This window comes from Bidens hawaiensis, unplaced genomic scaffold (assembly GCF_021521415.1).
Source record: "Bidens hawaiensis isolate Kalapana, Puna unplaced genomic scaffold, B.hawaiensis_p1.1 tig00002772_1, whole genome shotgun sequence".
In the NCBI taxonomy this organism is placed as follows: Eukaryota; Viridiplantae; Streptophyta; class Magnoliopsida; order Asterales; family Asteraceae; genus Bidens; species Bidens hawaiensis.
The window spans coordinates 2,468,432-2,539,651 of record NW_027491150.1 but is presented as its reverse complement, the minus strand read 5'-3'; the positions used below and the strand labels follow the sequence as shown (position 1 = coordinate 2,539,651).

Genomic DNA, 71,220 nt, shown 5'->3' with positions numbered 1-71,220 from the left:
AACGGACGTTAAGGTTCTTCATAATAAAACTATATACTTGGTTAAGTCTTTCGATTTTATTGAGTTATCTCAAAACATTTTGAAAAGTTAACTTTGAGTTTAGTTAATTATCTAGACCCAAGTTAACAAATCCGAACACTCAATTAAAACCTTGTTTTGGTGTTCATATACCCAAAGGTTCTTGCATTAGTGCATTATAACCCACATAAGTTACTTAACATAGGTTGAGTAATAATTATGAATGAAATACCAAGACCCGGTTTCGAGTAAACTTATTTTTTAGAACATGTCTTTAATTTCCAAAGTATTTACATTTTTAAACCATAAACTTCATTTATTTACTTTACTTGTCATATTTTATTTTAAACCCTTCCAAGACTACCTACTAACTTAAAACCCGTTTAATCTAGGTCTTGCTCGTTAAACCCGATCTCCGATTATTCACGAATCAATCTTTCAAGTTACTTAGTTAACGTGAGTACATTCCATCCCCCGTTTTCACTTTTATCTTTTGGGGGTAACATGCATACTTATTCAAACAAAAATGATTTATATTATACTCATTTCTCAAACCACAAACTTTAGGGTATATGATGCTAGAATACTTGCTATATTGTGTGTTATATGTCTCATATGCTTTACGTGCGTGAGTGTTTATTTTATGTTGTTGTTGAGCCTCATTAAGTATGATCATACGCTCCCCTAACTACTTAGCCTTGTGCTAGTAGAATAGGGCCTCATTATCCAAGTATGTCGGTATTCTTACCGATTAGAAAGAATCCTCATTTACATATGTTTTATATACCATGATTGATGTTTTATTTATAGTCTCATATACGTTTGTGGATTTCACTCATATTATATATACTCAAAACTATGAAATTGCTCACCAACATACGTGTTGACAAATGTTATTTTATGCATGTTACAGGATTGATTATTACTTGAGTTGGAGTTTGAAGACGTCATTCTATTTTGATACCGCTAGGTTATTAGAAGAATGAACAATATCTATTTATAATGTTTTGATGTTATTTGTATGAAAAATATGTGTTACTTTGGTGATTGAATGAAATTAATGAGTTGATTAAATATTGTCACTTTAATAGTGTCTTGTGTATTTGTCCAATCACGTTGCACCCCGGTATGTTCCGCCGCCTTTTATCGGGGTGTGACAACTTTTGTGGTGATGGTCGGTTCATGACCCAAACCTCTTGATTATTATTATTATTATTATTATTATTTTCAATTAACAAGCACAATATTATAAGTAATTAGTTATGAAATTACTTTGTTATTAAGCTAATTGGCTTCAAGAGGGTGGAGCTAGAGCATTGTCACAATCGGTGTGTGTTCGTTTATGGTAACACGGGTTAGGTTGAGGTGGCTAAATCGTATTGGTACTTCTCTTTATGAGTGTAAGAGGGTTCATGTTCAAACACCCCGGTCCAACCTCCACAACTCTCGGGCCATGGATATCAAATTGGAAACCATCAAAGTTTGTCACTCACCAGCTTCACACATCGTCGTGTTAGTCCGTATTAGCATCTGTATGGACGATTCTCATTATATATGGTTTTATTTTTTAAAAATATAAACACGTATAAAGCAATTAAAATATGGTTTTCAACTATTTTAACGGTTTGGTTTAATGAGTGTGGTGAGCAACCTTGCCACCTAAGTATTAAGAATAAAATTTAATGTAGTTGAATGTCAAATGCATTATTAAACTTCTATTTCGATGACGTGTTTGTTGGCCTAAAAGGTTTATTTATTAATAATTAGATTTATAAATAAGATGGTGTGTGTAAGTGTGTAACCTCTGGTACGTTATAAGCTAAAAATTACCATTATTATATGTAGATATAAGTTTAATGATTGCTATTTTGGAATAATATGTAGTTATGAAGACACCTACTCTCTTTCTTTGAAGTTTGAACAAATATTTATATTTAGGCAACCTATTTTGACATGCCCATGGTCTATCCAATTACAAAGAAACATATATAAAGGATGTCAAACCATATACCAATAGAAGATGGACAAGAAGTAATTAAATGAGTTGAATTTTAACAAATGGAAAACAAATTAAATGCAATATTCCTTTTCACAACGAAATAGATAACTCCAAAAGTGTATTCGTAATATGTGTAAAACACTAAAACCGAAATAAAAATTTCAATAGTCAAATAATTGAGTTATGTAAAAATACACTTAGTTAAATTTCAAAAAATAAAACAAACCAAATATTTGGAATAAAAAACAAAAATTAAAGCTCTAAACCGGTCGTGTGAGGGTAGGATGTGGATTCGAACCCACGATGACAGGCTTTCAAGTCATTCGATTGGTATTGATTTTGCTTAGTTTGTTCTGGTCCCGACACTAAAAGAAATCAATTTAAAAAAAAGGAAAATAAGAAGGAAAAAAAATGAAAACTAAAAGAAAACAAATAATAAAAAAAACTATATTAGACATAATAACTAGAAGTGGCATTTTATACCATGAATATATGATTTCATAAACGAATTATTTTATATTTTATCAACAAACTATTTATTTATTATCAGGAATATTCTAGTAGTTATTTTTATATTATATTTTATTATCTTATGTGATGTTGACTTCAGTGGTCAACTAGTTGAGTGAAAAGGACATTACGTGTGAGTAAAAGTCCAAGATTGGCACCGTCCATAATCCAACAAGATTTGTACTTTACATGCGTTTTTTAACCTTTAGGTTGAGGGGTGTGGGGGCTTTAATGGGGGCTCCAACCAATAATATTATGACGTGTGGCAGAGAGAGAAACTGGATAAGGGGGGTGTTGGAGCCCCCGTTGGAGCCCCTAGCCCTGGTGTGGAGGGGCTCCAGCAGGGGCTCTAGCGATTTTTTTTTAATTTTTTTATAAATATATTCAAACAACGTATTATTAAAAAAACTCATAAATTATTAAAAAACACACATTAATAAAAAAAAACACATTGATATCTAAAAATAAAATAAAAATTAAAGTACTAAAAAAAATATTATTCTTATTCTTCGGCTTGGTCTTCTTCGATCAACCTATTTCGGATACGTTCCTTTTGCTTTTCCATTAGCATTTGATCGACCGGATTTAGGTTACTGAAGTCTCTAGTAAGAAAGTCCAAATCTCTCATTCGACTTTTTTCCTTTTTGTCATTAGAGACCACCTCCATGGTTTTGTTGAATTTATTGAGGGATTCAACAAGATTGGCGATGTTTACGGCTTCCCCCTCAGCCGGTTTTTTCCCCTTGGCGTCCCTTCCCAATGGCCGCCTCCTCGGCGGTGAAGACGTTTCCTCCTCCGCAATGTTTAGGTCGAATCCAACGCGGCAATCCGACCCGGTTGAAGTGCTATACGCTCCAGACGAACTAGTTTTAGTCCGTTTCGCCCTTACTTCCGCATCAAAGTCCGGCGCCATCAGCTCAACCTACTTGGAACACCTTTTCAACCTCTCCCACAACAATAAATCGTCCCACGTCTTCACCATCCCATACCTCCGCAAACACTCCTGCTTCCACTCTTCGACCGTGAAATTGTAAACCGCCAAATCATCACTGCCACTTGGTCTCATACGACCGTTGTTCCTGTTGAAAAGATTAGTAAACAAGCCGACAAATTTTCTGATTTCGGACCACCGACCCGAAATCATATCGGCGTTCCGCTCAGTACTCCCAACGAGCATGTAGAACGTCTTCCTAACCTTTGTCCAAAAAATCTTGCTCTTTTGGTAGTCGGCTGCAAAATGAATAAATAAATTAGATTTTCATTTAACTTTTATATTTAACTTTTTTATTAAAAATCATTTTTAAAAACGTTAAAACAATTACCGCAACGCCGATCCTCAGAAATGACTATCCAAGCCCGACACAAGGCTTCCTTCTCATCCGATGACCACGGAGTGGCTTTCCGTTTCGTCCTCGGAGTCGAAGCCGGTCCCGACCCGTCCGTTGCAAGTTGTTTTTTCCGGTGGACGCGTCTTTTTGGTCCCGTAGCTTCACCGTGTGATTCTTGTGTCTCCGGAACAACAAAGTTAGGAGACGGTTGTGTGTTGGATGGTTGAAAGCCGGATGATTCTTGCGGCTCCGAATAAAACATCGGTTGGTGCGGTGACGACCATAAATCGTCGTCAATATAATCTGAATCAAGGTTTGGGTACCAATTTCCAGCCATTTTTTTTAAAAAAAAGTTAAGAAGATGAATTGATTTTGGGTGAAGGTTTGAAGTTGTGGTATAAAAATGGGTGAAATGGTGTATTATATAGGATTTTTTTTTTTTTTTAATTTAATAAGAGCCCAACGGCTCTTTTTCTAAAATTCAACAAGCTCCTCTCTCTCTTCTCCCGCTAACAGGCTCACGCCTGCATGGATTTTCGCGTTAGCGCCCCGTTAGAGCCCCGGTGGTGTGGTGTTAGCGCCTGGGGGCGCGAGCGGAGGGACTCTAGCGCCCCCGTTGAAGCCCCACACCCCTCAGCCTTATATAAAGTGTCGATCATTAAATTCTGGTGTTCCACATAGGTGACATGCTGGCGTAACGATCCCCATGCATCTTATTCTTTATCAGTTGAAAATAATTTATAGAAACCACATAAATACAGATTTGTAAATCACTGTCGTTTATGAATATTTGAGAGGTTCTAAAAGCCTTGTTATTTATATGTATTATAAGCTTTGAATAATTATGTAATCTATTAAAAGTCGTGTTTGGAATGTATTGGCCATCACTTTTCCTATGTATATATGAGTTAATTGCATGGATGTTTCATGTAGTGAAGATAAAAGCATATTTCCTTAAGAAAAGCATATTTCCTTAAGATAAAAAGTATATGAATATTATTTCCTTAAGAAAACAAAATAGATAAAAATTTGAAAATATAAAAGATAGAATACAAAAATTCCTTAACGTACATTAGATATAAAAATACTTATATTCATGAAATCGATTCACGAAACCACATCACAAGATCTCGAAATCGTAAATACATATCCAATTAATCATTGTTTCACCGAAATAAACAGTTTTGGATCGTTAATCGATCAATTTTTTTTTTTACTTTTCTTCACATAAAACCGTTTTTGAGCGTTTTAGGTTTTTGGCTTAACGTTTTAGTATTTTTGCCTTTGAGTGTTTTTGTTTTTTGCCTTTGAGCGTCTCACGTACCTATCGTACGTTAAACAATTACTGTACAGTAACATTACCCTATAAACTCAACTACTCAAGAATGACTTTTTCCTCTTCCTTAATCATACATAATGTTTCAGGCATATGGTATGATGGTCAGAGGGTTTTCTCACATGAATTTAGGAGATCTCGAGTTTGAATGCTTGAAGTATCAAACCTGACAATAGACGATTAAAATTTTATTTAAAGACTCGAACTCAGGTATTGATAATTAGGAAGTATAGTGGCTTATGACACTGTCAAAACACCGTAAAAATAACTTATAACTAATGTTCGATTAGTTACTAAATTGTTAAATGTATTTTCTTACCCATTGAATTTTATTCAAATATCGATATCCACATCTTTTTAAATATTCATATCTTACCTTACTAAAATCTAATTTGATATAGGAACCACAATTATCTTTTTATAAGCATTAATTAGTTGAAGATGATGGAACATGCAACGTGTCGATGACATATTAGCACCCGTTCGACATATCAATCTCCATATGAATGCATGTTGTGGATGCCAAACCAACATCCATCGTAAATGGTCAATGGTCAACACATTCAAAGCTATAACTACTTTTTTTTAACATTACTTTGAAATACTAACTTACCGTTAGACATTCGATCATCTTCATTCCTCGAGTTTGAAACCTTGGGACTCTAGGCTAGCACATCTCTAAAAGAAAGCTCGTATATTAGTCCATATCCATAAGCCTCGCCTGGAGACCACCCTCCCTCCAGAGGAAACTGAGAAAACCGTCTGGCTCAATTTAAACCCCTATTTTGTCACATGTAGAACTTGAACTCAAGATCTAACCAATTTCAATGAAGTCTTTAGCTTAGCTTGCTATAACCCCAGATGAAGTTTGGTTTGTGTTAAATATTAATAAAAAAAAGCAATAATAATTAATAAGTAATAATAGATCCTTCTACATCAAACTAATGGTCATACTTATAAAACTAAACATGTTACAATTACCTTTTGATAATCCATGTGACTAATATATCATGAAATAAAAGAAATATTAATGATACTAGCTCTCATTATTTGTAGAAAACAATTTAGTACAGGTCGCATACGACGAACAATATTCAGTATAAAACTTACAAATTCATATGACTTGAATGATTTGAATAGAATTTTGACGTCGTCTTTGACATCGTGCTTGACCAAGTTGTTGACGGTTGTGTTCGAGGGTCTGCCTTCAATACAAGTCTCGCAAAACAGATTCAGAGTCTTCCCTTAAAGCCTTAGAGAATTTGTCAAAATCGAAATAAAACTAGCTATTTCTTTTCATAGCATCTTCAAATAAAGTAGCTGACTCGATCTTAACAACTTTATTTTGTCGAAAACTAGGTTTTAGTTTTTGGTAGAGGTGCACAAATCAGGTTCGGGTATGATCGGGTATTGCCTCTAAAAACCATATCCTATGTATCATATTCGGGTCGGGTATAGAACCGTGTATTGAAAAAATCATATTTTCGGGGTTTTTTCTGGGTATAGATTGAAATTTTTAGGGGTTGCACCTTTTAGGGATATTTTTCGGGTAATTTCGTGTATATATCGGGTATTTGAAAAACCCGGTTTCGGGTATTGGAAAAAGCCGGTTTGGGTTTTCGGGTATTATCGGATACAAATCAGGCACGGTTTGGGTACGGGTTTTAGTACTAAAATGCATACAGTGTCCGTACCCTACGGGTAGAGTCGGTACGGGCTCTGGTATTAAAAACCTGGGTATAAAAAAACAGATTCCGGGTTTTTTTTTGTACGGTTTCGGGTTCGGGTTTTTTGTGCACCCTCTAATTTTTGGTGTACCAAGTGGAATTTACGCATTTAAGTTGGGAGTTGAAATGGGTGTTGGGTTGGGTCATAATATGTAACTCTTCAAGTGGGATTATGCATTTAAGATTTTAAGTTGCCTCGAAATGGTTTTTGGGTTGGGTCAAAGGCCTTAGCCCAATGTTTGAGATTGTTGTTGGGAGTGGCCAGTTTAAAAGTGATTTGGGCTTGCTCAAAAAAATCGTCCTATGTGTAGGTAAAGCCGTAAAGGTGTAAAAAAAATACCGGTTCGGAACCGGTTAACCGGAAACCGAACCAGACCACCGATTCGTATAGCATTTGGGTATTTTCCAATCAAACCGGTTATTTTTCTTAAACCTGTTAAATTCGGTTTAAAACCGACCCAAACCGGTCTGGATCAATTTTGCTACTTCTATGCTTAAACTGGTTTCTAAACGGAACCGGTTTGACCCAAACCGGTTTGGACATGTAAAACCAAACCGGTTCAGTTTGTAAAAAAAAACCTGTCTTGTACACCTCTATGTGTAGGTTTAACTTATTTGCGAATCCGAAAATTCGAGTGACACCGATTCACCAAACAAAAACTAACAAAAAATATGGATCCGCCCATTGAATTCTTGGAAACATGTCCATTGTGATTTATATTTAATCCATTCCCTTGGTTAATTATCATGTCAATGTGGCACACACTCTAGACCCTAGAGTCTAGGGTCTTAATAAGTGCTTAAGGATATGATTATATGTCAAAGCATGACCATTGTGATTTATGTTTAATCCATTCATTTGGTTAATTATCATATCAATGTGGCACACACTCTAGGCTCTAGAGTCTAGGGTCTTAATAAGTGCTTAAGGATATGATTATATATCAAAATCATGTTAAGTTCATAGTTGTGTAGGTGGCCCTTGTTCTATAATGATGATAACATGCTAGATAAGGTGGCTTGTACATGTGTTTAGTTAAAGGGTGTATAGAGTTATAGATAAATAACTAACTATACCTTATGGAATATTTTTAATTATAACATGAGTATTACCAAAATTTCCCAAAATGAGACACACACTAAAATGTGGTTTTAAATGAATTAATTCGATAGAACTGTTGTTAATCAATAAACTATCGTCACCGAATCAAAACTCAATCTATTGAACTCTTTTGATAACATATTGTGTTGCTAGTCAGTGCTTAATAATATATAATCGTTCAGAAAAAAATACATCGATTCCACTAAGATATAATTATGACCATACTAATTACGATTAGAAAAAAGTCAGTTAATCTTTTTTTTTAATTGAAACGCGTATAGATTTACTTATATAAGAATTTAAATTTGAAAGGGAAGGCATATATCCTATTTACATACAAGTGTCACAATAAAATGCTTATCGTGAATATATTTTTGTGTAGAGTCTAAATCAAACATAAAAAAGTAAGAAGAAACAAAGTGGAAGTGCAATATCACTTTCATAATTAAAATGAAAGTAGTTAGCAAATGAGAACGAAATCAATGTCCAAATATATTGATGAAAAGCCCTAGCTCTCAACTTGATGCACTCTCTGATTTTTGCTTTTGATTTGAACCCATGATAGTTGTTGGACCTATTAATGATGTGGGTCAACTTTTGACTTATTAATACAATGTAGCAAATGGTAATGGTAACTGTACAACACGCGTATTTGCATGTTTACGAACATATCTGTTTATCCTGGACTTTTAACTTTTACTTATAAATATCATTACTTTTAAAATTACAAATTTACAATAAAAACAACGTAAGACTGCTCCCATTGACAATCTCATAATGAGATTGGTGGGCCAAAAGTTAAAAAACTATAAAGTATATGTGGTTTTAAAATAATACAAACATTAGGCTCGTTTCTTTTTAAACTTTTAAACTAGACACAAAATGTTTAAACCAGTTTAAACATTAACATAAACAGTTAAACACGCATATAACTTCTGAAAAAACAGATCAACGCGTCAAGTTGACTTGAGACTTACTTGTTTAGCTAAAAGTGTATGCGTTTTTTATTCTAAATTGACTAGAATGCGTACGATAAACACAAATTCATAAGTTTTGTGTTAGGTTTGCTTGTATTGAAAACTTATATGCTACAAGTTCAACTTAATTAGATGTGTCAAAGTGTCATATAGATTCATATAAATATAAGACTATACTTCATTTCTTTTCTTAAGTTAATTTGGTAAGTTTGTAAATTGGGTAGTACAATGTTTTAAAAACGAGGTATTTATCAAATATGCATAAGATTTTAGATTTAAAAGTTAAATCAATCAATATTTAGAAGACATTTTTGTAAGAACTCAGAGATCGGTAAAGAAAAAAAAATATCAGATGCACGTGCTTGTATTTATTTCATACTTGACTAAAATGAAAGTATGGTTGGGACTTGGGGCATTAAGTTTTTCTCTTCTTTATCATTTTTTTCTTTGTTTGATCATTTATTGATTTAATTTAATATATTATAACTAAGGTTCGTACGTGCTTCTAACAATATATTTATAAGTCATTCCCATCGAAGGTGGTAAGGTATGAAACAAGAGGTTATTGGTTTAAACTCTATAGAGTGTGAAAATTTGTTGTTAAAAAAAACTATATTTTGATAAACTATTTTTTTCTCGATTTTGTTAAATAAAGAGAATCATATGAAAGTTCGTTTTTGTTTGTAACTAACGGAAAAAGTAAACATGTCTTGAAAGACAGAAAATAAAAGAAAGAGGTAGAACATCTCCATTGGAGTTTCTTCGGTATTCATGGTGGTTGACGTGAAGTAGAGAGAGAAACAAGTCCATGGTCAAAAACGACCATGGATGGAAAGGGATGACGCGTGTAGTACTTTCTTCAAACACTGTCATGGATTAAACACACGAGCCAATATTGTAACACACTGAATGCTCTTACAACCTCTTTTCTTGCACACACATGTCGATGTTTAACTTTCACCCTCTTTGTATATTAGTAAACCTTTTACTGTTGTAGCGATATATACATTCTCTTCGATAGTATTATTTCATGTATTGTATTTCATTCGTTGTAACTTGCATACAAGTGCATCACCATCTACAACATGATTGAATATTGGAGATTGATTGGGCACTTTGAGTCACTGTTAGAGCCTGCCCTACATTGAAATATCACATGCCAATTCCAATCCAAATATCATGTCATACAACTAGTAGTAGTACTTTCTTCAAAGCCGTGTTGAAAAAACTTCAATAACACATCTAAAATGCTCGTATAGACATTTAATAGCAGTCGTTCACCAATTTGTATGCATCATTGTACTGGTTACATATGCCAGTTGACAATGTCAACTGATGTATGGCACATGTGCATATTTTGTATACGGGGAAAGACTTATCGACAATATATTTTCTTTATTAAAAGTATACACAATGGTTAGACATACCTTCAACGTACATTTCGGTTTAAAGCTTGTTTGCTCATTTGAAACCGAATTACGACAAAAGTAGTCACTCCAAAGACGACATTCTCCTATATACATGTGTTTCCTTGTTGAACAACTAGAACTAAATGTACATTTTATTAATTTAAAAAAATTTGATTATATAAGTTTAATAAATATAACCTTCATAAGTTATTCATTAAAACTTTAAAACTATCTGAAAAATAAATATCCATAAAAAGAAACAACGCGTTCCAATAGACACAACCGTCACGATATAAAGTAAAAAATAAAAAAGTGCCCATCGGCAATGCTCCAAATAACCATAACTCATTTAGTGGCTTGCTATACCGTTTTAACAGCGAATAAAATTTTCGTTGGTCGTTAAGAAATATCATAACATATTAAACGAGCTAAAAATATGGTACCCCATTTTGGACCCACCCCTCATCTTTTAGGACATGGGTATGCATGAAATAACTGGAATCCACTTCACTTCTAACATAACATAACATGCAACTACAGTATATATACTATACAATTGCATATCCAAAGAAATTGCCTCCTCAAACTTCAAACACAACCCCACAATTGTGACCTTATTAAATGCTTATTAATTATTATCTACCCACCCCACCATAAATATACCATCCACCTTCAAAAATTAAAAAAAAAAGTGACACCATTTCCTCAAATTAAACTTCATCATGAAAACTTTCATCATACCTCTCATCTTAATCTTTTTCCTCTTCAATGTCTCCATTTCGACCCGACCCGACCCGAAAACCGACAAGATAAAAAACAACAACAATAAAGGTGGTGGAAATGATGGAAACGGGTATTTTGGACCCGGTTTCAACATACCCGGGTTTGGTAGCAATTGGCCGGGAAGTGGTACGGGTGGCGGGTACGGATACGGGTATGGAGGTCCGAAAGGTGGACACTCTAAAAGTGGTGTGATCAAATCCACTATGGTGTGTAAAGATAAGGGGCCTTGTTACAAGAAGAAGCTGACGTGTCCGGCTAAATGTTTCACCTCCTATAGCCACTCGGGCAAGGGGTACGGTGGTGGTGGCGGCGGAGGCGGGTGCACTATAGATTGCAAGAAATGTGTGGCTTATTGTTAATAATAGAAGGTGTTTGCTAATCGTACCTCTCTACTGTATTGAGGGTGGGCCCCACCATTTTATTAAAGAGAGGTACGAATAAAAACGCCAGTAATATAATAATTAATATATTATATCTATATAGATATAAGATGTTATTAAGTATTATGTTGGAGTCTGATAGGTGGTTGTGGTGGTGGCGGCGATGGAGGTGGCGCTTAACGGTTGAGACATAGCCGGTGGCCGGGTGAACTGCTGATCTTAATCCGTAACACTTATGTATTATTAGTGAAAGAGTGTGTAATGTACTAATGTTTATGTATTGTGATATAAAATATAATATTATATATATTGTTGTTATTAATTTTTCTATAAACTTTTTATAAAGTAAAAGTAAAGATCACATATACTTCTTTGGATTTTATACCAAGCCTAATTTACCTTTGGTCCTTAATTAATGATCAAAAATGAAATATTAATTGTCTTTGTCATATATTCAAAGATATGCTTCAATTAGTCGGAGGTAAGAAGGTTTATTCACGTATATAGGTTTCTGTTTGAGTGGTCTTATGTTTGATTCTCAGCTTGTGTGTGCACATTGAAATATGGGTAGTATCACTGTAAAAGTGATTCGAAATCGGGTATGGGTTGATTTTATGTAGGTGACAAGTATTTCGAAGTCCCTCGACAACCAGTTACACTTAACCGTTCTAAAAGAAAATATATTGTAAGATTTAAAGATAGATTTTTTTGGTGTGGTCCAAAATATGAAAAATGGGCCTAATTTGAGTCGACTAGCCAACTACATTATGACCTATTTTCAGTCCACTTGTACGTAGTCGAAAAAAGAACGTACATAACATTTATTTTGATCCAAGTTCTAATCTACCTTTGCCATTTGAATAAAGTGTGTATTTATTATGTACTCTGCCCAAAAATAAAGGGGTACTAAGGGAGTCGGAGTGTTCAAATACAATATCCGAAGTTTCTAGTATTCGGAAATTTCGAATGGAGAATTTCAAATAAGAAAATATTATTTAATCATACATTAAAAGTTATTTTAGATATCCGAACTTTTTCCAAAATATCCAAAAATTATCTGAAATATCAAAAAGTTATTGGAAATTTCCGAAAATTATCCGAAGCATCCGAAATTTCTAATTAATATTTCTTGTTTTTTTTTAAAAAGATATCTAGGATACTTTGGATATTCGAAAAATTTTAAAATGTCCATCCGTATTCAAATCCATAAATTTTAAGGACCGGGATACTGCTTTCTATAAACTTAATTTTTCCTTTATCTATAGCAATCAAAATCAATATTTGACTAGACACAACCTTAGATCAAGTACAAACAATATTTCGTTCATAACTACAAATAGTCATATGGTTTTGCATTAACAATTTTGATCAGTCACAAGGAAACATACGAGTTGTAACGGTTCCACATGTTATATACTTATATGGTCTCTGGTTTGCATTAATCCTTAAGTTTGAAAAAGTCAAAATATTCTTGATTTTAAAAAAGCCAAATTATATGAGGGTCAGTCTAGGTTAGATGTAATGGTTCATTATCTGGGATATTACTGGAATTGGATTTAATGGAATAAAGTATGTGTTGAAATATATCTTAAGTTTAATTCATATAATCAAAATATTTTTTGTTTAATCAAAATGATCGTATGTTTTAATTCTAATTCTTTGCTATTGCTCTTTAATGAGGACTGCTGGATAATACTTGGAGTCGGTCTAGTAAGCTGATGGGCTTGCACAAAAGAAGATGATGGACTTGGACAACAACTAGTAGGCTGCGTTGGTCTAGAAGTCGGGCTTAAAGTTAAAAGGCTACGTGTTGTTGTTGCTACAATTTATGATGATTGACTCGTTTTAATGATTCAATCCTTCGTTCTCTCCTAACATTTATCTTCGTTCTTGTTGAGTCTAGGGTTTGTTGCGTTTATGATCTTAATTTGTTTATAGAGTTCGTTTGTACGTGTGTATAAGTATGTGATGTTTGATTAGTCCCTTGATATAATGCTAAATATATATGTTTCCCTTGTTCATTTTAATTAATATTTTAATAGTTTTTGTTTGTTTTAGTCGAGATTTGTATATTACTAACGTTTCTATGTTTCGTAGGTTCCGGGATTTGATCATGATTAAAACTGGCGAAAAACGAGCTAAAACGAGCCGAAACGGAGATCCGGAACGCATCAGGAAGAACCAGAACAGAGAACCGGTCAGACCGGGCCGGTCTGACCGGCCCCATGGAGAAGCACGCCGCGCCGCGCGAAAGGGGGAAGGCCAAATGCCCTTAGCGCGGCGCCTAGGCAAAACTGGGCTTAATCAATTTCGTTTTCACTTAATGTCGGGCCTTGTTTTCGCTATTTAAACGCCTTTAACTTAAACCTGACAAAACCTGAAAGCCACTAGCCGATTTTGGAGGGTTCTTGGAGCTATTTTACGCGTTTGTTGGTGATTTTGAAGGCGAGAGAACATCCGGTGAAAAGCTACACGTTCACGTTCGAGTTTACGGGTTTTATCATCTTCGATTCCCCGTTTCTTATACTTTCACCATGTTTTCGTTACTATTTGTTTTGTTTGATTTAGATTTTAATATGCTAGGCTAAATTCCATAGACTGCCTAGGTCGTGATGAACCTTAGTTCGGTTTGATTTTATTTGGATTTTCGCTTTGTTATGGATATTATGTTCTAAGTAAACGGTTGAGTTTGATTTAATTGACGCGTATGATTGCTTGGTTTTGTTTACTTGAATTTATTGTTTCACATTGCCCTTGTTGATTGTTACATATGATAGGGTTTTGTTAGGTCATTTACTGTGTGTTCTTGACTAGTTTATGATTGATATCGATTAAGATCATAGAAACAATAAAATCAATTAAACAAATAAAAGTGAGCTACTAGTCTAAAAAGTTGTAAAGTGATAGGCTATTAATAGATCTTTGCTTGTCGGGATTGCTGGATTTAGTTCTTCGTAAAGAGTTCGTCGAGGTTTGATTGTCAGCTTAGTATATTAAATTAATTGGGTTTGCTTTGCTATCTTTTGAATTCTGCGCTGTAAGGTAGGTTTTCGTCATAAAAGATACTTAGACATAAGCAATTAAATTACCGTAAGGAAGTTTAATATAAAACTGGTGAGTTTTAAAACTTGTTAGAAATCCATAGGCGTCTTCTTAAAGTTCAAGGGTCCTGTTCGGGTTTTCTGTCCAGGGTCTATCTTATGATCCCGGTTCCATAACTTGCGTTTTTCCATTTAAATTAATAACCGTAACTTTGGGGATTCCGGCCTGGGTAGTTATTTTAATCATCTGATTTAATCCAAATTTTCTTAATTGTTTTCTTTAGTTTAAAGTAATTGAGTTTAAGTTTAATTAATTAATTAATTAGTTTAAAGTAATGATTATGTTTTATTATTATTTTATTAATTAGGGTTTGTTTTAATTAATTTTAATAATTAGTTTAAATCCCCCTCAAATATTATTAATAAATAGTCGTGTCTTGTAGTTGAGTCTAATTTGCTTGTTTCGTAATTTAAAGAGTCTCGTGGGTTCGATATCCGGACTTACTTAGCTGTACTAGAGTTGACCGGTTCACTTGCCGGTTAGTAGTTTAAGGGTCTAGAGTATTACTTAGTGTCTAGATTAGTATAATTTTAGTTATTTATTTTATAACTACTTTTAGCACATCATCCCTAGATTGATGGTTGTGTTGAATGATGGCCGGTTAATTTGTATTTGTTTTAGTTCGTTTATTGTTTAGTTTTAACTGTTTATTCTAGAACTTTCGATACTTCATACGTGTATTACTGGATTTCAGGCAGGGGCGGACCCACATAGGTCCGATCGGGGTCCCGGGACACCGATGTTTTTTAAAAATTACTTAGAGACGGTATATTAAATTTTGTAAGGACCCCATAAAAATTAATACTTGGAACCCATACTATTAGGATTGAACTGGTACAGTGGAAAGTCCCTTGTTTTACTTGTGAGAGGTTGTAGGTTCAAGCCCCACCATACTCCTTTTTTGTTGTTTTTTTAATATCCTAGTCTTAGTTATTCAGTTAGGGTATTTGTGCTTTTTGTTAGTTTCTCTCATATAGTCATTATCACCATGCAACATATATAATGTTAACATGGATTTTGCATATTCTTTTATTATTTACCTTGTGTATGTATATTATAATTAATCATTTATTTGTGTTAGAGTTATTTTTTCATTTTTTGGTCAATTATGTAAGACCATATATATAGATTACGTTCATGTTTTTCGGGTATGAATTAAAAGTGTATGTTTCATCTAGTTTCTAATTTAGATTCTTTCTACTTACTCGTTTCCAATGACACCATAGTTCCGTGTTTTATTATGTTCCTCGCCTCGACCCGACCCGAATAACGACCGACCCGAAAAATTTTGTAAACCGAAAAAATTGGGACCCCAATGACAAAAAATCCTGGGTCCGCCACTGATTTCAGGTCACAGATGTTAAAGTGCTCAATATGGACCTGCTGTAGCATGGAATGAATACCCGGAATGTGCAGCACGCGAAACGAGAAGTTTAATGATAATTGCTGGTGAGGAGACCCATCGCGATACGCGATGGGCTCCCTTGAAGACCCATAGCGTATCGCTATGGGGGTTAAAAATAACTTTGACTTTCTGGTCCATCGTGATACGCGATGGACCATTGAAGACCCCATCGTGTATCGCGATGGGTGGTGTAGACGAGTTTTTTGTTTATAACTTCTTTTTCATCAACAAGAAACCCTAACTCTGTTTTTACGAACGAAAAGCGATTCCAGCAGTCCGGAGAGGCGATTTTGACCATCATAGCTTGTGCCAAGACCTTCCGCATGATCCATATCCTCCGTATCGAAGATTTGATGATGTCTAGGCTCGACTAATCTCATAGAATCGCACCCGGGATGTATAATTTGTAACCATTTACAGTTTTGCTCATGTGATTAAGAATACTTATGTTTTGCTATTGATGATTGATATATGATTATTGATATTTAGTATTTTTGTGTGTTCGGTCAATTTAGGTTTACGTTGGTCTGAACGATCTGTTACTAGTTGCTAGGTAATTAATCATATAACTGTTTGGTTAGATTGAATACGATAAAACGTACAATTACCCTTAACTGAATCACACTGGCAATGACTGTTTGATAACCAGTGCCGTGTGTAAAGTAATTGTTGACGTCTAAGGTTTTGTCTGGTTGATCAGTTTTCAGTTAATCGTTAATAGGTAATCGTTTAGGTTGCATGAGATACTGTTGGTTGCTTACTTGAATTCCCGGGTGTGATTTGCTTTGTTAACTGTTTACAACTCGTTTATTTGTTTGTTGCTTAGTTCTCTATATTTACTAAAATTGCTTGTGTGATCAGCACTAAAATTCAGTTACTTCATAATTAGAAATCTGTTACACGAATACATTGACCACATACTCCTTGTGATACGATACCCTACTTGCTCTAACTATTTAGAATAATTAGGTTTTTGATTGACTCAAACGACGGTCATCATTGAACTAAAGATCCATAATCATGTTTTTGATGATTTGTTCGATTCAATAAGAAGATTATAGTTTTCTGACAGTATGCCCTACTATATATCTTATGTATTAATTGCTTTTGTTTTGATTCAAATATTGGCAATTATGGAATTTAAACTTATGTTAAATAGACATGCTAATAACGTAATAAGCAGTAAAATATGTATGAAAAGTGAATTGGGAGATACAAAATATCAACTTTGTCATTTGTTTTAGTTTGTTGGATTGTTAAAAAAGCTATTATATCATTACGTATTAAAAGTAGTTAAAAAGGAAAAGTGAACAGTGGACCCTTAAGTTATACTGAAGCATATACAACGTTTTAAAACAAAACCATGACTTTAATCTCTATAACCCGAACAATTTAAAAAGAAAAGCTAGATCACAATCAAAACCCAAATTCGTCGGGAAAGGTGCACAAAAGATCAAAACGAAATAGATCTCAACAATTCATTTTAAGACGAAGATAGATTTAACACGAGTTAAGTAACAATAACACCACATGTTTCTTTTGTAATTTCTTTGCCAAAGTTTAAAAGTGTTCACACTTTCTCGCTTAATTTATTTGCCAAAGTTTTTTAAAAGTGTTCACGCTTTTAGAGTGTGAAGAAACGTGGATCTACTCACTGGTAGCAGATCTACTTTCCTCGGGTTTTGATTGTACTATTTCACCGATGGTTCTTCTGGATCTGTGTTCTTCCACCTACAAAATGAACAACGCCGTTAACTTACCCCTCAGAAAGGGACAGAGGGGTCCTCTTTGGGGTAACCCTCCGGCGTGAGAATAAGTATATGTAGGAGAAGATAATAATGTGAGAGTAAGGGAATCTGGAGAATATTGCTTAATAGCTGAATACTGTATGATTGTGTGACTGTGTTTTTGTATATCTTTCCTTGTGGAGTTGATGCTGTATTTATAGTGCTAGGGTTTCCACTGATTGAGCTGGGACCAAATTAGGGTTTTGTTGGCCTCCTCCAATCGATTTGCGCCACGTGTCCTTGGAGACACCTGGTGCTTTTTCATTGGTTATAATCACGTGGTAACCCATGAGTCATGCTGAGCTGTCCACCTTTCATTTAGCAGCTGTCAACAACAGCATATCCTTATTCCTTAAAAAGATGCCTTCTGGAAGGTTGTCTGACGTGCACAATCAAGGTTGCCCTAATCCTGATTTGGATAAGGACGAGGTTGATTATGTGCATGTGTGATATGCGCCCATCCTGAGGATGCGCGAGGTCTTCTCTTTATTCTCACGCGCAGATATTTCATGCGCAGATGTGATACGCACAAGCATGTAATACACGTCACGCGCGGATGCCCCACGCGCAGCTGCGCCATGCGCAACTGTGATATGGGTGGGCATGTATGATGCGCGAGTATGTGATATGCGCCGCGCGCGGATGCGCCACGCACGATGTGATATGCATAAGCATATATGATGCGTGAGCATGTGATACGCGCGAGCATATGTGATGCATGAGCATATGTGATGCGTGAGCATATGTGATGCTTGAGCATATGTGATATGTGCAAGCATGTGATGCTTGAGCATATGCAATATGCGCTGTGCGCATAAGTTTTGGCTTTGTGCCTTGATAATATCTTTGATTTCTAATGTCTTGTATATATCTTGTGGGTTGACCCGCCCCGCTCGATGTTGAGGCGGGTACATACCTCTTCAAGCCCCCCCAGTCTAATGTGTGTCTTATCTCGCGCTATCGCGGTAAGATAGATATTAGACTTACTGATTTGGTCTTTTAAATGGGGTTTTGTCGTTTTCTTGGTTGTTTCCATCGTTGCGCGAAGTTCTATCCATTTGGTTGAAACGAAGGGTCCAAACACGTGGTTGGTTGGTGGTGACGTGCGCCGGAAACGTGTCAGACGTTTCGTGTGCTCGAGGTGCTACAGTTGCCTTTCATGTCCCCTCGCACAGCTGTCTGGAACACGTGTCGCGCTCGCATTGGTTTGCACCTGCGAGTGGGGGCGCGTCTCTGCTCCGTGGCAGTTCCGTTACGTTTTTATGTCCCCTCAACAGTGTTAGGGACACGTGCCGCGCCCGCGTTGGCTTACACCTGCGAGTGGGGGCGCGTGAAATCCGATCAGTTGCCAATTTTCTCTCTCCTGGGCCTATAAAAGCAGTCCCTTAGGAAAAATTTTTATCTTCATCTTCATTGTTGTGTACTCCAAAGCTTCTATCTTTCCGATTTTCTGGTTATTGCTTCCAGATACCCTGTTATCTGTTGCTGTTGTTATTGTATGTCTGATAGCTCAGACTCCTCTAACCCCTCAATCACCTCTATTGCCTCTCGAAGACGCCGTGTGAAATCTGTGGTGATGTCGACATTGAAGCAAAAGGGCAAGGGGAAGAGGGTTGTTGAGACCACATCGGAGGAAGTAGGGAGGACCAAGGCCACGAAAAGGTGGAATGAAATCCCCTGCAAACTGAGGCAGGCCGATCTCGACAGCCTCATTTCGTCACAGGGTTTTCTCCCTGTGTTTGGCTGCATGTTGCCTGTGGCCGGGCAAACGGCGGCGGACCCGCCTCCCGGCTATATTTCACTGTACACCCATTTTTTCACCCACTGCAACCTTCGTCTTCCGATGACAAGGTTTGTAGGCGCGGTGTTACGGTTTTTCGGGATTCATATATCCCAAGTCCATCCGTTTGGACTTGTGCGCATGACTCATTTCGAGTTCATGTGCAAATCACAGCGCGAGGAGCCCACCCCTCGGCGCTTTCAATTTTTTTACAAGCCCAAGATCCAAGATTCTTGGATCTCCTTTATTCCTCGCAGTCAGAAGGTTAAGTGCAGCACCGTGTCATTCAAGAGCCTTCATGACTGGTCTGAGAGGTTCTTCTACATCAGGGCTGGTGTAATCCACATTCGCATGACGATGCGCGCGATCGATTCTGCGCCCGCGGATGCGGATGTTATTAAGAACCCAACCGGCGCCTGGGTTAAGAAACTGACCGCCGAACCATCCCCCGCCAAGAAAATTCGCGAGGAGGCGCTGGTGGGGGTCGGCATGAGTAAGCTGTGGGCCGACAGCGCGGCGGAGCCTGTCATCCAAGTGGACGGCTTGCGTAAGTTATCGCATTGCTTTATTTTCGCGCTAATAAAATTTGCCTTTGCTGATATTATTTGTCTTGTTTTTGTGCAGTAACCAAGGAGTTTTTCCACGCCGCATACGACGATCAAGTGGAGGGTGGCTCCGTCCCGCTGGGCGCTGGGGAGGTGGGCTTCCCAGATCGCTTCGATGACATGTTCATCCCTGTGGATCTGGAATTTGACTTTGATAGCGACGCACCTGGTAAGCCTTCGCACTTATGCTTATTCCTTTAGAATACCAAAGTTTATTAACAGTTCTGTTGCTTGTATTTGCAGATGCGCTCGAAAACTACGAGCTGGAGCTCGCGGAAGAGGAGGAGGAGGAAGAGGAGGCGCCCCTACTAAAGCGCAAAGCTAAGGGGAAATATGGCGCAGGGGGCAGTAAGAAACAGAAGAAAGATGACACCCCTGTCGCTCATCCCCATGCTCAAACGAAGGGACCTGAGGAAACCCAGGTGTTTACCACCAAGGTTTCTTTAGCTTCCCTGCCTGTGAAAGTGGGCAGACCTCCTGTCCACTTGAGGTATGGTGGCGTGACCTCCTCCCTTCGCGCGGCTGAAGAGAGAAGCAGTGTCGCGCCTGCGAAAGGTATACTTTGCTTACCCATAATGGTTCAATGAGGGCGATTCTGATTGAATTATTATTAAATCTTTTCGCATTTGAATGTTTGCAGGACCGGCGACGGTAGCAGATCAGCCGCAGGCGCAACAAGGTGCTGAGGCTGCGCCGGGGGCTGCTTCGAAGTCCCCTGTTCTACCCTCAGAAAAGGGTAGAATGAACTTTATGGCGATGTTCGCTGCGCGAACAGAATTGCGCCAAGGTATGTTTTGCGCCATTGTCTTCTGAATTTTTTGTTTTGATCAAATCATAAACCATTTTTTGTTGTTGATTTGTTCATAGGAGTTGTAGCTGGCGTACAAGCTGCTGGTGACACTCCTGGCGCCGTTGCCGGCGCCGCTGGTTCTGCTCCTGCTCCTGCTAGTGCTGAGTCTCCCCTTATTGGGATTACAAAGGAGCAGGAAGCCGTATTGCGCGCCGAACTGGCGGCGTCGAGACCTCCCTCGCCTCCTCCTACGCGCAGCCCTCTTCGCGAGACTGGTTTGGAGCCCTCCAGGTCGCAGGAGAAGAGGCCGATTGAAGAAGATGAGGAGGATGAGGGAGCTCAAGCTAAAGACTCCTTTGGAGTCCGAGCCAGCCCTGCGATGCCACAAGACTTCGCAGCGCAGACTTCTGGTGAGGCTGGCGCTGACTTTTCTGCTTCATCCCCGCAGGTATGTTTTAATTTGTTGCTCCGCTGCGCGTACTTCCATATAAGTATGTTTTTATGACTTAGAACATTTCTTGTGTTTTGCAGGAAGGTGACCACGTTTACCGCCCGAGATGGAATATTAACGAAGACAGTTCCTTCCAATCCATGGGTGTATGCGAGGACTTCTGGGCTCATGCCGTGCCTCCTACTGAAAGGAGGTATCAGGAGGGGCGCACCCGCGCTGACTTGCTCAACGATCACATTTTCGCTGGGTCGGCTTTCTTTGCTGCCTCCCAAGAGCTTCATCGTGATTATATTAAAGTACGCGATGCTCTTGTGGAAGCCCAGCAAGAGGCTAAGGTGGCTGCCTGGAACCTTTCTGATGCTCGCGCACGAGCTGAGAAACTCCAGGCGGAGCTCAGCGAAAACCGAGCAAGTGCCAACACCGCCTTTATTAAGCGCGGGCATGAGCTCCAAGCTGCGCGGGAGAAGCAGCAGGTGGCGGAGGCCGAAGTTGCCAAGTATGCGCGGAGAGTGCGTGACTTGGAACTGGAGGCGGAGGCGCGTGACCAAGCTATCGTCCAGAGTATCACTGAGAAATCATCACTGGAGAGTGAGGTTGCGCGCCTGAAGAAGGAGTTGGCGGCCGCGCAGGCCGATAGAGATGAGGCCTTGGCGACGGCATCGTCTAGCCAGGAAGCACTTGTTGCTGCGCAGGCGGAGAAAGAAAAATTTTTGGCGGCAGCAACGTCTGATAAAGAGGAGCTAAAAAAGACCAAGGAAACTGTTGAGTTATTAAACTCCCAGGTTCCTGCCCTCGAGACGTCTGTTGCTGGCCTCGCGCAGGATCGCCAATGGCTGGTGTCACAGGGCATGACTCGTTGCGCTTTGGCAATGAAATATTCTGGCGAGTTTCAGGCCCTTGTGATGGACTGCAATGCTGCCGCGCGCTTGGTGGGTCGAGCTGAAGGGTTTACGGATGGCTATGAATATGGCATGTTGAAGAAGAACCCATCCGAGTACCCTTACAAGAGCGACGCGGCCTGCGCGGACATGGCCGCGGTGGGGGAGAAGTATATGAATACTCCCATCCCCATCCTTGTGCAGGTACCTTGACTTTAATGAGTTTTTCTTGATTAATTTTCCAAGTGTTTTGTACTCAATACTTTTCTAATGATTTGCAGATAGCTGCGCTTGCTGACCAGCCCGACCTCGGCGCGCTAAAGAAGTTGCTCGATGAATGCGAGGGGGCTGGTGGCGATGATGGTGGCGCGGGGGATGTTGCCCCTGCCAGCGTCTCTGGCGCGGCGAAAGAATCTGCTCCTGACACCGTCGTGATAGAAGACTCCATTGAGGAGGAAGAACTTGACTATGGTCAGTTTGGAGATGAGGAGCGGGCCGCGCCAGATGCTGCGGGAGATGATGAGGGTGATGAAGTGGCTGACGTCGACGTGGAGACTTGAGAAGCCCTTCATCTTTCTAATTTTTTTTTTGTTTTTTTTTATACTTGTAGTTTGTAACTCATCACACTTGTAAATTTCAATGCTATGGAATGAAATTTGTTTTCCCTTTTTCACATCTTGCGCATTTCCATTCATCTCTTCATGTTTGCTTGTATAGATATAAGATATGCTTGCACGTTAAAATAAGAACAAGGTTGTAAGGAAATTATTTACTTAACCATAGTCCTATTTTGTAAGTGGTTTCGCAGTATCTTGTTTATGCTGACACGCGCGATGACTTTTCACTATTCCTTTTTTGCGCGTCGTTGTCGCGCGTTTTTTATATGGAATTATGAGTTTTAGCCATTACATGTCAGCATGTGTTACTCAGATATCCACTATGATTCCGCGCGCGACCTCGACCTGAGACCTTAACAACTATGATTTGGCATGTACTTTGCCTTAGTTGTGTTTAGGGATTTTTATGATCAGGCTGCGCGGGATGTAAGATGGATGTTTGTGAGTATTTTGAGCTAAGGCTCGTAGGTTTGGGCTAAGGCCCTGACGTTTTAGAGTTAAGACTCGTTAACGCGTTTGAGCTAAGGCTCGCGCATGTATGTTTTACTTCGTTTTATTTTGTTTTGAAGTCAATATAGTGTTGTCATATTGCTCCAAATTAATAAAGGAAGTGTGAAACATGTATGCAAAGGTAATAGAACAAATATTGAAAGATAGCGCGAATCATCATTCATGATGGCTTAAAAGCCTTGATTACATATTTGAATTTTTACATGAAGCATTTTCTAAGCTGTGCTGCGTTCCACGCGCGCGGTATCTTTTTTCCATTCAAATCTTTTAAAGTGTACGCGCCTTTCCCCAATTCTTCTGAGATTTGATAAGGTCCTTCCCAATTGGGGGACATTTTTCCTGGGGGTATTGCGCGGCTAGCTTCATTGTTTCGAAGGACAAAATCATTTTTCTTGAAGTGGCATTCTTTAACGCGCTGATTATAATATTTTTCCAGCTTTTTCTTGTATTTGGCTTCATTGATGATAGCCGCTTCTCTGCGCCCTTCAAGCAAGTTGAGGTCCAATCTTCTTTCGCGCTCGTTATCAGTCTTGCTCATCATGAGTACCCTATGGGATGGGCATCCAATTTCTGCTGGGATCATAGCCTCTGTCCCATAGGTTAGGCTGAACGGGGATTCGCCATTGCTAGTCTTGCTTAATGTCCTGTGCGCCCACAGGACATTAGGTAACTCTTCGACCCAAGAATGGGATTCTCCCTCCAACATTTTCTTCAGCCCATTTAACAAACTTTGATTCGCGCGCTCCACTTGGCCATTCCCCTGAGGGTGGTAGACCGAAGTGAAGATTTGGTTGATGTGCAATTCTTTGAGCCAGCTGGATATCTTCCTGTCAGTGAATTGTTTGCCATTGTCGCTCACAATTTCCATAGGAAGGCCAAAACGGCAAATGATGTGGCTCCAGATAAATTGCTTCATCGCCTCAGCTGTGATTTTTGCTAGTGGCTTGGCCTCAACCCATTTTGTGAAATAGTCTACCGCCACTACCAAAAATTTCACTCGCCCTTGCGCTTGCGGCAGGGGCCCCACAATATCAATGGCCCATTTGTGGAAAGGCCATGCGGAGGTCACTGGAATCAAGTTGTTCTTTGGCCGCATGGTGTTTGGCGCGTAGCTCTGACATGCCTTGCATTTTTGGATTTCTTTTAGCGCATCCAAGTACATGCCTGGCCAATAGTAGCCTGAGCTCATTGCCTTGGCAACCACCATGCGCGGGCCAGCGTGTATTCCGCAGATTCCTTCGTGAATCTCCCTAATCACATAGCTTGCTTCTTCAGCATCCAGGCATTTCATGAGCGGTCCAAGATAAGAGCGTCGATATAATGTACCATCAAGTAGTTCATAGTTCTGCGCCTTGTGTCTTATCTTTCTCGCCTGTGCGCGATCGTCCGGTAACTTCCCCTCCTTCAGAAATTCCATTATTGGAGTTATCCAGGATGAAGGGGTTGTATGAATTACAAGGACAGATTGCGTTTGCACTGACGGGTTGCTCATCACTTCCACCCTGACATCTTTGCCAAAGTGATCAAAATTAGTTGATGCCATCTTACTCAACGCGTCAGCGGACTTGTTTTCGCTGCGCGAGATGTGTATGATTTTGAAGAAGTCAAACTGCTCAACGAGCTTTTTTGCCTGCTCTAGATATAGAGGCATGGTGTTCTCCTTGGCATCATAAAGGCCATTGACCTGTGCAGCTACCAAGTAAGAATCAACATGGGCCTCTAGCCTTTTAACTCCAAACTTGCGCGCAATGCGCAGACCAGCCAGCAGGGCTTCATACTCAGCCTCATTGTTGGTACTCTTGAAGTCCAACCTAATAGCATAAGTATATTCATGATTATCAGGGTCCACCAGTTTGAGGCCTGCGCCGGACCCTTCGCTGTTGGAGGCTCCATCAGTGAATAGCCTCCAAACATCTTCTTCATCATTTGCTCGCGGAGGGTCTACCTCGCGCTGAGCTTCTTCAATCTTTCCCTCTGGGATTTCCGTGATGAAATCCGCTAAAACTTGACCCTTTATTGCTGGACGGGGCTTATAGGTGATCGTGTGTTCACCTAATTCCAGCGCCCACTTTGTCAGCCTTCCGGAGAGCGCGGGGCGTCGCAAGACTTGCTGGATGTTGTAACCTGTCAGAACTTCAATAGGATGACCATTGAAGTATCTATGAAGCTTTCGCGACGCGTGTGTTAGTGACAAAACTAACTTTTCCATGATGGAATAGCGCGTCTCAGGGTCTGTCAGCACCCGACTCACATAGTATATTGGCGTTTGGATCCCCTTGCGATCCACCAATAATACTGCGCCGATGGCGCGGTCTCCAGCTGACAAGTACAATGTAAGGGTTTCGCCAGGAAGTGGAGCTGTGAGCGCGGGCAGCTTTATGAGACATTCTTTTATCTCACTGAAAGCTTGCTCAGCCTCAGGCGTCCACTTGAATTGGCTCTTCTTCAAGCAGTTCCTCAAAGTGTTAACGAATGGAGTAGATTTGCTGGCGTGGTTCGCTAGGAACCTGTTGATTGACACCAATCTACCATTCAGCTTCTGAACCTCTTTCATGGTGGATGGTGAAGGCATGTCAAGGATGGCTTCCACCTTTTCAGGGTTCACCTTGAAACCATCCTTAGTGACCATTACACCAAGAAATTTCCCCTCTTCCGCGCCGAAAGTACATTTGCTCGGGTTGAGCTTCATGTTGACTTCCGTTAAGCGCTGAAGAGTTTCCTCGATGTCTTTGAGCATTTGTCTCTCCTCCCTGCTCTTGATCACCAAATCATCAACGTAGACTTCTAGATTTCTTCCGATTTGTTCACTGAAAACCGAATCCATAAGTCTCTGATAAGTGGCGCCCGCATTCTTTAAACCAAAGGGCATTTTTGTGTAACAAAAAACACCCTTGTCGGTTCTGAAGGCAGTCTTGTCTTCGTCTTGTGGTGCCATTTGAATCTGGTGATAGCCTTTGTAGGCATCCAGGAAACATTTGAGCTTGAATGGCGCAACGGAGTCCACCTTTGCGTCGATGTTTGGGAGGGGGTAACAGTCTTTCGGACATGCTTTGTTGAGGTCCTTGAAGTCAATACACATCCTCCATGACCCGTTGCTTTTCTTTACCATCACAGGATTGGCTACCCACGTCTGGTATCGGATCGGGCGGATGATGTTTGCGCGCAACAGGTCCTCAACTTGCTCATTCATGGCCTTCGCCTTTTCATCCCCCATGATTCTCTTTTTCTGAGCAATTGGCTCCACCGACTTGAACGTGTTAAGAGAATGTTGCGCCAAGTCTCGCGGGACCCCAGTCATATCGGAGTGTTGCCACGCGAAGACCGACGTGTATTTTGTGAGCAACCTTTTCATTCTCAATCTCGTTTCGTCTGAAATGGTAGCGCCAATTGTGACCGTTTGCTCTGGGAATTTTGGGTTTAAAATCCACTTCTCTGGCGCATTGTCCGCCATTGGAAGTTTCATTCTCCCTTCCCGCGGCGTACTTGTCACTGCGCACAAATGATCGCGGTAAACAAATGTTACGCCTGTTGGTGTAGGGAACCCCAATGCGCCGTGCGCTGGCGACGGTATAGCATTAAATTGGGCAATCGTTCCCCTACCCAGGATCATATTGTGGCATGACGTGGTGGGCAAGACCAAGAAGTTGACAACTTCGGCTCGCTTGTGCTCATCATCCCCCATAGTTAGTTCAAACTGAATTTGACCTAGGGGATGGATGATTTCATTTGAAACACCACAGATTGGTGCGTTCACCATCTCGAGCCGCGCTTGGTCTGCCGGGTCTAACTTTCTGAAACATTGCTCATACATAATGTCAGATTCGCTTCCAGTGTCCACCAGGACCTTTGACACTTCGTAATGAGCAATGTGTGTGGTGATGATGAGAGGGCTGCTGATTGAAGGGCCTCCCCTGATTCTTAGGAAGATAACTTGCTGCTCGCGCCAATCTCCGTGGATTTGCGCGCTTCTCTTTTTTGACGTCTGCCCTTGTCGTCCCCCCTCAGCCACACAGATTCTTTTGTATTTCTTGCTGGCAGAGGCTCCTTCCGGTTGCTCATCTTCTATTCTTGGGTTTTTCACCAAGTGAGCCAGCCTGCCTGATTTTACATCCTTCTCGATCGCATCCTTTAAATGATGGCATGCGTCGGTGTTGTGGCCCGGGGACCTGTGAAATTCACAATATTTGCCACTGTTTTGCAGTCCCTTGTAGTGTAGTTGCTTGGGGGGCTTGAATTGGACATTCTCAGTACTTAACACCTGTGAAGGTGTTTTAGTGAGGGGAGTCCATATTCTTGGCAGAGGTCTGCTAGGATCTCTGCCGCCCTCCCTCTTGTCACCCTCCCCGCGATTACGAACATCTTTTTGGGGCTGGGGTGAGCTTGGTTGCGTTTGCTTTTCTGCGGAAGAAAAACTTGTTGGTTGCAACCTGGACCATACAGAGTTCTGTTTGGCCCTCTTCTCTTTGCTGCGCGGTGATTCAGCCTGATGCGCTCTTTCTCTTGCCCTATCTTGGGCAATCTGTTTTTCATTTCTCGCGAAGACTCGCGATGCTTCCATTAGTTTTGCCCAAGTGGTGGGCATACCATCTCTGCTTACGAGAGCTCGGCGGAGTTGATCACTGCGCGCGCCTTGTATAAAAGCCACGCGCAGGAGTTGCTCAGTTATACCCCCGATTGCCAGAGACTCCTGATTGAAACGAGTGATGTAGTCCTCAATCGTTTCATCATTCCTGCGCACGCAGTGCATGATGTCATCAGGATCGCGCGTGTGTCTGCGCTGCTGTACGAAGTGGGCTTGGAACTTTTCCAATAGTTCCTCGAACCCATCAATTTGCCCAGTGGCAAGCTCTCGAACCAGACACGCGCCGCGCCCGTAAGGCAGCGGGCAAACATGTGACACCATGTTGGCATCGTCCAGCTCTCTAGGTTTCCAGTGTTATAGAAACCTTGCAAAAAGTCATCTGGATCTGTTGTGCCATCATATTTGCCCAGACCACTTGACATCTTGGTCTTGTGCTGGATGGGGGCCTTAGCGATGCGCTCAGTAAATTTTGAGTTCTTCACTAAGATGGCCGGCCTGTACGGCGTGGTTACGTCCACTTGCCCCCTCACTGGCGGGCCGTACGGCATGTGCAGATCCAGATCTGCTCTGGCTCCAGGCGCCATGTTCACAGGCGCGCGGAGTTGTGAGCCTCCTGCATGAGTATCTCGCGTCTTCCTCATGCTATGCACTTCTTCATCACTGAACTCAGTGTGTGCAGTGTGAACAGAATGTCCGTCTTCCGGCGCGCGCGGCCTTTTTGTAGTCTGCTTATCAAACGCTTGCCTTTGTGTTTGGTCGGCTGGCTTTTTCTGTCTGACCATTTCATTGTACTTTTCCATTAGACGCCGCTGCTCGTTTATGAGCCATTCATTCGGATCATTTCTTTCTTCTTCTGGACCCATTGGTCATTTCAGTTTCACGCCGGCAAGATTTTGTAACGTGAGATCGTCTGGAGGAGTTTCAGTCTGGCCGTGAGGGGTTGTGATGAAGGGACGGTTACTGGTGGTGCGCGTAGAATCACGCGGCACCCTCAGAAACTGCTGTCCCTCATTGACACCCTCACGTTCAATATCCTCCAGAGCTTGATCAGCGTTACGAACGCCAGAAACCATGGTGATTGATTTTTTTTATGTAGATCTGATGAGATCTGATTGCCGTTGTAACAGTGGATGGCGCCAATGAAGAAACGTGGATCTACTCACTGGTAGCAGATCTACTTTCCTCGGGTTTTGATTGTACTATTTCACCGATGGTTCTTCTGGATCTGTGTTCTTCCACCTACAAAATGAACAACGCCGTTAACTTACCCCTCAGAAAGGGACAGAGGGGTCCTCTTTGGGGTAACCCTCCGGCGTGAGAATAAGTATATGTAGGAGAAGATAATAATGTGAGAGTAAGGGAATCTGGAGAATATTGCTTAATAGCTGAATACTGTATGATTGTGTGACTGTGTTTTTGTATATCTTTCCTTGTGGAGTTGATGCTGTATTTATAGTGCTAGGGTTTCCACTGATTGAGCTGGGACCAAATTAGGGTTTTGTTGGCCTCCTCCAATCGATTTGCGCCACGTGTCCTTGGAGACACCTGGTGCTTTTTCATTGGTTATAATCACGTGGTAACCCATGAGTCATGCTGAGTTGTCCACCTTTCATTTAGCAGCTGTCAACAACAGCATATCCTTATTCCTTAAAAAGATGCCTTCTGGAAGGTTGTCTGACGTGCACAATCAAGGTTGCCCTAATCCTGATTTGGATAAGGACGAGGTTGATTATGTGCATGTGTGATATGCGCCCATCCTGAGGATGCGCGAGGTCTTCGCTTTATTCTCACGCGCAGATATTTCATGCGCAGATGTGATACGCACAAGCATGTAATACACGTCACGCGCGGATGCCCCACGCGCAGCTGCGCCATGCGCAACTGTGATATGGGTGGGCATGTATGATGCGCGAGTATGTGATATGCGCCGCGCGCGGATGCGCCACGCACGATGTGATATGCATAAGCATATATGATGCGTGAGCATGTGATACGCGCGAGCATATGTGATGCGTGAGCATATGTGATGCTTGAGCATATGTGATATGTGCAAGCATGTGATGCTTGAGCATATGCGATATGCGCTGTGCGCATAAGTTTTGGCTTTGTGCCTTGATAATATCTTTGATTTCTAATGTCTTGTATATATCTTGTGGGTTAACCCGCCCCGCTCGATGTTGAGGCGGGTACATACCTCTTCAGAGTGAATTCTTATTCATGAGTTTGTTTGTGTGTAAACAAACACACAACAAAACCACAATCCACGTACTGGTAAGATCTTAACCCTTGATTGTGAGATGAATCCAGACCGTCCAATAGAAGTACTTAAACTTCACAAGTTCTTGCACCATCAAACTCTTCTTTTTTTACCTTCTCTCTAAAACCGAATGCATAGTTGCATATACTCGGTTTCTACCCTCCATGTATACAAAATAACTACTTGGTTTGTATATAACATTATAACATGATAGCTTAACTCCATGTTTGGTATTTAATTATTATGTATTCTTTGTACATGATTTAAAAAAAAAATTTATATGTAATTGCATTTCGGAACTAAAAAATGGTTCACCATTTTGTTTTTCCCTAAATACCCTTTTATTAACTGAAATCAAAGACCGTAATAACTTGGCAATAAATCCAGAAGATTGTGATTTAGTTGGCTATATTATACATTAATATTATATATAAAAAAAATGTGTATTAGTATAAGCTATTCTTTTTTCTGTAGTTATATATATATATATATATATATATATATATATAAATTTGAGGTTATAAATTATGACTAGTTACCAAATTGATCAAAAATTAACCACCAATATTACAAACTAGAAGGGCGAGGGTTGTTTGGCCATTGTTATTGCCGACATGGTCAGCATTGTCTTGAAGACCAATGAAGAAGAAGGTCATGATCTGGTACTCTCACCGCAACCGCTCATTAAAGCTTGCGTTAATACATATGAAGACTTTAAGGAATATTGTTGCACGGAGGTCGGACGTGAATGTGTTCGTGCATACCCTTTCACGCTTCTTAAAAGGGGAAACTGGGATGAGGGGCTCTATATGGGAACATGTCAAGATCGACACATTATTAAAGGGTCGGAACGTTTATAAGGCGTGCTAAAATAAAAAGGAGCATCCCTAAAAATTCAGCTTCTGAAGGACCCCAAACTCTCAATACTAGTATCTATGTACGTGGGACCATTTGTTGATTGCAAAATATCACGTGACGCGGAGAGAACTGGAAAGCCTTATCACCCAAAGAGAAATCCTTCACTTAAAAAATAGAAGACAAAGATAGAAGAGTTTCAACATGCGCTGCTAATTGTTGGTTGTGATACGACGAATAAAAATCCTAAAAACCATCATTGTAGAGTAAGGAGTAGTTATGGAGAAAAATTGGGGAACTCAAGGTTCTCAATTGTTGGATATGACGCATTAGAATTCATATGGGTCACGTCTAATGATGTCGTTGTTCGTGTAGCACACATGTCAACAAATTATTAATTATTAAATTTATGATTCAAAATTAATTAATTAATGACTATTAAAGTTGTTTCCTAGTTACTTGTTTTTGCTGTTCTTAAAACCCACCGGTGGAGATGCATACTTCTTCCTTTAGGGGAAAGAATTCTATACTTAACTAAGGGTGTAAGCAAGCCGAGTCAAGCGCAAGCTCGACTAGGCTCGAGCTGACTCATTTGAACTCCGAGAGCTCGAGCTTAACTCGTATCTAGTACTATTTAAAAAGCTCAAGCTCCACTCATGAGTAGTTTTCTCAAGTTTTGAGATCGGCTAAGACTCGGTTCTCTTATTATTTATTAATCAAATCATATACATTCTTAATTAATTATTTTTAGTTTTAAGTTATTATCATAACATATAATAATAACTATAAAATAATAATTTTTTAATATTTACAAGTTTATCTTAAGGCTCATGATAGGGCTTGAGTTCGTTTTAACTAGGTTTAATTTTAGCTTTTAATGAGCCGGCCTCGAGTAGCTTGCAAGCAGGCTTGGCTCGTTAACACCCCTATCCGTAACAAAAATTATCAACATAATAAACAATAAATAATCCAAATACATAATTTGGGACTCCCAATTATATTTCATTCACAATAGGCAATTTTTCTATACAGAAACGATGGAAAACACCCATTGACAAAGAAGTAGACAAGGAAGTCTTGGAGAAATGTATGCCTGTATGGAATTTGTTCCTATCTATTAAATATGAGAACATATAAAACTACTTCTAACAGTTTGATACTGGAAGGAGAAGGAGTTGGTCAAGTGGAAGAAGTTGTTTCGTAAGTCGAGATGCCTTAACATTCACAAGAAGCGCAATTATAAGAATGAATTCAAGCGAAGAGGTCAATAAAATTTTAAAATGTGGAATGGAACATGTTATAGTTTCAAAGGTCAATATTTTTCGCTACAAAGGGATGGAATCTCACAAGCATGTATACAATATTGGGAAATATCGAATGACAATGACTTACCGAGATTATAAGACGGATAGTGAAAAAGAAATCTATGAAAAGCTGGAGTTCGTATGTCATCCCTATTGTAGCATAAACCTGTTGAAGGAAAATTATGAACTTACTGGTAAAGTGGAAATACTTTTTCGAACTGTTGACGACAGGGTGAGAGCAAGAGAAAAGTTAGGCAAAATTGCGGAAAATATCACTATGGTTTAAAAATTGAATTCTTTTGTTGGTTGTTCCAAAAAAAAAAAGAGGACGCCTTGGAACCGTGGATGTCAAGGTTCTAACTTGAAAACCCTAATTTTATTTTTGGCAACAGTTCATTATCATCACATTCCATTGTATATAAGCACCCAAGTATATATTGCAACTTATTATTATTCTTATTCTTCATTCGATCAAGTGCAACCATAATCTTGCATTGGTTGATCGAGTTGATCAATAAGTACATAAGTACTTAAGTATACGTTGTAGCTTATTCTTCATCGGATCAGTAAGTATAATATTGTAATATATGCGATCATTCTTTATCTTCATTATTCATATTGTGATTTTGCATGAACTTTATATCAATGATCATGTATGCAAATCATATTGTTGTACTTACAAATTACGATAAAAAATTTTAATTTACTGGCAAAACTGTTCGTACGTTTTCATGTTTTTCTTTTCTATCCATTGTTTATTAAACACGTTTGACGAAACCTTCAAATGGTTTTCGTGTTTCTCACGGTTCGGTTTAAAACCACGAAATTAACCAGTTATCGGTTTGGTTTCGTGTGCGGTTTTTTTTTTTTTTTGTTACTTTCGGTTGGTCCATATCCGGTTTAGTGAAATTTAACTTTTCTATATTAGCTAGTACTTGTGATAATTCAAGTGATCGAATTTTCGGTTTAGGTTTATATTGGCTGCTCCGATTCAAACCCTATAAGTTTTCCTCTAATTTTAGATTAGTTAATATCTAGGAAAGTTAGAATTAGCTAATTGTGTATGATTGGTTGAAAAAATACATATTTATGGAATCCTTTTTGTTTTTTAGAAAAACCCAATTTATGCACATCTAATAACGTCTTTAATAATTATTTTTTGACGCGAGACTGTTTTAGTCATCTCACATGTAATTAAATTAAAAAAAAACTAACGGTCATCCACGCTAAGAAGCATCGGCTATTACAGAATTAGACCCACAAAAGTAGAATTTTATTGCAAATCTATATAGTTGCTGCAAAAAGATTGTAAAAACAAACATAAAATTTTCTTATGAGCAAATCAGAGCAACCATATAACACAAGATTTACAAAAGTAATCTACTACCATATGTTCATATCTTTCTATACTTAAAAACATCAAACAAATCTTTTGAAGTAATCAAAAACACCGAGAAAAAACAAGGTTTTAGAATTAACATCGAACTTTCCGTAACTCTTTCTCGTAGCGCCACTGACGCATACCGCTGCCCGTACCGCACCTCTAGCGACTTCACGTCTCAATTCTGCTGCTTTGCCACTGCCCCGGAAATACATGTATACTTGCTGCATAACCGCAAAAAATAATATTAGATTCAGAGTAATATATGCCGGAAATTCATATTGCCCTTTTGCCATTATCGTGGTTACAATATTTTCATGTTATTAACGGGCAAATGTCATGATATAGATAACGCACATTTGTTTTGTTCCAATACGGTACCTGCTGTAACGAAGGCTAAATGATGACTAGGCGCTTTGCGTGATTTTATTTGCTGGTTTGCCTTTTTAATATAATTAACGTTGATAATGTGGAATTATGTAACTCTATCTGATTATGTATTTTAATCTGGATAATGCAAAATCAGCAAATAAAACTGCATGCAGGTGCCAAGTCAGCATTCATATAAGCGCTTCAGGGTAGCAGGTTTTTATAAACTTCGACGACGATGGTAAAATAAGTGAGCATAGCGACAGTCCCACTCGATTTTGGTTATTTTTAGGTGTTTTAAAAATACATTAATATTGATAAGTAAATCTCTGGTAATATATTGCATTTCATACGATTTAAAAAGTCAAAATAATAAACGGACCTGAATAACCCAGATGCTAAGCAGAGACTCGAGAGTAAATAACCCAAATCCCACAAAGTAGAAAATCTAGAAAACAAAAATAACTTAGCAAAAGAAAAACAAATGCAAAAACTAATTAAAAAAAAACGGAAGAAAACTTTACCCCAACCAATGCGTGATCGCCTATAAGATCAATTGCGGGTAAGATCCCTCTGTTTATGAAAAGAAATCACAAAAACGTTAAACAGAGAGCTAATTGAAAAATAAGAAAAGAAAATATATAAGAGGGATAAGGGACTCACGCAAGAGATTTTCCTTTGAACACTACAGGAGGAGCAACTGCAGCAAAGATGACGAAGCATATATGGATCTATAAACAATAACATACCCGCCATATGGACATCAATCATCATTATAAAACAAAATAAGATAGTATGACAATGACACGGGATACTTACCAAGTAAAACATGAAGAACCATCCGAACCGCAATGCACTTTCATTCCTGTGATACAACTTGCAATGTAAATTCCATTTGACATATAATTATTAGCTTTTGTAGTGTAGATCTTCATGTTAAGTTTACCAATATTTCTTATTGTCGTTATTACAAAATATTTTGATACTAGTTCTGTCCAAACCATTAACCCTTATTTGATATAAGTGAAAACAGTTTTATACATTTGATTAATAGCTAAGCAATTTTGTTAAACTGCATGTAAAATCAATCTCTAAATTTCCAAAAAGAAACAATAATACGAAAAATAGATATAAGTTTTTACCTAAATGCACGGTAAAGAGGACGGTACCACAGCACATAGGCAAGTGGAACTCCCGACATGAAGTAGATGAGTGAAAGAAACCAGATCTGTGGGTCTAGCAAAAACAAAAACTTACATAAGTGTAAGAAACATAACAGACGTTAAGATCATTAAAACTAAAAAAATAAAAAAACAATCGAAACAAACCTGCGCCCTTAATCCAAGCTGTCGTTGTGGCTATGATATTCCACAGAAGACAGAATACTAGTCCTGATATCAAATGTAAATTATAAATATTAGAGGCGGTTTGTTTCAAATCCCAAAATTTTAAATACACAAAGCTTGAATCCGACATGTATCTAACAATAAGGGTATGCAATAAAACTCATAAAAAGATAAGAAATAAAGATACTGTTGTATGATAAGAAAATATAAACATACCCAAGTAGGTTGTAAATGCAACATATTGCAACTTCTGAAGATGTATTGGGATCTCATTTGCAATATCATGGTGAATGATTGGGAAGAATGGTGGCCAATTTTTCTCCTCTAGCACAATACCAGCTACAAACAAGAAATGAATTGGTTAGTACTCATGTTACTTGCCAAAATTCACATCAATTGTGCATCCGTGCCCACTTTTTAGATTAGTTTCACTTATAAATCAATAACTACAAGCAATCTTGAAGATAAGAAATAATAATGATAGAAATACAAGATACCTCGTGCAGCAGCCTCTTCTTTCCGTTCACTATCTGCGTAGCACCAATCAAATAAAAAAAGCTTTTTGAGAAAGATTAAACCCATTAAACAGAAAATTTAGGTGTTGCTTACTAATATAACAAATATTAGAAGTAATGAATAAATTCTTGTTTCTTTCACTTAACGAATTAAAGTTTGAAAGCCAAAACACTTTTTAGAATTTTTTGCTACCCTTGTTGATGATCATAATCCTAGTGATCACAAAAATATCCAATTTGCTAGGACTTAAAGCAAGCAATAACTTAGAAGGCAATAATAGCTTTCCAAAGTTTTGTTTAACATTTTAGAACGAATGATAGTTGCCTAATGTTAACCCGATGAACGACCATTGTCTTGGATTTTTTTTGTGCAATTACAATAATGTGTGATTATTAATCCTAATACCACATTCACATCATGTATATGCGAGTGTATTTCTTGTAAAATACCTCCTCTCTCTTCCTCAAGTCAGCTTCCCTAGCTTGCAACTCTTTTTCTTTCTTCTTCAGATCCTTCGAAAAACATCCATAAAGAGAGTGTAATTAGTATTAACAAATAGCAGTTATTCACAAAATGAAGCAGTGTTCCACAAATTCCAAGTCAAATTTGTTTAAATGGCCACTTAGGCATTAACCGTCTACCCACCACTTTTTTTAATAGCCCGCTTAATTAGTGTCCATGTACTAAGTGTCCCCCCTCCCTTTATTGCTTTCAAATTAAACAATTTTAGAAATAAAAAGGTGTCCTCTAACTTGTGTCCGTTAACCGAATATTATGTGATTATTCAAACCTCAGGTAATTTATAATAATGGAATAACCAAATTAGTTATTTAGAAATTTAGTCATATCAATATATTGTATAAATATATCAAATTCCAGGTGTAAAAAGTATATAAAACATAATTATATTCCATGTGTTTCGATAAATTGCTTACAAGGCCAATCAACCGTTAAAGTTTGTTTGAAATTTATTTAACACAAAAACAAATACACAATAATTTAGCAGTTACACTTACAGTAGCAGAATCAAGTGGAATGTCAACAGAGGTGTTCTTGTCATAGAAGTCTGCAGGTTCATGAGGAAGAGGCGATAGTCGAGAGTTTGTAGCTGGCGGAACACTCTGTAGAACATATTCAAAATTACAAAAAAAAAAAAAAAATCACACACTCGTGTAGACGTGTAGTATAAAAACAAAAAACCTTAATATATAACATAACAGAATTAGTTGTACAAGAATACAAACACCAGATCAAACGAAACAACAATATCATATAACAAAATAGAAATTATAGCAAATCATAACTCCTAAGTACTGTAAAGAAAGCAAAGAGAAGGTACTAAGACTTACTGTTGTGTAGAATGAACCTCCAGAATAACTTGTCTTACCTGTTCCTTTACCCCCAGATCCTTGATCCTGTTTATGTCAATATATCATTTTCTTATTCAAGGTAAAGTAACAAGCAAAAAACTGACCATATACAAGTTCTTTAGCATACCATATGAGGTAATTTATGCACAAAATTAAAGAGAGTAAGCTTTCTTTCGAAAATAAACAACCAATGAAAACTGACTTTGACTTAAACTCTTCTACAACTATGAAGTTCCAATTATGTAAATATCACTAGCGCAAACAACTGACATTCAAGCATACTTTTACTAGTGAATAGTGATTATATACTTCCCCCTACCAAAACTTATGAAAGAGAAAGGGTCAACACCACAAACAAGAGTTCACTATCTACAACCCTTAAAATTGTATTGTATGACAGATTGACAGCCAAATTAATATCATGCAGCTAACAACTTAGTCAATCTCACAAACCAACTCCATGAAAACTAGCATATGTAGCGCAAATTGTTGAAATCAAGCTTATCATTATCAGCGTAAACAAAATCCAGATCCACAACTTCAATCAACGAAACAACGCTAAATCTCATAATGATAAACCTAATATATCCACACATAATATCAACCAACGATTAAACAACTACAGCAAGTTACAGCAATTACTGTCAATTTGATTTGAGTATATGCATTGATTGTTGAATCTGCACATACATATTTTACTTCATTTTAGGGTTTAGTTTGTTAGTGTGTTTGCTTAATCTCTAAGTTACACTAACTACCATCAATTTGATTGAGTTTAATGTTCGAATGTTGAATTCGCACTTGTTTTACTTCAACTTAGGGTTTAATTTATAAGCATACTTTCTTAATCCGTAATTTACAACAATTACTATCAATCTAATTGAGTATACACTCAATCAAATCGATACTAATCGTGTTAGTTACAGATTAAGAAAGAGCATGCTAACAAATCAAGCCCTAGGTTGAAGCAAAACCAGTGTAAATTCAACAATCAAACAACAAACTCAATCAAATCGTTATTAATCGGTGTAACTAACAGATTAAAGCAAGTAAGTTAACAAATCAAACCCTAGGTTCAACTAAAACGAGTGTAAACTCAACAATCTAAGCATATATACTCAATCAAATGGATAATAATTGGTGTAACTTATAAATTAAACCCTAGGTTCAACTAAAAACAGTGTGAATTGAACAACTGAAGCATATAGTCAATGATATTGATAGTAATTGATGCTGTAGTAACTTACAGAGAACGGATTAACTTCGTCAGCATCGCCTTCGTCAAATGGATTTGGATCGTACCGACTAGCCATGGATGGTTCAGATGTCTAGAAATTAGAGAGAGAGAGCTTAATAATAATAATAAGTGAGATGTGTGATGAAAGCTAACAATATAAAGTTGAATCTGAAGCAATTGAACCTGCCTGTGTGAATTAAATAATAATAATAATAATAATAATAATAATAATAAGTAGAGAGAGAGAGAGAGACGGGGTTTCGTCTTCTGCATATTTGTTGGCGGTCAAATAGAAGAAGATTTGCAATGGACGACTTCTCGCTTGTTTTTCTTTGTTGCCCCCTATTATTATTATTATTACCAATTGGGTGTCCCGCAATGCGGTGGTGTGCAGCCGCAACTTGACATTGAATGCATGATCAGTGTAGATACATACGTCACCTGATGACAATGCGCACGTAACCCGAAATTGGATGTGTAACTCGTGTAAAGCTAGTATGCGTGTAACCGAAGATTGACCACGCGTAACCGGCACCAGAATGCACGTTACCGACACTAAACATGCTTAGCTGACTCGGCAGCGTTCTGACTTGACCCTTTCGACTCGAACCTGAACCGACTTGAACCAAATTAACCATTTTTTTGATCGATTCATTCTGCTTCTAATCCAGTATTACAGATGACCCAAGCTTGCCTGACTCGACCTGTCACTGGTTTGAACTGGTATTCTTGTTAAATGTTAACTGTTTAAAACTAAAAAAATATAGCAATATCATACTCAAATTAAAGAGAATAAAATGTTTGTTTTTATAGTGCAATTTAAAAAATATATACATATTAACGTGTGAAAAAATAATAACCGTTAAAAAGTCGTGGGGGTAGTAGGTTTTGAATTAGGGGTATGTATGTAAATATTCTTTAAATTAACAATAAGGGAGTGGAGTTGAGGGACCAAAGTTGTAACTATGTTTTGAAATATTGAAAAGACTTAATTACCCTTAAAATTTATATTTTGGATGCATTATATGTTGTAACTAAAGCATTAAGTTTGGTACCTCTTAAAATTTAAGAGGTCCCTAACTCATGCTTTATATATAGTATAGATTATTATTTTGTTTAGAGATCTAGCGGCATCTTGGTGACTTTCTTTACAGTGGTGAAATTTGAACGAAAACGGTGGGTAACTGGACATGATATGTATAAAAGTTTTTGTAAACGCGGGTGGCCGGACTCAAAATTTTTAGATGAAAGCGGGCAAATTTAAACTACGTATAAAAATTTTCAAACAATAACACGTAAATTTACACTACTGAACAAACGGGGGTGGTCGGGGACACCTCGGGTCCCTGCATATGCCTCGCCAATGTTTCTTTAGAGAATGGCATAGGTTCGAGCAAGAAGTTCCCCGTGAAATCGGTGTCGGCTTAGGTTACTAGCGTTGTCTGTGATCGGGGGCGTGGTTAATCTTTTACCACCCTCTCCCTCCTAAGTGTGTTTGATATGTATAATTGTAAAAGGGGGTGTACAAAGGATGGTATGCATGCATGTAGAGGGTCGTATCATATGTATAAAGAGTTGTAACATATGTTTACAAGCGTATTACGTATAGAAGGTGAATGGGGTACGTTTAGTACAATCCTTTTTAAAACTTTTTAAAATGAAATAATGCTAAAGATCCATAAATAGTTTAGGGAGCACTATTGCAATTATATGAAAAAGATTAACGAAAGAAAAGGTAATGTATAATACAAATAAAAGTAGAATCATATTCAAAACTCATTTTGTGTAAAAAAAGAAAAAGAAAAGAAAAATCCTCCAAGAATCAGTAGATGAATTACACTTGGAGCTCTAGTTAAATCTTAGTGAAGATTATTTGTGTAAAAGTACTATTAATTAGTTTTTTTGTCTTTTAGAAACCCCTATAACCATATGTTATTTAGTGAGTGGGTATCCTAAACAGGATTAACCAAACTATTTGTTATTTTCCACTTTCAATACATCGCATGTAAAGAAAAAAGGTTATATGAAGAAATAATAATGTTTCATATCTTCACATATCATTCTTCAAAATCTTCTTTTCCCAATGCCTCCTTTTAACTTGGTTACTAGATCATGATAAAACTGAGTAAGTATTTAGAAAATCGAATGCTAGTAGCAGATAGTTACCTATTGGTAGAAGATTTAACCAACTTTATGAAGAATCACATACTGATTTCGAAAGTAATCATCTCACACTTTCGGAAACCGTTTAATAGATGAGGGGGTACAGTTTTTTTCTTCTAGAATTCAAATGAGGTTTCTTTCAATAAACACAACAAATGGACCAATAAAAAAAATCGATTGTGCTAATTAATTTAAAAGCCGGTTCACTTTTTTATTGTAAGGGCAGTTTGGTCCATGGCGATATAAGAGTGTATTTTTGAGAGGCATCACATGCGATGTCATCCTTTAACTTCAACTCGATAAACACCATTACTATTTAGTCACAGAGGGGTTGCCTCTCACCTCGTCGTCAAAATTTTAACTGAAAAGGATCATGAGGGCGTGATACCAACTCAAAACCAACCTATCACACACTTTTTAAAATAATTATTCTAATTTATTTTTAGTTAAAAACCACTACATTGTGAATTGAAAGTTTAGTTAAAGCCCACGTGCCTACATAACAATAAGGACATCACGTATCACTTTAATAATGATGTTCAGTTAAAACTATACACACATCCTAAATTGTGTATTTAGGGGTGAGCATAAATCATGTAAGACCAGTAAAACCCAAACCGTTCACATTTAATTAAATTACACACGAGGCGACATGTGGTCCTGATGATACTATTAATCGGGTCCCGTGTTAGATATAACGGGCAGTGTTGTAAATATCCCGACTAGGCGTCAATTAATCCCCGATTAATCGTTAGTCCCAACCCACCAATCAATCTTGGGCTAAATCGACCAATTAACATGTCAATGGTCAAATCCGGCCAAAATAATGATTAATCGAACTTATTCAGCCTTTTGTAACAAATCAACGGTTTCTGGCGAGATTTCGGCCAAAATCAACGGCTTTCAGCGAGATTTCAACCGAAAACAACGGCTTCCAACGGCTTCCAGCGAGATTTCAACCAATTTCCAGCCAAAAAGTATTTGTGTATATATAAAATTAAAATTACATTTAAAAATATGTACGTGTATATATATAATGAAATTATACATTAAAGTCTGATCCGATTAATCTCTCACTTTCCACCCTACCGCCCGATTTCCACAGTCTAATTAACGGTTAAGACTCATTTGCACCTATATGGGTGAACATAAACCGACCAAGTAAAAAATTATAAAACCCAAATCAATCAGACCTGGTTATTTAGAACATATCATATCAGTCAAAACAATAATTGTGATGACTTTTGCAACCATATAAATAAAAAGTACTTCTTCAAATTATACTTGCAATTGCAAGCTTAGCTTCCTAGGGTTTCATTTCATTAGTATGACGTCGGCCTACAACCAAATTTGTACCTTCAATAATAGGTATTGTTTGTTTGTTTGTTTTGAAGGATGTTAGGTTCCACAAATAGATAACTATACTTTGAGCTGTTATAATTCGCCTATTAGACAGATGTTTATTGGGAAATTAGGTAACTAGTGGGTGTAAATGAGCTTGAGTAGGCTCGTTTTGACTTATGAGAGCTTCGTGAGTTGTTTTTTCAAGCTTGGGCTCGGTTTGTTTATTATATACTACTATATTAATAATTCATTAATTTTATATATGTTTTTAGTTATTTTGAGAAAAAAAACCTTAATTAAACAAGCCTAAGCTCGGATTGAGCTTTTGTGTAGAGCCGTCTCCAAGAATCATTAAATTTTTTAAAACTTTTTGGGCGGAAGGTGAAAAAAATTATGGGCTTTTAAGTAAAAGGGTTTTTTTTGTTGGGTTTAAATAATTAAATTTTTAAATGGGTTTATTTGGTTATAATTTTGGGTTATGCAAAAAAGTTTTGTTTATAAAAATAGGCTTAAATGATTAAATGAGTTGAGTAATTGGAGTTAAACATTAAAAAGACATATTTTTTCTTAAAAATATATTAAAAAAATAAATTTTTAGGCCTAGCGGGGTGTAGGGCGACCACCCTGCCCTCCTTGAGAGTCGGCCTTACTTTTGTGTAGTACATTAAACGAGCCAAAGCTCGGCCATGCATTGTGAAATTAATACATAGAAGTTCAAAGAATGTGAAACTTTAAAATACACAACACTCGAGCTTTGATAAATAAAAGGGCTTTATTTTAGGTTCGGGCTCGGGTTGAGCTCAAAAAAGCTTGGTTCATTTTTAGCTATTTATTGATTCGAGCTCAAGTAGCTTTTGAGCAGCTCGGCTCGGCTTGTTTATGATACAACAATTAATTATTTTTTTATTAGTTTTTAGTTATTTCTTTATATTTTGAGAAAAACCTTAAACGAGCCAAAGCTTGGCTCTAGCTCGTGTAGTGCCTTAAACATTTGAAGCTCGGCTTGAGCTCGGTTGTGTAGTGTGAAATTGTTACATAGAAGTCCAAAAGAGTTGAAACTTAAAAATACACATGGCTTGTGAAGGCTCGACAAGCCTAAACGAGCTTCCCATACAAGGTTCACGCTCGGGTCGTTTTTAGCTTTAGAAACTTTTATTATTGTGATTGTTGATCGGCTGCAAACCATCATCAGTTCATGACATATGGTAACACTTATTGTTGTTACAACTTGCAGATTGGGCAGTTCATTAGTTTAGTGTCTGGTCACATTACTATTGTATCAAACCGCTCATTTGAAATGTGTTATTTGTTTTCGCATGTTTTGTTTAGTCATACTATAAGTTGCATATGTTATTATGTAATATGGTTTGCTCTTGACTTTAGTCAACTCAACTTTGGTTCTATTTTTATTAAAACTTTGCTTTAAATAATTTATATGTTGTTTAATGTTGTTCAGAACTGCAAGATGGACGCCACCATCCGCAGCTATAGTTCCAAATTTTCACCTTCCGATGCGCAGTTTTGAAGTCAAGAACAGGTATATAATGTTCATTGCGTATTATTATTATTATTATTATCATTATTATTATTATTATCGTAGTTTTAAAACAATTTTATTTTGTCATTCATTTTGTTATGTTATCAGGACCTCAACGGACGACATCAAGTCACTTCGGTTAATAACAGCTATTAAAACTCCTTACTTACCTGACGGGAGGTTTGATTTGGAGGCCTATGACGATTTGGTCAACATGCAAATTCAAGGAGGAGCCGAAGGTGTGATTGTTGGTGGGACCACCGGCGAAGGCCAGTTGATGAGCTGGGATGAACACATTATGCTTATCGGTCACACCATCAACTGCTTTGGCACGTCAATCAAGGTTATTGGAAACACGGGAAGTAACTCGACTCGAGAAGCCGTGCACGCAACCGAACAGGGGTTTGCGGTTGGAATGCACGCAGCTCTACACATCAACCCATACTACGGTAAAACCTCACTAGAAGGCATGGTTGCACACTTCCAATGCGTGCTCCCGATGGGGCCCACAATCATCTACAATGTGCCATCCCGAACGGGCCAAGACATCCCGCCACGTGTCATCCACTCAATTGCCGACAGCACCAACTTTGCAGGCATCAAGGAGTGCGTGGGCCATGACAGAGTCGAAGAGTATACCAAACACGGGATTACAGTTTGGAGCGGGAATGATGACGAGTGTCATGACTCAAGGTGGGACCATGATGCCACGGGAGTTATATCCGTTACCAGCAATCTGGTTCCGGGTTTAATGCAGGAACTGTTATTAAATGGTAAGAATCCGACCCTTAATAAAAAGCTTCTGCCTTTGATGAACTGGTTGTTTTGTGAGCCAAACCCGATTGGGGTGAACACTGCTTTGGCTCAGTTAGGGGTGATAAGGCCTGTCTTTCGGTTACCATATGTGCCACTTCCGTTAGCGAAACGGGTCGAGTTTGTTAACATAGTTAAGGAAATTGGGCGGGAAAATTTCATAGGCGATAAAGATGTTCGGGTTCTTGAAGATGATGATTTTGTGCGGGTGGATCGTTATTAGCAGAGTAATTTTACATGAAATTTATGTTTTTTATTTATCTTTTTTTCTGTTTACATAATAAATCTTGTGTTATGTTGTTGTATGTGGAGCTTAAAACTGTGTTATTGTTAATAAAGTTGCGCGCCGTTCTAAAATACTGCTACTTTTTAGTTTACAATTCCTGTAAATGGGCGGGTTGGTTCATGGGTGGGTCACATGTTCGGGTCATACAGGCCGTTTTAAAAAAAGTATTGCTTTGGTTCGGGTCAATACGTATTAAAATTAAAGCTAGACTGGATTGAAGTAAGCTGTTTTAAGAACGACCCATTTTGACCTGTTTAATTTGACTCGTTTCAAATTAACCTGTGATGGATCTGAATGTTTACCCGTAGGTATACGCATTCCATAGATAGACCTGGTAACGATGAATCATACAAAATGATGATCTACACTAGTGTACTTGATCGCGTGATCTTAATGGTGCTCAAACACGGTGTTAAAAGATTTGATACAAACGTAGCTAGGGGAAAAACATATGAACATAATATGATACGCTGTCCCGAAGGACGCAGAGTCTCATCATTTTGAGAAAAAGATACAAAACCTCATTTGCATGACTGCAACAACCTAATGCAAGTAATAATCTTGAAAAAAAAAACTAAAAACAACACAATGCAAAAATGGTCCTTAACATATATATGAAATAAAACTAAATTATATACCTAAACCAGAACTTTGTGTGTTTGTTTTCTTCTGAAAAATGGATCAACCCAATCTTTGTCCTCCTTAACCGCCTTTTCCCATCGTTTTTTAAATATTTCAAGCTCCGATGTTGACTGCCTCCTTATCTGCAAAAGTAACCGATACATTTCAAATTATACTTGCAATAGAACTCGATCTTGACAGTTCTATTAGTTGTATTACACAAGAACTGAATGTTATGTTTACAGTGTTGGATTCAAAGATTGAGTGTATGCAAGAATCTGAACAATAAATGTGTAATGAGAATAAAAGTTGCATTACCTCAATTCGCGTATCAACAACACGGTGACTCTGAGGAAACATTAAAACAAATGAAACATGAGCGTTATGAAGTACTCGTATTAAACAAGCAAATCTAATGTTATGATAAGATTTAATAATTTTAAAACCACATTATAAATGTTGAAAATAGGTTGACTGGTGAATCCAACTCGTTACTCAAGCGGCTTGACTGATCCAATTTTCCACCTCTAGTACATAATATAAAAATGGAGGAAAGCAAAAGAGGAATACCTTAGTTATATTGACTTCATGTGAAGTCTGCAACAAGAATTTAAACATTGTTAACATATGATAGAAAATCGCATGGAAATTAACTTGCTGTAAAGACAGTTGACTAGTATTCTTTTTCAAAATTCGGTTTCTGTTGGTTATTATGCAAAAGCCAAATACTGATATATTGTATAATGTAAATGCGAAGAAACATATCGCTTAAACATTTTTAGTCCAAATGTTCATTTGCACATTAACATTAAGTCGATAGTAAAAATAAGCGATTATAAGAATTAAGAAAGACGATAAACCTTATTAGCAGATGGTCCGCCTAATGTCTGTCTTCCCTGATGTAACACATATTCACTATCAATAATTCCCACATTTCTCATCCCCTAAAATATGCAAAAAAAGATAAGTCCACGTATTGATGGATCAATAAATGTTTAAACTTGTTTTCAACCCGAATATAGAATTTACTTGTGCACAATAACCGAGTTTCATATCCATTCCCCATCCGTGCACCAAGTCATTCTGAAAGTACATAAAAAGAAAATTATAGAAGGTCCATGAAATTATAACATTTAAATACTGTTAAATAATAACTGTAACCTGAATAAGATGCCAAGCACAATGCCACGCAGCTCTGGAGAACACGGGAGCCATCCCTTCTACAAATCTTAAATTAAACAAACACGAAAAACATTTTCAAACAGATTACTAGTTCTTGAACATTTTCATGAAGCATAGCTTAAAAAAACTTTTAAGAAATTGCATATATGCCACTTACCCGGTACACGGTGGGCCCTCGCTTGCCCTTGTACATTTCACGGTACTTTTAGTGTCATAAACCCTTCTTTATATAACAAGTATATGGGAATTAGTGTAACAAATGAAATGAAGATGATATCATATATGAACCGACAATAATTATTTTGTTCACCTATGAAACTTTAGTTTTTTTTTCCGTACTGTGATCCGATGATGTATGTCTGTTGATTTTGAATCTAGAGCTGGTTGAGATATCTCCAGCCCTTCTTCTTTAACAATATTTAAATATCTGCATATGTAAGAAATATAAATTATAGCTGTGCAGCTGTGCTTCTTTGTTCTGAAATCCTATTATTATTAACGGTGTTCTTTCACCAAATCAGGTATCAGAGAATATAAACGATAAATCAATTGTACCTTTTGGGGTTAAAATGCTGCACTCCAAGATCTTCATCCCAAAGAAATATATAATCATACAGAGAAACAGCAGCTGGATGTAAAAACCTTTTTGCAAACCACCTGAAGCACCGTTAGATGCATTAATTAAGAAACTCATAATTTATGCGTGTTAGTTTCTACATGGCGTTCCAACATGTGACTATGATGATACTAAAAAAATGTGTTTGATAGAAATGAACCTTACCACTTTGTTTGGTTATAAGCTACGATATGTGCTGCCTTTCTACTCCACTTGAGATCCCACCATCCGTCCATTTTCCCATCATAATGGAATAAAATAACTGTAAAATTTTCTTGAAGAAACTGAAACACCAATGCTGGTTCAGTATTGTTCATGTGATGAATGAAAGCTATAGCTCGAGTTATGAAAATTATAATACTATCCTCGCGTACCTTTTGAACAATGGTATTAACGTTTTGCTTCTGTTTCAAACCCACAGGCATTGCCAGCAAGTTATGAGAAGTGGAATGATTAGCCTGACATGTGATATGGCCAGATTTTCATGTAAGGTCAATTAAATTTTTACATATAGGACTAGAGTTTTGGCAGTTACCTTAAGTTTTAGTTTTGAATTACTTGTTGACCATATAGGTTTTAATTCGAAGTCGGATTTATCTTCAATAATACCAGTGGGTAAGCCCTTCAAGCCTGTGTAAGATAACGGGAATACCTAGAGAATAACAAGGAAATCACATTAATTTCATGCCAAAATAAAACCTTAACATAGCAGATAGATAATACAATTCTCCTAAAAACAATGCCAAAGTTTCCTTTTTGGCACATCAATCAGATGCTGTTTTTGATTTACTCTGTAGTTGCAACAAGGCTCAGAAAGTAACCACTATCTGAATTTATTCGTATTATAAAATAAAATAAATTAAATCAATTTCCAAAAGAATCAGATGACCGGCAAGATGAATTTAAACGCACTTAATGATCGTGTCACTAGCATTGCAATACCTTTGTTGAAAGCTGAAAATTTGTAGTTCTGTATGCAAAATACAACATTATTGTACATAATACTACCAAGAATGTATTCTTCTTCCATCGACAAAGTCCCTGCATTTATAGAGGCTTTACGTGATTAGAATCCAACTACCAATCCCAATACAATATATCAACAAAATTTCTCAAAGGAACAAACTAGAGATGAGTATTGTATAACCGCGTAAACTTACCCAATCATAACGGATGTGTCTTTTCCTTACAAGATTCCTCCACGCTGTAAACTTCCTCATAGACACCTCTTTTTGATGTATACTGTCTCATACCAAGCTGCATCCATCATCACAAATAAAGCAACTATTAAGCTCATGTGATTTTGAAGAATTGCACTAGTTTTGACGTTATTTTACTAATCTCGTGAAAATAACGTTAAAAGTGGCGGAAGGTTAATCAGGCATCATGTGGTGGCGTTGATAGCCGAAAGACAAGGGCACATGCACCAATCAGCCGGTGTCCCGATGATTGAGTGCTATGTGCCTTATGTCCAAGGCTTGATGCAAAACTACTATCGAGCCAGGGGTCTCACCGGAAGCAGCCTCTCTATACCTATGGGATAGAGGTAAGGCTGTCTACATCTTACCCTCCTCAGACCCTACCATAGCATTGCTATTGGTGGGATATACTGAGTACAATGATGATGATGATGATGATGATGATGATGATGATTTTGAAGAACTGAAGATAAGTCTACAACAAATTATTTTTCAAAATAGGTATAATATTTAGTCGCACTCGATTTAAAATACATTTATACATCATTAACAGTAACCGGCTAAACCTGCATAAGCATTAATAAAGCTCGTATCACAGACACCTTAAGATTTCACAATAAACAGGTGGTCATAGCTTACTAAATTAAGACACTGACCTTCTCTCACACACATTCAGAAATGACGCACAAACGGCCACTTTGATTTCAGTAAACTACATAAATAATATTATCACTTATGTCATTACTTTGCATCCTTCAATCCAGAAAAAATTAAGTTGATCAATAGTCAAACTTCAATTCCTAGAGGCTAGATCACTATAGTAGCTAGGGGTGAGCAATAATTGAACCCCGAAACCGCACCAAACTAACCTAGTTTACTGAAAATCGGTTATCGGTTTCTTTTGCATCCTCGGTTAACCAAATTTAACCGAGCCATTCGTATTTTCATACACTACTAGTTTTTATACCTTCATTTCATGTATTTCTAAAAAAAGCCTAAGTTTGCTTTTGGTTATCAACCGTAATGAACCAAAAACCGAAAAAGTAACCAAATAAACTGAACCGAAAACCAATTGGTTAATAAACTAGTTTAACTGATGACTTCAGTTTCAGTTGACGGCTTGACGCTAATAACCGAACCGAACTGCGTACACCAATAATGGTTGCTGCTTACCAATGGTATAAAAGAACCAGATAAGCTTATAATTAACTACCAGGCTATCTATATGTACTTAACATGTAAAACTGTCAAATCAGAACACAATTACCTGCACAATATATGCATGTGTGTATATGTATATGTATATGCATATATGCATATGTATGAGGAATTAATTAGAGGCAAATTAACCTAATTACAAAGGTATTACGTACGTCGTGTTCCGTTTAATTAATTAAATGATCTCACATTCTCACATTACATTATTATTATTATAATAATTCACCGCAAAATAAATATAAATAAATAAATAAACGATGAGATTAATTCACACATCATCAAATGGAAAACTGTGAAGGTACCTGAAGGAACACTGACTGACCTCCGAGACTTGGTGACGTGTCTCTGTATAAAATTCAGTAAGTACGTGTAACGAATTCACCGGAGAATTGAACAACTGACGATCGATTGCAATGATAATGAATTAATGTTGATGATGATGATATTACAGTTGCTTTGAATGCGTGTATTGTTTTGAATTCGGGAGAAACAAACCATCAAAGTGCGGAATTGCATGTGTTTTCATTCGTCCATGGCCGAGGCACGGCGTATGCATTATTATTATTATTATTATTATTATTTTTTGAAATCCTCCAAATTGGCTACGTGGTAAATTCATACACGTCTTTCGATCCAGAGAAAACCCTTACATAAGACTAATGTCTGTAAACACTCACCCGAAAACACGATAGTATGGTGAGATAAAACTCGTTCAGTTAAAGAGAATCCAATTAGGGATTCAAACATCACTATCACCAATTTATATGGGAAATATTAGGGATGAGCCAGGGTTCGAGCCCTGATCTCACCCGGTTTTACCGGCTCATCGCTATCGTATCATTTGATGGGCGTGGGGGTCGGGTTTTATCCGGTGAATCCCTCAACAGGTGGACCGCTAGGGGCTCCGTCCGTCCGGACTAGTGGCCGGCTCGGGCTACCTTTAGCCAATGGGGGCGGCGTACGGAGTACCCGACGTTACTTAGTTGGCCGTTCAAAAAAAAATAAAAGAGAATCCAATTAGTGAGCGTCACATGCTCAGCTACTCTCCTATCATCGCACTGGTACCGTTGAAACTACATGCAGGGGGCAGAAATCGAACCAATTTGTTCTTTACCACTCCATCACCAGCTCATTAACACGGCAAATGTAAAATAATAATAATAATAATAATAATAATAATAATCACTTCATCACCAGCTCATTAACACAACAAATGTAAAATAATAATAATAATAATAATAATAATAATAATAACAACAACCTGTTTTCCGGCCAAGTTAGATTTAAAATTTGTTACAAAAGAGAATAGCTACTTTCATAATGTTGGTATAAGTTCTTTAAAATTATTTTTATCTAAAAGATGTCACAAATTATTTAACACCTTTTGCAAATTGCAATGATGCCTTACCTTTTGAAAGTGTATACATTTACACATGCTCGACAAAGAACTCATCAACCTATATGGTAATAATTCATAATAGTTTTATTATTTTTTTTTTGGTATGCAACTTCTTTTTTTAGAGTACCAGCAATAATAGATGAAGTCGAACTGTTAGGTCATCCCAATCGCTAGTCTCTCTCCGGCCTCCCCTTGTCGATCCTCTCCTACAACCTTCCTCCTCCAAGTCATCTGAATTCCCCGACACCTCTCCCTTCCACATACTCTTTTTTCTCTCTCTTCTACGAGTAATATTACAGTTGTTAGTTTCTTACGGGTTTCAAGTAAGTCACTTTAATTTAAGAAAGTTTAATGTTTATAAATAAACTTACAATATTAGATCAATATTAAAACTTTTGAAATTTATGACTAGAAGAAAATACAAGTGAGAGTAACTTTGATTAGAAGAAAATACAAGTGAAAGTAACTTTGATTACCATTGACATTTACTTCTTAATAATAGAAAAAAGATAGTTAATAAATTAATATTATATTATATATATTTTTTAAGGATTTATGTATGTAATAATACACTTTGATGATAAACTACAATCTAATGTGTTTCTTATACCTAATCTTTCATCTTTGGTGGAGTGGTTATGCTTAAGATGAATAAGCAGCGCCTACTATCTTTAAGGGACCAGGTTCTAATCTTGAAGGCCCCGAGTTTTCTATTACAGTGTATTTACTTCATAGTGGCTTCTCTTGTGGAGGGTACAACATCTGTCATGTGGCAGGTGGCTGGAAATTTTCTCGGGGAACGTCAGACCAAACTCGAATGCCAGCGTGAACCCGGTTAAGACATCATGGTCTGACCTGAGTTGGGTGGTGGGGCTCCTCTTTAAGGAGTTGCGGTCTAAGTTAACTGTGAAAATTCACGTTCAAAAAAAAATGTGTTTCTTGTACCTAATATATAAGTCAACTATAAAACCTTCTTGAACCATATTCTCAATTTTAAACAACACATTTCTCTTTCAAAATACAATATTTACCATCAATTTTTCTTCTACTTTACATATCATAATCATCTACACATCTTTATTCACCAATACAAATTAAATATCACAATCATCAATTTACACATAATATTACATATGCTATGATTATTTTAGCATGAACTCTTGTTCCATCCGCACTGGCTTCCTTCGATCATCCCCAGGCCGGCATAACTTTTAGTTGCAGCCCCGGCCCGAAGATGTTGTAAAATGAAAGAAGACCATTAAACAAAACTGTGAGGTGTTTAGAAGAAATTATGATTTTTGGAGAACAATATTTAGTTCTTGAGCACATCTTGCTGGCAAACCGCCTCGCCTACATAACAAAGTTCACGGTGTGAAGATTTTTAGATACCGTTATTGTTTTTTAGTCTAACGAAAACATGTTTTACCTTGTAATATCCGGGAGACACTTGCGAATCTTCTGAAGCTGAATGTGACATTCATTGCAGCATTCAAGTCTGTCGTTCAGCAGATCGTAAGTCAGCGTTACTGTTTAAGAACTAAAAATTATTAAAAAAAACAATGGAAATAACAAAACAAACCTTTTTTCTGCATGAATATCGACACCGACAGTTGGAGGTGCTGAAATTGTTGAGCTGATAACGGGCCCAAAGACCGCCACAAGCTTTAGTAACAGTTCCAGTGATACGCTTATATGCCTGCATGATTAGGAATTATTATTCAAAATCCAAAACCATTTTTAAATTTTTTAAATCCATTTGTGATATAAACAATTACCGCTCAGTTTTGCTATCCAGTAAATCTAAAAGCACCGGAAGCAAGGAAGAGAAGTGGTCTAGTGTGAGGGACTCCATTTTTTCCATCAGAACATTGACGACATCTGCCTGAACCTGAAATAATAGTCGACACCAACATTCAGAAGGTCAAACTTCAGGCGGTCAAATTTCACTTAAGTTAAGCAATGAATACTCACAGCATGATCTGGCAACTTCCGTAAGGCGTTAATAGCACCCTTCGTGTCATTTTGCCCCCAAAAATGTCTTACCACCTATAACAGCACAATAGCATTAATCACGGTTTATAAATAACTGAAATGTTACATGACAATTCTAAAAAGGTTAATAAGAAACTTATGAAAGATGAATCATTGTTTGAAAGTAAAAATAATATTCATGAACCAAATGGAAGGTACCTGGAGTTTAGTTAAACGAGCCCGGAGGCTACTTACAAAAACATCATGATTTTGCAACAAATAATCCGCCACATCATCCTCCTTTTTAGACATCAAACCTCTCCCAGTAGTCTGTGAGCCATCATCCTGCCACTTGTCAACATTATAAACAACTTTCAGACTTTAACAAAACAAAAGAACTTCATATCAGTTGAAACTAACAAGGTTATTTTACGCCAAAGAAGAATCTTACCAGTAATGGAGATGATTTAGCTTTCTGAGGAACCATGCGAGTAGGAGTATCATGTCTGGGGCCCACCACAACGGGTGAGGTTTTAGTTGTTCTTTCAGGCATCATGCGAGGGGAAGCATTGGATCGTTTTGTAACTAGCATTGGAGAAGGTCTACCTCTTTCTTGCATTACACGGCGAGAACTCACAGATCTCTGCACGGGTGAGACCTTACCTTTCTCAGGAAGTAGCATACTAGGAGCGGTCCTAGGTCTCACAGGGGAGGCACTAACTTCCTCAGATTTAATGGCCGAGCCCACATCACGTTTTGTTACCTTAGCCTCAACTACCACATTAGACACCACATCAGATGTCTTTATGGACATCTTGGGTGGTTTAGCTTCTTGTTCGTCAGAAGCCACCACATCAGGTGTCTTTACTGGCATTTGGGAGATTTTAGCTTCGGCTGCGTTAAATGACTGATTTACCCTTATTGGCCTCTTGGGTGGTTTAGCTTCAGATTCTTCAGAAGTCACTGCATCAGGTGTCTTTACTGGTATCTGGGAGATTTTAGCTTCAGGAATTTCACAAGGGGCTGGATTAGATGACTGATTTACCCTTATGGGAATCTTGGGTGTTTTAGCTTCAGGTTCTTCGGAAGCCGCCACATCAGGTGTAAATACTGGCATCTGGGAGGAATTAGCTTCAGGTATGGCACAAGGTACTGCATCAAATGACTGATTTACCCTCTTGGCAGGTATATTTGTGTTGGTATCAATGATAGGAGTTTCATCAGTATTCAGTTTTTCTCTCTTTTCGAATCTCTCAACTAGACTGCGAGTCCTTCCATGCACAACTGCCACTGCATGATGGAATAAAATGTTGCACAATTATTATTTAAAACCCTAATATTGCATACTTGAGCAACGCACAAATATATATTTAATGGGCTACCTCCATTGACATATTTAACAGGTTTCGACTCTTTGTTTGATACATCAGACCTGTCACCTGAAACGAACAAAGCCATTGCAAGTTAACATCACATGATTAAAGCTCTTATTTGTATGGTTAGCATGTGAGTATTACGGTTTTCTTGTGGAAGTGTATCTGAAGATGAAGGCTTTTGAATCTCTTTTGTGACACATGTAGAGATAGAAGCGTTCTCATTGGAAGAATCAACAGCAGGAGCATCTGTTACAAGCCTTTTTTGAAAGTTTGCAAGTGTAGCAGTATCTGATCCAGTTTTTAATCCAGAATCAACAGTTAATGATATCCCATTTATATCTAGTTTAGTAGTTGATGGCCTCCTTCTATGAGATGGCGGCTTAAGTGATACAGCAATGTTTTCCTGTTCATTAGTCATTGATTCTCTTGAAGCAAATTTGGCTGCAGGAATTTGTTTTTGGGTAGCCATATTATCAATCTCTTTATTGATTTGTGGGATCATAACCGTCGGCAAAGACGCAGATTTTCTTGAAGAAACAGGCGTCATACCTGCAGCTTGACATGAAACCACTAATTACAGCCTTGCAGATTACCTGTTTGCCCTCATCATCAAAACAAAAGTGAAAAGATCAAGAAAACCTAAAAAAGAGAGCTAAATAACAACTTACTGTCCACGTATATATTCTTTATATCCTTTGTGTCGTCGTCTGATGACATGGCGGACCTTCTGGGACTCCTAGTTCTCCCCTTTGAATCTTGTTGGAGATTTACTTTTGACTGCACGCGGGTATTTTCCTCAGACAAGATGCTATGCGAATGTGGTTCAATAAGCTTCACAAACCAAAAATCACAAAAGATAATTAAAACTATATTGTGTAAAACTATTAAACCACTAAAGAGTCTAACTTGAAACCAATAGATCAAAAATAAGATCATGGAATAACTACCGAAGTGTCTGCCACCCAAACTGCAACAGCATTCTGATAATATGAACATCCTAAAAGTTTTCCATCATCAATGCAGAGGTCACCTAATGTTGACCACCCCATATCAAGAGCATCATGACAAACAATAGGCTCCCATGAATATACCTGAAAGTCAACAGAAGGAATACCGAATATGAGTACCGTATCTATTTGGAAAGCAAAAAGATAAATTTAGTAAAAAAGTTTGATACCTTTAAACTGCCATCTAACCCACAAAAGAGAGTCCTCCCATCTGGATGAAAAGTAACTGCACGTACACCTGTTGCCTGAAAAATTAGAAGAGAATTGTTACTTGAATAACACATATATCTAGAATACTAAGACCAAATAGGGGGGATTAAAAAAACTGGTACCTCTGGTCGAGTTGATCCAATCAATTCAAAGGTCTCCAAGTCCCAAAATTTAACAGTTTTGTCTGAAGAACCTGGTACAAGTTATGGATAAGTTAAGCTAAGTGATCATCTCGGTTTCTTGCTTCTTTATATGTTTACAACAGCATGGTTCACGTTAAAGAATATTACAAGTAGACAAACAAAATCAACCAGGCCCGTCTCCGAGAATCCCTTAAAATTTTAGGGCTTGGGACGATAAATAAAGGGCCCCTAAAATCACGTTTTTAATTATGTGGCAAATAATTTGACAAATTTACCAATTGGGTTGCCTAATACGGACCAAAGCAAAAAAAAATAAATAAACAAGTTACTAAATTGGCCCATATAAAACACAAAGGAAACTTAGCTTATCAAACATACCTGTTGCTAGAAGAAACTCAAGAGGATGAAAATCCATTGATCGGATATGCCCTTCATGAAACTTGAACTCATGTAAAAGCTTGCCAGCAGTTAAGTCCCATATCTGTCCAACAAGCAACGGTTACAGCTTACCCAAAATGATGATTCTTGATGCTGACATGACTGATAGATCATACCTTTACAACATTATCAAGTCCCCCTGACACCACCCAACGACCATCAGGACTAAATCTGATAGTACTAACTGCTCTTCTATGTCCTTTATATGTGTGAATGCAGCCTTTCTTTCTAATATCCCAGATCTTTAAATTAGTGTCCATGGAACCCGATGCAAAAAACTCACCAAAAGGATGAAATTCAAGAGCGGTACAATAAGATCGGTGCCCATTTAGTGTTCGAACCACTGCATTGCAAGACAGTGTTAGGAATTAAATTATGTTTCAACAAGCATGTGTGTGGTATATATGTATGTTTTTACATGACATCCTACATCTACATGTAATTATATTATACAGCTCATTTCAATTAATGACATTAGCTTTCACGTATGAGATAATCGATTAACCAACTTACCCTTTGTTTCTTCAAGATCCCAAAGTTTTATCACACCAGAAGAAGCTCCAGCAGCTACTAAAACTTCTGTTGAGTCAAAAGCTACAGACTCAATAGGGCTTGTATGGCCACTTAGACTCTGCATCACACCACAAAGGAAACAATCACACTTCTAAAAGACTCATAAGTTCATCCTATAATTACAAATAGGAATTGAAAGAAATATCCTATTTCAGCCATATTTATCCTAATGAATGTATAGTCAAAGGATGCTATGAACAATGCCATAAATTATTTTAGTAAGTAGCTCATATGTCTATGTACAAAATGTCTTCAAACTTCACTGGAGTAATAGACCTTAAGACATAAATATAATTGATATATTATAAGTTGCAACATTAAAGTTAAAATAGTAGATTCTTGTAATTAGTTACCACTGCCTATAATTGAGTTGTTTGAAGGAAACTATATGCCGGATTTATATATAAAGTAAGCATGAAATCTATACGCAAACGGAACTGTTATAACTTCACAGTAAATTTACTAACCGTTGTAGCGGTTGGTTTCCCAATCGACCAAAGATTAACTTTCTCATCATCACCACCTGTAATGAAGTTTCGACGCGTCTTCTTCCCGATCTTTAGACAATTCACATTCGCTGTGTGCGCCACAAATTCCTCTTTATTTATTTTAGTCAAGAAATATAACACATACACCGTCAACAAACTTTCAACTATTATTAAACATTTCCATCCCTATATATCCCAACGAATTAACAAACACATTCAAAATCTCATAAGAGGCCAACTAAGTTCAATTAATCCCGATTTTGGTCGGATTTGAACATTGACTGGCTAATTGACCGACTAGCCCAAAATTAATCAGTGGGGTGGGGACTAGCGATTAATCGGGGATTAATCGGCGCCTAGTCGGGATTTTTACAACACTGGCTTTAGAAATAGAGCTCGAAACGAGTCGAGATCGAGCTCTCTATAAGGTAAACGAGCCGAGACAGGCAATTAATAAACATAGATAGTAAGTCTGTTCTAATTAACACACATTTAAAACTCCAGATAATTTCCACAAGAAAATGCCAGGTTCAATTGTATCTCCGTGTCTCTTACATCTTCTCAAAAAGTAGTCACATACAACTAATTAGCACACATTTAAAAATTAAGGCCATAAACAAGTTACAAGCCGAGGTCGAGCTTGAAAATTTACACACGAGCTGAATTCAAGCTTTAGAAATAGAGCTTGAAATGAGCTGAGCTTACACAGGCAATTAATCTACACATATAGCAAGTCTGTTCTATCTCTAGCATAAACTAAACAAAATTACTAAAAATTAGGGCCAGAAACTACCAAATTGAGCCAAAAAATCACAAATTCTCAATAGAAATCAAATGCTATTGCTACCGGTCAGTGTTAAATATGCATATATCCCCAATCTTCACTAATCTAGCTCAAGCCAGCTCGTGAGCCTAAAGGCGCCTATTATTAACAACATTTTTCAACATATACTTATCAAATAATTATCATATATAACACTATGATAAAAACAAATTAATATACTTAATAAACAGAAAACGAGCCGAGCTCCAGCTTGAAAAATTGCTCGCGAGCCGAGTTCCAGCTTTAGAAATAGAGCTCGAAACGAGCCGAGCTCGAGCTACTAAGTTAAACGAGCCGAGCTCGACCTTACAGGAAACTAATCAACATATACTGTAAATCTGTTCTATCTCTATCATAAGTAAAATAAAAACTACTAACAATTAAGGCCATAAACTAGCCGTGCTCGAGCTACAAAAAATTAACCACGAGCCGAGTTCCAGCTTCAGAAATAGAGCTCGAAATGAGCCGAGCTCGAGCTCTCTATAAATTAAACGTGCTGAGCTCAAGCTCTCTGTAAATTAAACGAGCTGAGCTCGAGCTCTGGTGTAAATTAAACGAGCTGAGCTCGAGCTCTGGTGTAAATTAAACGAGCCGAGCTCGAGCCTAGTTGAGCTCAGGAGCAGCTCATTTACATCCTAACACATCCAATTAATCAACACATATATATAGTAAGTCTGTTCTATCTATCTCTAACACAAATTAACCAAAAATTAAGCCAAAATTATCACAAATTCACACTAGAAAAACAACAAAAAAGGATACGCAACTTATATCCGCGTTTCGCCATCTGCACTCGGAATCGAATCTGAATTGAAATAATAATAATAATAATAATAATAATTAGGTTCTCCGGTGTCGGTGCGGTGGTGATGCTGAAGCTACCGACGGTACGTACATACACACAATTATTATTCAATTAATGTGTGTGTAGATTTGAAATAATCGTTGATATACAACACTAGAGTCCAATGGTGAATCAGAAAACTAGTGAACAAAATTAACCGGTAGATTGAATGAATCGGTTGCTTTTGCAGAGAGTTTTGTTTTTGTTTGTTAGATAGATATATGACGTGCACACAACGTCTAGTGTGTGAGAGAGAAAGTCTTTAAAGTTTAAAAGAAAAGAAAAGAAAAGAAAAGAAAAGAACAGAACGAGCGTTCTCTAACGTCTTCACACCATGATTGACGATACATAGAATAGATTAGGAATTTAATTTAATTCAACGGTTGTCTCTGAGTCTATACGTGACGAGATTTTGATTATATCTAGTGATTTGACGCTCTTCATGTATGACATAAAAAGTTAAAAACCTCTCATAGGTGGAAGCCCTTAGAACTGGGTGGAACCGTCCTCAGATGTAGATGTCGTTTTTTAGTATTGACGTGACGAAAGTGTTCTTGGTTTTTTTTAACAAAGTTTTTTCGATTTATCCGTAACGAGATTTTTAGTCGTCCTTGATTATTTGACGCTTTAGGTTTGACTTGAAAAATATCTTCATGGGCATAAACCCCAATAACCGGGTAAAACTAGCCTCTGACGTACACGTCGAGGCTAGAGCTGGCGATAAGAAAAGCAACTGGGGTGCCATTAAGTCATAAGACACGTGGTAAATTGTCTTGGGTTTTAATATGAAAAATGGCAATTTAACTGATTTGTGGAAATTGTCCTTGAGGTTTTTTTAACAGTATTTTTTTCCAAGTCAATATGTGACGAGATTTCAACACTCACTTCTGACTGTTTGATGATTCAGGTTAGACTCAAAATTCGTCGTAAGCGGAAACCTAACAACCGGGTAAAACCGCCTCTAACACATGTGTTGAGGTTTAAACCGACAACCTCTTTTAGAAGAAGCAATTGATGAGGAACGTGGTAAATAATTGTCCTTGGGTTTTAATATCATTGATGGCGATTTAATTTTGAATTGACGAAATAGTCCTTGGGTTTCTTTAATGTGATGTTATGGTTTTAATTCCTGAGGTGTGAAATTGCGGATACATGTGATGTGGTCTAGCAGAGATTTTTCCATGGCTATAGAGAATCTTTTTTGAAATAATTATTTTTATATTATTTCTTAAAGTTGAATTGGTGTGAATCAAAATAATATTATCTAAATAATATTATTTTTCTTGTTGACTGAAAGCATGTTTAATGTTTAACTAGTTCTTATTCTTGTGAATTAAATTGTGTTTATAACATGATAATGATATTTAAGACAGAACATTTTTTCTATACATAATATTCTCTTGCTTGTAAACGATTTTAAAATTACCTTGAGCGTTACAATCATCTTCATCTTATTAGTATACGAATGCTCATTAATTTGTATTTTTTGTGGTTCCATTGTTCAGCTTCCTAAGTTTTATTTTTTTGATCAAAGGAAAAATGAAAGCGGATTCAAATGGCTAAACAAAATTTAAGTTAGGTTTGGTTTCGGTATAAAATCTAGAAAATTGATTTTAACTATTTAACCCGGGTTAAAGTTCATATAACCGAATATAATGAAACATCATGTATAATGAACTAATCAATATCCCATTATGTTATTAAGTAGACGAATTTGTGAAGAATTTTAAACATTTAATATTTATTAGTTATGGTATTTTCTTTTTCATGTATTAAATAAGAAATGCAATATAAGAGATGCGTGTGGAGTAGAAAAAACAAAACAAAACTTAAAAACAAGTAAATGGGCTTGTTGATGTAACCACTAAAAGCTAGTGGCAAATATTTGTTCCACATAGTTTCTGTTATACTTATAGGTCATGAAAAATACATGTCATGCTTATAACAATATTTGATAATGACATTGTTACATGTAATATTATTCTTTTTAATAAATGATTTTATAGACATGCATTTGCAATTAGATTTTGAAAAATTATATTTTCTTTTCAAAGAGGTTGTTGTGTGTAAGGGTGAATGTAGATAGATATAAGCGCCGTGTGATAGTAGTAAAAACTGTTTTTACGCTATATTTGTAACTGACAATCGAGTGACGGTAGTAGATTTTTAGACAACTATATCATGCATTCTAAGCAATGACATGATAAGTCGCCTAAAAATAGAAGTGGGGCATTTTAACGAAGTTCTATTATTTTATTTTATCATAAACTGTATGTTTTTATTAAAGTTTGTCAAAGTTGGTTAATTTACTTTGACCTGATTCAATAAAAAAAATGCCTAATTAAACATCTGAAAACAAACCTAAACATGTTAACTACATGAGTAATAAAGTTCACTGATTCATGACGGATATATATATATGTATGTGTATTTTTTTATAATATAAATATAAATTACATAAATGAATAAATGATGAGGGTACACTAGTCTTTATGGATTATGTTGTACCTGAAGAAACACTAAGTGAACCCTGGACAGATTATAGATAATCTGGGGGTTAAGTAATGTTTCCCACGGGGATGAGGTTCAGCAGAGAAAGTTGTTCTTCTGGAGACCTGCAAAACAGACACCGTAAGCTCGTCACTGAGAAGGGGGGGTTCCTCCTTGTGACCACCCTCCGGCGTGAGAATCAGACTAGATTGCTCTGAATATAAGTGTATATTAAGAGATTGCTAGATAAGATTGAGATATCAGATGATGTCCTTACCATTCCAAGGTGTTGGAGTATTTATAGCCGAAGGTAGGTTTCCAAGCAGGTACAGCCGGCTGAATAGTATTCCTGTTCTACCAACAGTGGACTACGCACAGGCCATGCTGGTTGGTGGATAGGTTACGGCCAACAGTAATAAGGTCGGCTGTATACTGTTCCTTTACTGCCGGCTACGCACTGTTCCACCAACTGTAGGCTGCGCACGTCCCATCGTAAGGGTTGGTGAGTAGGCAGCGGCTAATAGTGACAAACAGTACTAGAGGGTGCTCCTCCTCGTATTGTTGTCGGTGAGCTGTCACCCTGTGATTAGTTCATGGGCTGCTCTGGTCAAACTGTCTGTTCCGCCCATACCTTAGTAGGTATAGTACGAAAGACCTTCCAGAAGCATACGGACTGGCTCATTTAGGCGGGAGTGTTCCCGCCTTGCTCATTCCTTCATGTGACTACTGAAGTAACGAATGCCTTGTGCGTGTAGCCTTGCTGTTAGTGCGGGTAGCCTTCCCTGATGGCTTGTATCCGCAGCTGCGGGAACAGGCGGGGTACTTCACCATTGGGAGGCTTTCCTTGCGGGTACAGCTGGCGTACTGCGCGTAAGGTTCTTTGAGCATGGTGGGTCCTGCTGGAGCAGTTGGTCAGTGCGCAGACGTCCCTGTTCAAGGTGAGTCTTGCGGGTCCAACTGGGCTCTGCTGGGACCTACCTCTTCAAGTCCCCCCAGTCCAATGTTCTTCTCATGAATTATTAATAAGTGAGGTGAACTTTTGGACTTAGCAAGGGGTTTTGAAAAGGGTTTAGTTTTTCGGTTTTCCGTGGTGATTCATCCCGCGGTTTTCCTGATGTCACGCAGAAATTCCCGACTTTTCTGCTTGATCTTTGGGTGTGAAGCGGGTAGGTTTGTAACCTCCTCGCACGTCAGGAGCGTTGAGTCCCACTTGTGTGGATTCTCCATGTGGTCTTGGTGGTTTTCGACATAGTGATCAATTATGCTAAAACCACCAATTCCATCTTGGAGTTTCAAACAATATAGTTCTCGACGTTCCCGTCGTGCGGGAATGTTATTCACGTTTCCGCAAGCATGGCCCAGAAGATCCTTCTTGGTTTGAATTCCCTGCAGAGTGCTAAGTACGTGAAGGGTTTTGCCTTGACACTGTACCCGCACTCGTCTTACGGTTACTTTACTTCCAAGGCATTCCTGGCGTCAATTCCCTGCGGGTGCTAGGTATGTGAAGGGTTTTGCCTTAACACTGTACCCGCATCCGTCTGACGGTTACTTGGTTGCCAAGTTATTCTTGGCTTCAATTCCCTGCGGGTGCTAGGTATGTGAAGGGTTTTGCCTTAACACTGTACCCGCATCCGTCTTATGGTTACTTGATTGCCAAGGTAAGGGGTATTTTCCCGCTCACTTTTGAATCTTTTCGAATTTTGAATTTTGAAATTCGAAGAGTTGGTGAAAGGATAAGAACAGTCCAAACCTCTGAAACGTCGTGCGACGGTTTCTTCTGACTGTGTCAGGACGTGCAGGAAGTTATGGTGACGTGACAGTACATGGTCATTCCAGACGCTTTTTCAGGCGCGTGGGCGCGATTTTTCGGGCGCGTGGCCGCGAAATTAATGGTATGCGTCCTGTCAACAGCTGTTGCCAGCTTGCTTTTTGCCACGTGTCATAGTTTCATTACACCTTCGTTTTCTCTCTCTTCCGCATTAATTTCATCACATTAATTGCGATTAGTATATAAAGGGGGAGAGGGTTCTTTGTAATCCACACTTTCACTCTTCTCTTCATCTTTCTAAGCGATTTCCGGCGAATACTCATCCTTTTCAGGCAAGCATTCTCCCGAAATCGTTTTCTTCTTCTTTTACAAGATGTCTCGTGATATCGATTCTACAGCTGATGACAAGAGTACTGCTGGTGAGTGCCAGTGTGCTCTGCCTGGCGATCTATATCGGTACGTCGTCAGGAAGTTCATGCTCGAGTCTCTCGAGCCTGAGTTTCCTGAACCCCACCAGACGGTATACGATGCCCCCAGAGGCAAGATCGGGGTTTATGCTGCATTCTTTGTCTATGGGAATCTTAGGTTCCCATTGACAAAGTTTGTTTACCGTGTCCTTGAGAGGCACGGTGTTCATTTGACCGAGTTGCACCCCATGGCGATCGCCAAGATTCGCCACTTTGAGTGGGTGTGCCGGATACTGGGCGTTGAGCCCTATGTTGACCGCCTGATGACCTTCTATACTTGGAGGTGCATCCAGGGGTGGTACACGTTGACAACCCGGATTAAGGGTTTAAAGATCTGCGCGACCGAGCGCAGTCTTCGCGCGTGGAAGAGGGAGTTTTTCTTCATATCCGCTCGCGCCATCCCCATTGCCATGAAATTCAAGAACGGGCAAGCACTTCCCAGCCTTCACGCCTCCAACTACCAGGAGGCGGAATGGTTTGCGAAGATATCTCGGGTCCAATCTCCGGTTTACCGGTTTGCGGAGTCCGGGATGGTGATGCTGGGGATGAGCCGAGTGTGGAAGGCTGCCGATGCGCAAAAGATCCCAATCGTCCTCGAATACGGTTCGAACTCTGTTCCTTACGGTATGCTTTGTCTCTTATTGTTGATTCTGAATTGCTTCTAACTGTTTTCCTGTTTATTTCAGAGGGGAACGACCTGCAGTCGCTCCTTAATCCGCGGGAGGCTGACGGTCCCGCCCGGATGGGTACTCGCGCTCTAGACGAGAACGAGTTGCCCATCCTAGAACAAACGGCGGATCGGTTCGTGGAGGTCTATCCGCTTGGCCATGAGATCCTTAGTGCCCGTCGGCCAGGTAAGGCGTTATTCGACCCTCGACCCCTCATTGTTGAAACCTCTGCTGGAATTCCTCTAATCGTATGTTCTGATGAGGAATCCGCAGATGGTTCTCCGTTGGTGCGGAAGAAGAAGGCTGCCGGCGGGAAGGGGAAAGAGAAGGCCTCCACTGCCGATCCAGCGCCTCGGTCTGATTCGGAGACCGAGAGCGAAGAGGTGGCGGGGAATCCCGGTGGTGATAAGACCACCGCTCCGGAGGTTGCGACTGTCACCTCCGGAGAGCCAAAGAAGACGACGGTGACCGGCGCGAAGAGGCCGGCTCCATCGGGTCTGTCCCCGCCTCTCCGTACCTTTAGGCTCAAGAAAACCCGTAAGTACAATTTTCCTTTAGCTTTTATCTTCATAGCTTAATCTTTTAACACTTTTCTTCTTTACGCAGGCGTGGATGTTGACGCATTCCAGGGTGAGGCGCCGAGTAGTACCTCTCCGCCAATGACGGTAGGCTAGGTCAGCCTACCTGAGGCGTCGACCCACGCGCCTGCGCCTGCTTCCGCTGGTTCAGTTGCTCACTCCTTTGAGCCGACTGTTCCAGCCGAGATGACGTCACCGCCGGCTGTGAGTGCGATTTTTACAGCATCCTTCACCGAGCCGGCGGTTAATATTGCTGCGGATTCCGCGGCAGCGACCGCGGCGGCGACCACGGCGGCTGCTACCATGCCCCCACCATCGGCAACGACGGCCGGTCCATCAGGTACGCATGGGGCTTCCCGCCAATCTTTGCTACCTTCCCATCTGCCTGACCTCTTGGATGGATTTCCTTTGGGTTCAGGTGATGGGTTCGGCGGCTATCGGCCTGTTATTGACCCTACAGGTGCGTAGGGTTCTTCTGGCCCATTTTATATATATATATTTTATTATCTTTTCCTAACTGCTTTGTGGTTTTTGCAGTGTCGGATTCCAATGAAGTGTATGTTCCACGATGGAACATTCGCCGAGGAACAACCCTTCGCACCCCTGTGGAGTGCGTGGAATGGGCTCGTCACGCTGCTCCCAGTGGTGCGTTGGGGGAAGCCATGGCTAGCTACCAGGAGGGTAGGCTAACCAATGAGCTTCGGGTTCTCCTGGCCCGGATGCAGCCGCGCGTCGAGCTGCTTTGTCGTGAAAACGACAAGTTAAAAGCAGCTCGCCTCAAGGAAGTAGCTCAGGCGCGGGCTGTCCGGGAGGAGAACCAAAAACTTGCCGCAGTGGCTGCGGAGAAGGAGAAGGCCTTCAAGGCCCTCGAGGTTGAAGTTCAGGCTCGACTCGAGGCCCGTTCCAAGGCTGCCCAAGCTGTTAATGAACAGCTTCGGCTGGCTAAGGAAACTGCGAGGAACGCAACCGAGAGGACCACCAAGGCTGAAGCTGTTGCTGAGCCTCTGCGCGTGGAGAATGAAGAACTTAAAGCCAAATTAGAGGCTCTCCAGCAGGCTCATGATGCCTTGGCGATGGAAGACGCCAAAAAGCTCCAGGAGATCTTGGACCAGAGGGAGGTGCTTGACCATACTGAGCGGAAGCTAAAGGGCGTCGAAGAGGCTGCGGCTAAAGAAGTGTTGCTTGCCAACCTTAACAAGAGTGAAGCCGAACGCGCCCGTAACGAAGCTCAAGCTGCCCTCCAAGAAGCTCTGGTTGCCAAGGAATGGCTTCTTCGAGAAGCGTTGTCTCAGGTAAGCTTTCATGTCTTTACGCTTTTCTTTGTAAATAAAAAGGGTGTTGACACTTGTATATTTTCTTTTGTAGGTTGTGCATCGGGTCTTCTCAGAGACATCTTACGACGATGCTATGAGCGCAGCCCTCAACGCTTCTCACGAGGATGGGGAACGGGTCGGCTTCCTGCTTGGTCTAGGGTTCATTGAGAAAGGCGTCCCGCCTTCCAACTTCCCTTTGTATAATGTGGATACTGAAGCTATTTACGACCAAGCAGTGAATCAGTATGCTGCCTTCCCGCATCCGGTGGTGGAGAAGGTGAATGAAGTTGCTGCTGCTGATGATGGGCTAGCTATCCTTAAGGCTTTCCTTGAACAGCCACGCTCTACTGACGGCGCTGGTCCAAGTGGAAGTGGCCCTGAAGCCTGATCCTGAAGATCCCTTCCCGCTGCTAGGATAGATTTAGTTTGTATAGATTTACTTTCTTGTAGGCGGGTAGTTACCCGGCCATTCTTGTAACGAATATTTATGAAATATAAATCTTTGTGCGGCTAAGACCGCTTCTTTCATTGGATTCCTTGCTTTATAAACGTTATATGACTTGCATACTTTAGTTTAAATTAGCAATTTTCCAAGTGTTTTAGAATAAGTTAACCTTTGAACGTGGTAGATAATAGGTGTGAAGTTTTGCTTCCTCTTTCGTGATTGTGCGGGTAGGACCGTCACTTGCACTTAGTAGGATGGCTAAACTTTACCCATATCTGACCTGCGTGTAGGTTTTCCTCATCCTTTTTTAGGATAACCTTTGAACGTGGTAGATGATAGGTTGAAGTTTTGCTTCCTCGTTCGTGATTGTGCGGATAAGACCGTCACTTGCACTTACAAGGATGGCTAAACTTTACTTACATCTAACCTGCGTGTAGGTTTTCCTTATTTATAGCGTTGTGTTTATGCGGGTTTTGCCGCCTTCCACACGTAACGACTTACTTCTTCCCCATTTATGCGGTGAATACCGGCACCAGTGTGGGAAGTTCATAAGTATAAAGGTAAAGTTATCAACACATTATGAAAGGAGAATCATTTCCATTAGAAGTGGCTCTAGGCCTTTTCTTTACAAGTTTGGAATTGATCTACATATAACATTTGCGTAATTGAGCTCCATTCCATGTTCTTGGGATGGGAGTGCCATCGAGCCTTTCGAGCCGGTATGCGCTCGCTTGTAGTTCTCTTCACGCACTGCGGCTAAGTCTCTGCGTTCCTCGGTTAGCATAAGATCCAACCGTCTTTCCGCATCATTGTCTTCTGGCTGAATCAAGACCCTTGGTGAGGGTAAACCAATTTCGACCGGGACCATGGCTTCAGTGCCATAAGTGAGGCTGAACGGGGTTTCTCCCGTACTGGCCTTCTTCAGCGTTCTGTTTGCCCAAAGGACGTGCGGAAGCTCGTCCACCCAGCCGGATCTGTGTTCCAATAGTCTTTTCTTTATGCCTTCGACGATGCTCTTATTTGCTCTTTCCACCTCACCATTACATTGCGGGTGTGCCACTGAGGTAAAGGTGTGGGTGATTTGAAGTTCTTTCAGCCACTGTTGTAGCTTCTTGTCAGCAAAGTTGGTGCCGTTATCGCTCACCAAATTCTGTGGAAGTCCAAAACGACAAATAATAAATTCCCAAATAAATTTTTTGATATGTTTCGCGGTTGTTTGGGCTAAAGGTTTTGCTTCTATCCACTTGGTGAAGTAGTCGATGGCTACCACTAGGAACTGAACATTTCCTGCTGCTGTAGGAAATGGGCCTGTCACATCGATGGCCCACTTCTGAAATGGCCATGAAGAAGTGACTGGAACAAGTTCATTCTTCGGGCGGTGCGTGTTGGGTGCGTAAAGCTGGCAAGACCTGCATTTTCTGATGTATGCCAGCGCATCCGTATGCATCCCCGGCCAAAAGTATCCCGCGTTGTTTAGCTTAGCTACAACAGCGCGGGGACCTGCGTGTACTCCACAGATGCCTTCGTGTACTTCCCTTAGGAGGTAGTCAGCATCTTGGTTGTCCACGCATCTTAAGAGTGGGCCAAGAAAGTTACGTCTGTAAAGGATGTCATCGATGAGTTGATAATTCAGTGCTTTACAGCGTAGTTTTCTTGCCTGTGTTTTGGACTCCGGTAGTGTACCTGTCGCAAGGTATTTTATTATTGGTGTCATCCACGTTTCCGTGCCTGTTTGGATGACACAAATTTCCTTGTGCGGGACCGATGGTGTCTCGAGGAGTTCAATGCGGATATCCTTTCCTAAGTGGGTGAAGGCTAATGATGCAAGCTTGCTTAACGCATCCGCAGATTTGTTTTCACTTCGCTTGACGTGTATGACTTTGCAGTCATTGAAATCGCGCATAAGGGATTTTGCTTGTGCGAGGTACAGGGCCATTGTGTCGTTCACGGCCGTGTACGTCCCGTTGATTTGATTGGCTACTAACATGGAATCCACGTGGGCTTCCAAGTTTTTCACTCCCATCTTACGCGCAATTCTCAGCCCAGCCAGGAATGCTTCATACTCGGCTTCGTTATTCGTACTTGGAAAATCCAGTCGAATAGCGTAAGTGTATTCTTGGCCTGCTGGGTTGGTTAGCTTTAGCCCTGCGCCTGAACCCTCGTTACTGGCTGCTCCATCAGTGTAGAGTCGCTAGACATCATTGATGTCTTGTGCTGGAGAGGGTTGAGCCTCTTCCTGGCACTCTTTTTCCCGCGATGCAGGCACTTCTGCAATAAAGTCGGCCAGAACCTGGCCTTTTATGGCTGGTCTTGGCTTATACTTTATCGCGTATTCCCCCAACTCAATTGCCCATTTGGCTAGGCGTCCCGATAACTCGGGTTTGCCTATAACGTTTGCAAGTTTGAAGTTTGAGAGAATGGTGATTGGGTAACCCTGGAAATATCGTCTTAGCCTGCGTGAAGCGTGTATTAGTGCTAAGACTAATTTTTCTAGGGTAGAGTACCGGGTTTCTACGTCTGTTAGGACACGGCTAACATAGTAGATTGGCATCTGGATGCCTTTTCGTTCTACTAGCAGGACTGCCCCGGTTGCTCTATCAGTTGCGGAAAGGTATAGGATTAATTCCTCTCCCGCTTTTGGTGCTGTCAGCGTTGGGAGTTCGATCAAGCGTGACCGAATCTCCTGAAAAGCTGCTTCCGCTTCTGGTGTCCAGCGGAAGTGCGTTTTCTTTAAACAGTTTCTCAGTGTTGACACGAATGGAAACGACTTATCCGCGTGGTTTGCCAAAAAGCGATTAAGTGCCACTAGTCGTCCATTCAGTGTCTGAGCCTGTTTGATGGTAGTAGGTGATTCCATTTTGATAATGGCTTCGACCTTTTCAGGGTTCGCTCTGAAGCCATCTTTAGTGACGATGACCCCCAAGAACTTCCCTTCTTCCATTCCAAAGGCACACTTGCTCGGGTTGAGCTTCATGTTTATCTTCCTGAGCGTGTTGAAAGTTTCTTCGATGTCTTTCAACATCGCTTCTGGGTCAGGGCTTTTGATGACCAAGTCATCCATGTAGACTTCCAAGTTCCTCCCAATTTGGGAATGAAACTCTTTGTCCATCAGGCGTTGGTATGTGGACCCGACATTCTTAAGTCCGAATGGCATCATTTGATAACAAAATGTGCCATCGGGCGTCCGAAAAGCGGTTTTGTCCTGATCATCAACGGCCATGTGGATTTGATGGTACCCCTTATACGCGTCCAGGAAGCATTTAAGGCGGAATGGTGCCAACGAATCCACCTTAAGATCAATTTCAGGTAACGGATAACAATCTTTGGGGCATGCTTTGTTCAAATCCTTGAAATCTATGCACATGCGCCATTGTTTGTCATTCTTCGGTACTATAACGGGATTTGCAACCCAAGTTTGATATCTACTAACGCGTACGATGCCTGCGTCAAGGAGTTCCTTGACTTGGGTTCTACACGCGTTAGTTTGTTCTGGCCCCATTACTCTGCGCTTTTGTACGATCGGCGTGACAGCCGGATCGCATTTGAGCTTATGCTCTGCCTTACTCCGGGGTACCCCAGTCATGTCAGCTGGTGTCCACGCGAAGATGTCGGCGTTCCTTTGTAATAAGCGCTTAAGTAAGGTGCGTGTGGGATCAACAATTGTTGGGCCAATGGTGACGGCCTGGTCCGGGTATTTGCCGTTGAAGGCCCATCTTTCTGGTTTGGTGATGGTTGGTTTAGCCATATTTGGTTTGGGTTTAGATGAGACAGATGCGATGCATACCTGGGGAATGCCGGTGATCATCGCTACACCCTCAGCTGTTGGCCATCCCATCATGCCGTGGACTGAGGATACCACGGCGTTGAATCTTGCCATCCCGTCTCTCCCGAAGAGAATGTCGTATGTGTGGTGTGGCTTCCTCATCACGACAAAGTCCACATCTTCTGTGCGGGAGTGTTTCCCATCCGTAAGAGTGACGGGGAAAGATAGGATACCCATGGGGGTGTTTGTGCTGCCATCAAACCCTTCCATCGAGGCGCAGATCGTTTCCAGGCGTTCCTTGTCTTCGTCATCTAGCTTGTCGAAGAACTGCCTGTACATCACCGTTGACGAGGCGCCGTTGTCAGCAAGAGTGCGGGAGGTGATGTAGTGCCCCAGCTGGCTTTTGATGATGATAGGGCCTTCTTTGCTGGGTCCTCCTGGCACTCGCGGGAAGCGCACCTCAGCTTCCTTCCACGCACATGGTTCTATCGTTCGCCTTTTTCTTCCTCTGATATTACCATGAACCATGTTGATGCTGATGTCAACGGGCTTTCGTCCGTTGCCTCGGTACCGGTTGTCGTTCCGTCCTCCCTTCTTGATTGATGCCACCAGGTGTGCCAGTCTTCCATCCTTGACGAATGCTTCAACAATATCCTTCAAGGATGTACACTCTTCCGTACCATGACCTTTTGTCCCGTGGAAGTCACAGGATTTGCTCTGATCCGCATTAGGTCGCTGCCGGATCATTGGAGCTTTTGGCCATGGT

General features: G+C 39.1%; 4 protein-coding genes and 1 long non-coding RNA gene across 9 annotated transcripts; 1 reads left to right on the top strand and 4 right to left on the bottom strand.

The window, feature by feature from the left end:
- Nucleotides 1-33,854: 33,854 nt before the first annotated feature.
- Nucleotides 33,855-38,855, bottom strand: LOC143621192 (secretory carrier-associated membrane protein 2-like). 2 transcript variants are annotated; one of them, XM_077092700.1, is made up of 14 exons: nt 38,722-38,855; nt 37,454-37,519; nt 37,121-37,225; nt 36,554-36,616; nt 36,297; nt 36,086-36,118; nt 35,805-35,927; nt 35,571-35,633; nt 35,385-35,478; nt 35,062-35,107; nt 34,906-34,973; nt 34,767-34,815; nt 34,625-34,690; nt 33,858-34,097 (listed from the first exon to the last, which is right to left on the bottom strand). In XM_077092700.1, exons 1-14 carry the CDS (start codon nt 38,785-38,787, stop codon nt 33,912-33,914), a joined length of 1,029 nt encoding a protein of 342 aa, XP_076948815.1. In that variant the 5' UTR covers nt 38,788-38,855; the 3' UTR covers nt 33,858-33,911. The 2 variants fall into 2 exon arrangements, with proteins under 2 accessions (XP_076948816.1, XP_076948815.1); XM_077092701.1 differs by lacking the exons at nt 36,297; nt 37,454-37,519 and having other exon boundaries at nt 33,855-34,097; nt 36,086-36,114; nt 36,519-36,616; nt 38,722-38,820.
- Nucleotides 38,856-42,156: 3,301 nt separating this feature from the next.
- LOC143621189 (4-hydroxy-tetrahydrodipicolinate synthase, chloroplastic-like) lies at nt 42,157-44,862 on the top strand. The gene is made up of 3 exons (XM_077092697.1): nt 42,157-42,242; nt 43,675-43,755; nt 43,864-44,862. Exons 1-3 carry the CDS (start codon nt 42,202-42,204, stop codon nt 44,789-44,791), a joined length of 1,050 nt encoding a protein of 349 aa, XP_076948812.1. The 5' UTR covers nt 42,157-42,201; the 3' UTR covers nt 44,792-44,862.
- Nucleotides 44,863-45,125: 263 nt separating this feature from the next.
- On the bottom strand, nt 45,126-47,783 carry LOC143621190 (uncharacterized). Its single transcript, XM_077092698.1, has 12 exons — nt 47,648-47,783; nt 47,439-47,557; nt 47,213-47,314; nt 46,968-47,084; nt 46,815-46,880; nt 46,637-46,703; nt 46,505-46,558; nt 46,336-46,419; nt 46,046-46,072; nt 45,794-45,823; nt 45,493-45,618; nt 45,126-45,397 (listed from the first exon to the last, which is right to left on the bottom strand). Exons 1-11 carry the CDS (start codon nt 47,696-47,698, stop codon nt 45,493-45,495), a joined length of 843 nt encoding a protein of 280 aa, XP_076948813.1. The 5' UTR covers nt 47,699-47,783; the 3' UTR covers nt 45,126-45,397.
- Nucleotides 47,784-47,815: 32 nt separating this feature from the next.
- LOC143621191 (uncharacterized) lies at nt 47,816-48,581 on the bottom strand. The gene is made up of 3 exons (XR_013151471.1): nt 48,434-48,581; nt 48,216-48,314; nt 47,816-47,925 (listed from the first exon to the last, which is right to left on the bottom strand). It is a non-coding gene; the product is annotated as an uncharacterized LOC143621191 (long non-coding RNA).
- Nucleotides 48,582-52,096: 3,515 nt separating this feature from the next.
- On the bottom strand, nt 52,097-59,217 carry LOC143621186 (katanin p80 WD40 repeat-containing subunit B1 homolog KTN80.2-like). Of its 4 annotated transcripts, none has more exons than XM_077092693.1 (18): nt 58,881-59,217; nt 57,275-57,405; nt 56,748-56,865; nt 56,351-56,577; nt 56,175-56,277; nt 55,776-55,846; nt 55,614-55,688; nt 55,384-55,527; nt 55,105-55,267; nt 54,578-54,991; nt 54,443-54,499; nt 53,512-54,350; nt 53,280-53,411; nt 53,061-53,135; nt 52,865-52,977; nt 52,669-52,785; nt 52,516-52,584; nt 52,097-52,439 (listed from the first exon to the last, which is right to left on the bottom strand). In XM_077092693.1, the coding sequence occupies exons 1-18, from the start codon at nt 58,903-58,905 to the stop codon at nt 52,379-52,381; spliced, it is 2,934 nt and encodes a 977-aa protein (XP_076948808.1). In that variant the 5' UTR covers nt 58,906-59,217; the 3' UTR covers nt 52,097-52,378. The 4 variants fall into 4 exon arrangements, with proteins under 4 accessions (XP_076948808.1, XP_076948810.1, XP_076948809.1 ...); XM_077092695.1 differs by having other exon boundaries at nt 53,280-53,405; XM_077092694.1 differs by having other exon boundaries at nt 54,578-54,985; nt 58,881-59,216.
- Between the last annotated feature and the right edge of the window lie 12,003 nt (nt 59,218-71,220).

Coding starts and splice junctions, on each gene's coding strand:
- LOC143621186 (XM_077092693.1), bottom strand. CDS start 58,905: ATGGCGAAACGCGGATATAAGTTGC. Junction 56,866..57,274: donor GGAAACCAACCGCTACAACG/GTTAGTAAATTT, acceptor GGTGTGATGCAG/AGTCTAAGTGGCCATACAAG. Junction 52,585..52,668: donor GATATTCATGCAGAAAAAAG/GTTTGTTTTGTT, acceptor GCTGAACGACAG/ACTTGAATGCTGCAATGAAT.
- LOC143621189 (XM_077092697.1), top strand. CDS start 42,202: ATGACGTCGGCCTACAACCAAATTTGTACCTTCAATAATAG. Junction 42,243..43,674: donor ATTTGTACCTTCAATAATAG/GTATTGTTTGTT, acceptor AATGTTGTTCAG/AACTGCAAGATGGACGCCAC. Junction 43,756..43,863: donor AGTTTTGAAGTCAAGAACAG/GTATATAATGTT, acceptor TTATGTTATCAG/GACCTCAACGGACGACATCA.
- LOC143621190 (XM_077092698.1), bottom strand. CDS start 47,698: ATGCCTGTGGGTTTGAAACAGAAGCAAAACGTTAATACCATTGTTCAA. Junction 47,558..47,647: donor TTAATACCATTGTTCAAAAG/GTACGCGAGGAT, acceptor TTGGTGTTTCAG/TTTCTTCAAGAAAATTTTAC. Junction 46,704..46,814: donor GAGGGCCCACCGTGTACCGG/GTAAGTGGCATA, acceptor GTTTAATTTAAG/ATTTGTAGAAGGGATGGCTC.
- LOC143621192 (XM_077092700.1), bottom strand. CDS start 38,787: ATGGCTAGTCGGTACGATCCAAATCCATTTGACGAAGGCGATGCTGAC. Junction 35,479..35,570: donor AGCTTGGATTAAGGGCGCAG/GTTTGTTTCGAT, acceptor TGTTTTTGCTAG/ACCCACAGATCTGGTTTCTT. Junction 34,691..34,766: donor GCGATCACGCATTGGTTGGG/GTAAAGTTTTCT, acceptor TTTGTTTTCTAG/ATTTTCTACTTTGTGGGATT.